The following is a 72,089-nucleotide window of genomic DNA, read 5'->3' on the forward strand; positions in this document are numbered from 1 at the left end:
TCAGAAAATTTAGAGATCTGTCAATCCAATCAATGTTCAGACTCTTTTTAGTTCTCTGAAATGGAAAACTGTTCTCATAAAGTGAATTGAGGAGGCGTGATGTTCCACTTGCTAAGGGTATCTTTGGCAGCATTTTTGTTTTGTGTTTTTTGTTGACAAATTAGTGAAAAATGTAAACAAGTTGTGGAAGCATGTTTGATAATGCCTGTCACTGCATCTCCTTCAGAAAAAGACCCAAATTTTAAAGGAAAAAAAAAAACATGTTTTTAATTGTTTTTGCTAGTGTAGCTAAGCAACAGTAGTGGGAATTTTTATTTTTTTACCTCTTTTTATTTTTATTTTTTTCTTTTGCCTCGTAACTTTGCGCCACAAATTTAATTACCAAATGCGTTTGTGTTTCGAAATAAATCACAGAACAACAAAAACGTTGCTTTCGCTTTATATGAAATGGAAAATGCAAAACAAAAGTGTCAAGAAGTTGATGTTTGGTGTTATTGGATGAAATCTGCTGATTACTTTCCTTGCTGATTTCTTGAATAAAGGCTTCTTTGTCATGGATGACAAATAATTAATACCTACTGTTGACTGTTATATTGACAAGAATGTTAGATCGTTGGATGTACAAGCTTGTTGAAATGCTGACAATTAAAACCGAACACGAGAAGTTCGTATCGGTAAAGTTGAGGCAAGCTTCTACAACTGCCATGAACCAAGAATATATCAGAATAAGCACTATTGAGTGTATAACAATTAACAAGACTAATCCTTTAAGAATATACAACCTACATATGTGTGTAAATAATGTGGGTGCTTAGAACTTTCTTTAGAGTTGATCATTATTGATTGATTTGATCTGAAGACTACTAAGTTACCCTTCTAGGTCTTAGAACCTTCTTTAGGGTTAGTGTTATTTATACTCTTGATTGGTTTGCTCTGAAGACCACTATGTTGTCCTGCAAGTTCGGTTTCGGTAAATTAGAGTTAGGGCAGGACGTGGTATCTGTGTGTATGTATGTGCATATTATAATTATACATATTTTCTTAGTACTTTCTGAAGGGTTGGCAACTTATATATAAATTCATGCACTCACAGTAGGGGAGTCATTTGTTGTTTAGGTTGGTAAATTGAATGGTAAAATTGAAAACAATATATAATAAAAATTTGAATAAAATAAATGAATTTGCAAGAAGTTTTGGTTTGACACCCCTCAATTAGGGTCAGTACACTCCACGAGACTCTTTCAAATATATCCAAACACACCTCTTGAGACCTGAACGAAGGAATACTAAAACAATAGACAAATTAACTATATTAGTCGAACTCAGTGTTCTATTTTTCTTCCTAGCACAATTTTTTTTTTTTATAATCAGATTCAGGAATAGTGTTGGCTCGTTTAACATGGGGCTGTTCGTGCATATATATATATATATATATATATATATTGGGGCCATTGAATGAGAACGCTTTTGGCAATGGTGCATGAACCTATGAACTCATGACCCAATTTTTATAATCATCAAATATGTTACACAAATATAATATGATAAAATTATGTACCATGGCTAGTACTGTCCTATATGTTTTCATATAATTTAAGTTTGAGAAGTGAGTGCATGACTTTAGAAACATTTAAAAACATTCTTTGCAAACATCTTCTGCGAGCTTCCCTATCGTGGGGTGAGAATTGAGGGTCTTTTCTCCCACCTTATCTTTAAACAGATCCCAGGCTGCTTGCCATGGCAAACATTCCACTTCAATCGTCTTCTTGGCTTCCATAACACCGCACACATTCATGAATCTGGTGGTGAAGACTACCTTGGAAGACTTGTGTTGATTGTCAGTTAAAACTGGTGGAATCCCCACTTCATCAACAAGATCAATCGGACTCCATATCTCATCTAAAAGTAGCACAAATTTCTTTATTCGCAATACCCAGAAGATTTCTCCTTTCTTCTCGTCTTGGGTATTATCACGGCTCCATGTTTTTGGAAATCCAAGCTTTTTTCCGATTTTATCCTGAACGCTCTCGATGCTACTTTGATCTTTAGACACCACAACCCAAATCATCACATCAAACTCTCCAGAGATGACCTGCTTTGCAAGCTCATTGTTGAGTTTGGTCGGAAGGGTTGTCGATCTTTCCAACTCCCGGTATCATGCGTATCTTGATGATTTTATCTGGGTTCGGGTAAGAATCCGGTTAGCGATTCGGACCCTCGGATTAGGATCGTTACAAAAGAAGGAGGAAGCATCCCTCCCTTCGGTCCCCAAAACTGTGAGAAAGATGAGAGAAAAAGAAGTAATAACTAATATAAATATTGAATTTTCATTTCTAACCCTTCTAAAAATTTGGGATAGATATATAATTTTGAAATTTTTAATTAATGAGGGCATATTAATAAAAAGAATATAAAAATCATATTTATTTTTTTTTTCAATTAAAAAAAAAAAATGTGTTACTCCATCCATCATTTATACTATCAATTTCCTTCAATAAAAAGTGAGAGAGGCACATTACCTTCCATAGGGATGCCTCAACCGTCCCTTCCCTTATCTCTTATACTTAGACAGAGCATTAGGATAATGACTAAAAAAAAATCCATATAAATTTATTCTGGTGCAATTTTTTCGTTTGATTTTCAAAAAATGACCTAAAGATTTATATCATAAAGTCCAAAAAAGTCTTACAGGAAAGATGCTTCTATAAGACAATTTTTTAAAAAGAAAAGAAAATGATAAATTCAAAAAATTCAAAAAATTTTATATTGATTGTTGGTGACGGGTGCGGTGAGCCTCACCACATAATATCAGCCAGCAACAATGCCCTTACTCACGTTATATCTTGTTCTTGAAAAATAAATTTGTTCTACACTGTATTACATTGGTGTAGCAAACAAAATTATTGAAAAAGATATAGAATTGCTTCACGAGCGGATCTCCCTTGAACCTTCTCATCTACTCCTTCCGCTTAATCACATTGCCTCGCTTGTAATTTTAAACTGTCTTCTTATCTAACGTTTTCATTTTACTGCCATAAACTTTTTTAGGGTTTCGAAATCTAGAATGGAGAAATTTGGGTTTCGAAATCTTGCAAAAAAAAAAATTGTATTTTTGGGATTCTTTTGGTTTTCTTTATTTTCTTGTTTACCAAACAGAGTACAAAGGTTCTGAGTTCAGTTTGTTTGCTAAATCTATGGATAATTAATTTTTTAATGGATATATATATATATATTTTAATTTCCTGACTATAATTAATGGGATTAGATGTTAGTGATTAGAAGGGAATGGGAATGACCGCATACAAGGCACGTCCCTTATGAATAATTAATTGAGGATGGTATTTTCTTGGCATAGAGAGAGAGAGAGAGAGAGAGAGAGAGAGAGAGAGCGAGCAGAACCAGGTTTGGGATTGGGAGTGTCGGGTAGGAGACAGAGAACTGGGTCTAAGGCATCGTTTGTGTTGCCGTTGATTCGTGTTTTTTTTTTTTTTACTTTCTTTTAATTGATACAATGACCTTAGATTTCAATTTTTAATTGACGTGGCTAAATCTTGGCCGTTGGATAAGAGGAGCCAGATCCTTGGCAAGTCTTTAAAAGACTGACACAGTAGTACGCTACACGTGATTGATGTCTTCGAGAGAAGTGCTTTGTTTTGAGTGAACCCTGTCGCCTATTGAGTATTGTTGTTTGTGCGGCTGGTTGGGGGTAAAGAAATGGTTATAAAAAAAAAGGGCAAAAAAGCATTAAAAACCCCCCCTTCAAGTTTCAGAAATCAGCATTTTACCCTCTTAAATTATAAAATCGAGCAAGTTAGTCTCTCAATTATCAGAAATGATCAATTTCACCCCATGGTAACCCTTTCCGGCTCATTTTCGGCACAGATGAAGCGCGTGAGGTTACTTTATGATATAATTCCATAACTGCCCTTGCAATATGACCGTTGTAGCCCTGTCTCTATAAATTGACTCCAAAACTTCATTTCTTCCTCCTCCAACAGCAACTCCCCTCTCCAAGTGTTAAAAAAAAAAAAACAAAAAAGTCCATCCCAGTTGAAGAAGTTAAGGTATTTTTATACTTTATATATATATATATTTCCTATGTATATATATGCTTACTGTTTAATATAAAATTTTATTTTTTTTTTAAAGTTATATAGTGAACAATTCTTTCCAAGGTAATATCCCCATAGATATAGCAAGTTACACGAATTTGAGTCTGGTTGATCTTAGTACATGTTGATGCGTAAATCCTCACGACTCGGAACGACGGCGTTTACCTGCAAAACAAAGGGACGTCACTTCGAATGGCACCGGTGGGGTGTCAGCCAAGGACTCTCCGACGATCAAGTTAGTACTTGTAATCGTATCACATAATAACTATATATCTTTTGTTTATGAGTTTTTTCTCATACCTTCTTTAACGGCTTGGTGCCCTATTTATGGCTATCGATTAGAATCCAATCCGTTGATGTCGATGGTTGATCTTATCTTTCGCTTGTGCGAGATTTGTCGGGGATATGAATAATCCTTTTGACCTCTTTCAATTATGATAAGATTATTCTTACCCTGTTGAACCACGATAATGAAATATAATCAATCTTATCAAGGGTGGGGTAGGTTTATATTTTTCCCTATCAGTTGCCCCACATTCCTAAGCTTGCACGTCTAGCTTTGGGGATGTAAATTTTTTTTTTTTTTTTCAACCCTTGTGAACAGTACCCGCGGGGTACTATTCATGCGAATAGTAACTCAGGATTTATTTATTTATTTATTTTCAACCCCTATGAACAGTACCTGCGGGTATTATTCATGTGAATAGTAACTCGGGAATTTTTTTTTTTACCCTGGGTACTGTTCCCTTGGATACTATTTTTGGTACCCTTAAGTATTCTGCCCCCGGATACTACTTTTAGTACCCTTGGGTATTCTTCCCTTGGGTACTAATTCTAGAACCCTTGGGTATTCCGCCTCTGGATACTATTTTTAGTACCCTCGGGTATTCTGCCCCTAGGTACTCTTCCTCTTGGTAAGGGAATAAATTATATGAGCTTCACTCAGGTCGTTACTCTTTTAATAAGGAAATTAAATTTTACGAGCTTCACCCAGCTCGTCCCCCTTTAATAAGGAATTTTTATTGACTATCCCTTTATAGTACATGGATGTTAATTACGGGATTTATTCAGCCCGGGTCCTTGTAGTACAGGACATTTATTTACTATCCCTTATGGTACGGGGATATTTAATTACGGGATTCATTCAGCCCAGGTCCTTGTAGTACATGATACTTATTTACTATCCCTTATAGTACGGGGATATTGATTACGGGATTCATTCAGCCCGGGCCCTTATAGTATAGGACACTTATTTACTATCCCTTATAGTACGGGGATATTTGATTACGGGAATCATTCAACCCATCCCTTTAGCAAGGGAATAAACTTTACGAGCTTTACTCAGCTCGTCCTTTTAGTAAGGGAATTAATTACCACATAAGTATAACACGTGAGGGGGAGGATCGTTTTTTGACCTGACCTTTGTAGGTTAAGTCCTGATCTCTGATGACCATACTTTTGTCAGTTAGGCCCTAGTCTTGGTCTCTGATGACCAAACTTGGGGTAACCGGGCACTGATCTTGGATGACCGAGCCTTTGTAGACTTTGGGCAATCAATTCTTAGTCTTGGTTGACTAGGCCTTGGTTTTGGATAACCAAGCCTTGATTTATAATAACCAAGGATTGTACCCTTCCCGTTGTGTAGAGACTAGAAACCCGACTAGCTCGATGTACCAAGGTACGATCAATCTTCTAAACCTTGTCATCATATGTAGATCAGCGATTGATATCGTATGATCCACTATTCTGCCCCCATGTTGGGATCTTGGGTGTTGATCCATTCTATAAACGTTTATGCAACAGATGGGGTGTCTGGTGCTGCAACAATTTACAGTTGTCTAAAACTATTAGATTGAGTTAGAAGTAATTACTAAAAATTAACCTGCAAGGGAAGAGAGGTGACGACTGTCGTCTGATAAGTGGAGGCTTAGTGTCCAGCGACTGGCTTGATGCCTGGTGGATAGAGGCGTGGTACCCAACGGTTGACAGATGACGGTCTGGTGGTCAATACCAGATGACGGTCTAGTGGTCAGCACCTCGTTGGGTCTAATGATCGCCCTTCACTCAGGAACCTGCTTGGGAATACAGACCTCATTGGACATGGGATCTTGAGGGATATTAGACCTCCTTGGACCTAAAGGTCTCAATACATTCTTGGGTGTAGAAGGCCACCCTGATTGTATGAATGAACGGAGTAATGAAACTCCGTTGCCAGAGACATCCTCAGTAGTAGAAGCTTTACTAGTAGGTAGAGACACCCTTGTTGGTGGTGATCTTCTTGATGGGTGGAGACCTACCCATTTATGTAGGTACAGAAAAACTAGACCTTAGTTTTCAACGATCTGGCCTTGGTAATTGGCTGCTGCCCGATATGAGATGGAGTCTGGTCTTAGAAGACCAAACCTCAGTAGTGAAGGGACCAAGCATCGCTAGATGGAAAACACCATATTGGACTGCCTGGGTCGACGTGCCAAATTTTGAAAGGTGGTATCACGTAACCCACTATTTTGCCCCCAGTATGATAGACGAGTAATCAAGATGTAGAGTCTCGTCCTTATATAAGAACATGGAACCCGTTGTTAACTGATGACTTTGGGAAGGTTTCCATGATAAGAAGCTTTCATCGTGCCGTCCGAGCCAAGTCGCGTCGGGATTATTATTTCTTCAGAGAACTAATCGTTCCCATAGACGGCGCCAGCTGTTGATGCGTAAATCCTCACGACTCGGAACGACGACGTTTACCTGCAAAACAAAGGGACGTCACTTCGAATGGCACCGGTGGGGTGCCAACCAAAGACCCTCCGACGATCAAGTTAGTACTTGTAATCGTATCACATAATAACTATATATCTTTTGTTTAGGAGTTTTTTCTCATACCTTCTTTAACGGCTTGGTGCCCTATTTATGGCTATCGATTAGAATCCAATCCGCTGATGTCGATGGTTGATCTTATCTTCCGCTTGTGCCAGATCATAGGAGATTTGTTGCCAGATTTGTTGAGGATATGAATAATCCTTTTGACCTCCTTTAATTATGATAGGATTATTCTTACCCTGTTGAACCACGATAATAAAATATAATCAATCTTATCGAGGGTGGGGTAGGTTTATATTTTTCCCTATCAGTACAAAACAGCTTTCTGGGTCAATTCCTGATTCATTTAGTAACCTTACCAAGTTGAAGATTTTGATTCTATCTGCAAATTCTTTGAGTGGTGAGATCCCTAAAATCTTTTCAACTATTAAAACCTTGTACTGATTCGCAGCAAATCAGAATAAGTTTGTTGGCAGATAACAGTGAGTTGAACTGAAACTGCGGTGGCAAGCAAAGATGATCCCACGGGACGGCGACGATTGTTCTTAACGATGGTCGCGGATCAGAACAGTGGCGGTAATGACGGTAGGAGTCGTGAAGCTTCAATGAATTACGGCAATGGTGGCGATGAACTTGGAAAATGCCGGTGAGGTTACTGATGAGCAATGGAACTGAACTGGATATGGAGATTTGAGATCGAGTCACCTGAATATGGAGATTTGAAAGCAAATGAGGAGGATTTGCTGAAAATCAATGGCGAACAAGAGGATTTGCTGAGACTGAAAATCAGGGCTTCGAATTTGGGGGCTCTTTGTACAACGATATGATGAATATATATATATCCAAACTCAAGACCAAGTCCTCGCCTGCAATTTATTGGGTTCGTTCTCAACACATGATGTTCTCAATGGAGCGAGACCCAGCACCAAATCCGATCAACTCCAGTATACAACCTATTTAAATTGGAACCCATTTTGATGTTATAACTTCACAATTTCCTCTCATCTCCTTCAATTTCTTGTTAGCCTCAAGAAATGCTACTGACAAAATGGACACAGAGAGATGGACACAGAGAGGAGGGTGGTGGTGGTTGCTGATAGAGAAGAAATACAATTATTATTTTATATATATATATATATAATTCTCCACTAATTGAGTTGTCATTTTCTTATTGGTGGAGAATTGTGTTTGTCCACCTCAATAAAATAAAATAATTCTGAGTTGGCCAATTTTTATTAGTCATAGAGATTACCATTGTTACATCAGCCTATTCAAAAATAATAATAATAATAAAATAAATATATATAAATTCAACACGAGGGCTAAATGGTAATTTTCATTTTCTGTTAGTAGCTACTTAACTGCATATAAGCTGTATATAACTGTGAGGGTATTGATGGTATTTCATAATTTTAATTTTATTTGTTTTTTTTAAAATGTTAATTATAATAGGCATTTTTGTAAATGTACAACGTCGGTATCGGAAATGAGCCGGAAAGGATTGCCAGGGGTGAAACTGATCAATTCTGATAGTTGAAAGACTGACTTGCTCGATTTTGTAGTTTAAGGAGGTAAAATGCTGATTTCTGAAACTTGAAGGGGGGTTTTATGCTTTTTTGCCAAAAAAGAGAGAGATTCAAGAGAAGAGAAGAGAAGAGACCCCGCAAAGGAAGAGAGTGAGATTGAAGAGAAAAGAAGAGAGGAGCAAAGGTGAGATATTGGATATTCCATGTTTTTCAACTTTGCTTCTTCCTTCCTTTTCTTATTTTTTATTTTTATTTTTTCCCGTCAAATCAAATTTCTTTCATAGTCTCTATTCGATCTGTGAATCTGAATTTTTTTTTCCCCCCTTCAAAGGCCATCAGATCTGTTTACCAATTCCTAAAATAGACACAAAGATCGATTCTTTTTTAGCTGCTAGATCAAACCTGTTTTCCAATTCCTAAAACAGATCTTTTTTCCAAAGATAGATTCGTCTAAGTAATTTTTTCAAAGATTTTAGAGTTTAAGATCCAATATATTCCACGTATATTTCAATTCCTAAGTAATTTTCGACATAGAAACGGTTTCAATTTCAATGTTTAATTAAGTTAAAATATATTTGTTTTCTAAAGATTTTTTTAGTATTCTTTCTTTATATATATATATATATATATATATATATATATATATAGAGATAGAGTACTGAGAATTAATCCACACTTTCTATATAGACCGTTAGATTAAATCTAACGGTCATTTTTCAAACCCACCTATAACATTTCTTTTTAACACAAAACCACTTTCATTTTATTTTTAGTTCTATATTTAATTTTACCATTACCACCTACTGTAATAATAAAAAGCTTTTGAAAAAAAAAATAATACCTGTATATTTTACTAAAAATTCGTTTTTATTTAGATATTTCTTTGAAAGAAAAACAATACTCGTATCTTTCAGTTTTGCAACAATTGTATGATATTATATCATTTTCTTAAGAAACATCTTATTGTTCTCATTATAACTAAATTAATATACTTCTCTACTATAAGTAAATTTATCAACAAATATACTGTAATGTTGCATTTTAGAATATCGAATTGATTCATTGGAATTGAAATTGAAGAAAATTTCATTTAAAGTTTCAACAAAAGTTTTTTTTATTTTAATTTTAAGTTAGGCATTTGGTGAAATTCATTATTGAATCGGTGAAATTGTGAGTTTGATTATTGGATGATGATGATGTACTGATTGTGGTGGTACTATAGAGTTTACCTTAAAAATAACAAGGTAACCCAAAAAAAAAAAAAAAAAATGGGTGAAGATTTTCTCACAATCTTATCCAATGGAGAGTAATCATTTGTCCACACTTTTGTCCATGGATTAAAAAATGTATAGTACCTTAGCCTGCTATTACAGTCTAATTCCTATCAATTCTCTTGTAATTCTTATTTTTTGTCATAAATGTGAAAAATAGAGGTGAAGTGAGATGCAAAGATATTTCTTCGAAAGAAATTTCTAAATAAGAACAAATTTTTAGTAAAATATAAAGATATCATTTTTTTTCAAAGGCTTTCTATTTTAATTTTGGTAATTTCCTTTTATTTTTACAATAGGTTGTAATTGTAGAATTAAATGTAGAAACTAAAATATGGTGAGAGTGATTTTGTGTTAAAAGGAAAGACTGTAGGTGGGAGTGATTTTGTGTTAAAAGGAAAGACTGTAGGTGGGTTTGAAAAATGACCGTTAGATTTAATCTAACGGTCTATATAAAAAGTGTGGATTAATTCTCTTGCTTCAAGATCAGGACTCATATATATATATATATATATATATATATTATAAGATTGTGTCTTTGAAATTCAATTGAAATAAAATTTATTTTTATTTTTATCCCTTTTTGGTATTTGTCCAATTCTTCTCAATATGAGTCCAAGTCCAAACACTCTTTTCAAATTCAATACAAGAAATCCAAAATTGGAAACCCTATTCCCTCCTCTCCCCCATCAATCTCCAATTTTTCTCAATATGGATTGGAATTCCGTCCAAATTGGAAACCCTATCTTCCATATATAAAGATAAATCGAAACAGTCCCATCAACGAGCTTCCAAACCCTAACCCTAAATGACTCGCTCAATGTCCATCTCCCAACCTCTGCTGAGCCCTTCTTTGGCTCATTCTCAGTCATTTCCTCGCTTGTCGTCTCGTGGCACAGAGAGATTTCGTAGGGACGATGGGCTTGAACATTCATCCTTTCAAGGATAAGCAATTCATAATAATTTGTCTATTATTTTATTTTGATGGTTAAACAATTAAGAATATTTATTATAATAGATAGGGTCCAAAATTAAAGAATTTAAAGTTTATGGATACAAAATTGATCTCACCTATCAAACTATGACCACAATGCATGTATAATTTACGTCCCTCAATCTTTTTGATGCAGGTTTACATTTTGGAATGGGAGGAATAGGAAAAAAAAAAAAAAGGTAAGCTTTCTATTAGTGCTAACTTGTCCATTTTCATTGTTTTTCTATCTTTTTTTTGCATTAAAATACACATTTATTATAATATTATTTTTATTATCTAAATATTAAGTATACTATTAGCTTAATTTTTCATAAAATTGAAAAAACAGATAAATAGATTTGTAACTAACATTTTAAATAGATTCTGGGCCGGATAGAGTGTGAGACTAGATACTAAAATCCTGATTCTGGATCTTAGAATCTTATGATTCTACGATGCTAAATTCCCAAAGTTCCCAAAGAAAGAAAGAAAGAAAGAGATTCAAGAGAAGAGACGATGCCTCACAGAGACGATGCCTAACACTATTCAGATCTTGTTTGCTTTGCAATCTCTGCACTCACAGTTTTAAAACTCGTTTGAACCAGTAGGATTCATCTTCCCTATAAGTGTGAGCGACTGTCTTGTTTCCATTTGTAGACATTTTTTTTTTTCGTGGTTTGAAGGTGGTCAATATCTCATGCACCATGTATAGTGAAAGTGTGAAGGAATTTTTATCTCAGCATACTCCACTACTAGTTTACAGTCAAGGCCAAAGTATCTGGTGCCTGCAGTTGCATATAGAGGTGCCGAAGATGGTTTCCATACAAGTTATGTAAGCATGTTTGTTCTGCAATTCTGTTATTCTTTTGTTGCTTGCACTTTGCTTGCACTTTGGGACAGGGAACCACAATCTTCTCAGAAGACTGTCCTATAAAAGAAAACCACACTCTTGTCCTAACTTACATAGAAATTGATTATGAGTCTGCTTTGATGGACCATTATCAAAAGAGAATGTTGGTAATAATGGATATTTTCTAAACTTTTGTGTTCAACCAAGGAAACATTGAAGACTCATTTTGGAAAGTACAACATTGAAGATGGTATTGTAAGGTCAATTATTTCAAGTTGTTGAAATTTTTGGTCGGTTGTCAAACACAAGACTGGAAAAGGATTTTATTCTGATTTTTTGACATATTATTGGCAGGTTGTTAAACACACCCCTGGTAAGAGGAGAGAAAAGTCGAAGGGATAAAATTCAAGATTCCAATTGATCTTGTGAATGTCCTAAGAAATGAGAGGGGTAACTGTTTTCTGAATTGGTGTTTTTGGCAATTGTTTTTTATTCGAAGCATAGCTTATTGAATTTTATTCAGGTAAAATTCTTAATAAGAAAAAGCTGAGTCATATGAATACCTAAAATTGTAATTATTTATATATGTGCGTCCTTATTATCTGTTGGTTAGTTATTTTGATTTGATTTGAGTACCTAAAATTGCATCCTTATTATGTGTTTGTTAGTTATTTTGATTTGATTTAAGTATTTATATAGGTGCATCCTTATTATCTGGTAGTTAGTTATTTTGATTTGATTTTGGCTTTCTTAATTTTCAGGGAAAAAAACTAATGGCCATATGAGCTACGAGACTAAGCAGCAGCAGCAGCAGCAGCTACCAATGGATGCGGCTTTTACCCTCTCTTCGCCGACCTTGTAGTTTTTTTTTTTTTTTTTTTTTTTGCATCCTTTTGACACACACATATATATATATAGGGGGAAAGGCTTCTTTATTTTGATGTGAATGGCATTAAGGAAGAAACCCTAGTTGGTTGTGATTAATAAAGCCTCTCTTCGCCGACCTTGTAGTTTCTTTTCTAAGGCTTCTTTATTCTGGTGTGAATGGCATTAAGGAAGAAACCCTAGTTGGTTGTGATTAATAAAACCTCTCTTTCACTTGTAGTTTCTTTTCTTGCATCCTTTTGACATATATATATATATATATAGGGGGAAAGGCTTGTCTATTTTGGTGTGAATGGCATTAAGGAAGAAACCCTAGTTGGTTGTGATTAATTTTTGTGTATGCTGGGTCATATTCTATATATGGATGTGTGCCTATCCTAGAGAGAAATGAATTTATATATTATTTTCTTGGTATATTTGTGTATCATTTCTCCCTCTCCTACCGTACCAGTTATAAAAGTTATCTTTTAATTGTTTTTTCTTAACTGAAGCCCCGAAAAATGATTAAACATGGGTTGGGAATGTAGATGTTAGGATTGGATCCTTAGATTGATTGATATTTCAAAGCTTATCCCAAGTGAAAATAGGCATATGTTAATCAATTCAAAGTGGAATTTACAAGGGCATTAGGTTTGAGATTTCAAATCCCTTTTGGAGTGTTACCTTCAAAAAAAAAAAAAAAAAAAAAAAAATTCAATAATTGTCCCCTCTAAGATGAGAACTATATGTGGTTAGTGGTAAATTATTGAGTGAGATAAAAACAAACTTGCTTATATATAATGACAATAATTGACCCGTGCATATATATATCTACATATGTTTCCTACATGTTTATAAATAATATGAGAAAAAAACTGTAAATAATAAAAAAAATATTGGCATCTAATAATTGACTCCTTTGAAATAATTACTACTATATAAGTGTCTGTGTGGAACTATAATAGACTACTAATAGGTTGGAACATGAATTGCAATAATAATTAACACTTTATTTTACTATATTTCACTTTTTAAAAGAAAGAATAAAAAGGTTAATTGAATTTTTAGCCACAAGTAATTTCTTTCCAAATCACCTTTAATAACTATAAATTGTATTTTTGGGATTCTTTTGGTTTTCTTTATTTTCTTGCTTACCAAACAGAGTACAAAGGTTCTGAGTTCGGTTTGTTTGCTAAATCTATAGATAATTAATTTTTTTAATGGATATATATATATATATATATATATATATATATTAATTTTCTGACTATAATTAATGGGATTAGGAGTTACTGATTAAAAAAGAATGAAAATGATCACATACGAGGCAGCGAAATTATTGTATGAACCAAGTCCATACGCCTCACTTGGCTGAGTTGGTGGTCTATACCAATTGGACCAATTAATTATAAACACATGTAATAAAAAATTATTTTTATATTCAACTTGCCACATCACTTTTGCAAAGTCTCACTCTTCTTTCAGCCGCCCCCAATCACCTCCATCTCTATTCTCGTTCTCAAATCTGAACTTGCCCCCTTCTCTATCTGCAACTGCAAACTACAAAATTTACAAGAATCAAAAGTTCAAAAACCATATATTTCAGTCTATCTATCTGTCTGCAAGAATCAGAAGTTGAAAACCCGTATATCATTTTAGATTATTCAAAAAATCAAAACCCATATCTTTCAGTTTCCATTGCCGCTGTTCCTTCCCAATCAGTTTCTATTTCTTACCCTCTCTTTCTTTCTATGTAACTGCAAACTACAAAATCTACAAGAATCAGAAGTTCAAAACCCAATAGTCTCTCTCTCTCTAAAACGATGGTGAGTTAAAAGGATCTGAATCCCCAATTGTGGCCACTGTTTCTTATGTATGCTCCAAATAAGATCTGGAACAACGGGCGATGGAAACTGAAAGGTATGGGTTTTGATTTTTTGAACAATCTGAAATGATATGCCGATATGGGTTTTCAACTTCTGATTCTTGCAGACAGATAAATAAACTGAAATATATGAGTTTTGAACTTCCGATTCTTGTAGCTTTTGTAGTTTGTAGTCGGGGAGAGAGAGAGAGAGAGAGATAGAGGGGGGGAGGGAGGGAGGGAGGGGGCAAGTTAGAGTTGAGATATAAATGTTGATGTGACAAATTTAATCTAAAAATAATTTTTTTTATTATATGTGTCTACAATTAATTGGGATAGACCACCAACTCAGCCAAGTGACGCGTATGGTACAATAATTTTTCTCCGCGAGGCACGTCCCTTCGAGGATGGTATTTTCTGGGCATAGTTAGAGACACAGAAAAAGACACAGCAAAACCAGGTTTGGGATTGGAAGTGTGGGGGGTAGGAGAGAGAGAACTGGGTCATCGTTTGCCTTGCCGTTGATTCGCGATTTTTTTTTTTTTTAATTGGTACAATGACCTCAATTTCAATTTTTAATTGACGTGGCCAAATCTTGGCCGTTGGATAAGAGGAGCCAGATCCTTGACTCAGATGGCAAGTCTTTAAAAGACTGGCACAGTAATAACGCTACAGGTGATTGATGTCTTCGAGAGAAGTGTCTTCTTTTGAATGAAACCCTATACCATATTGTTGGATGTGCGGCTGGTTGGGGGTAATGGAAGTGGTTCCCAAAGAAAGAGAGCGATTCAAGAGAAGAGAAGAGGCCTCGCAAAGGAAGAGAAAGAGATTCAAGAGAAGAGAAGAGAAGAGCCTGATTATAGGTGAGATATTCGATATTTTTCAACTTTGCTTCTTCCTTCCTTTTTTTTTTTTTTTTTTTTTTTTCTGATTAAACTTCAAATCAGATTTCTGTCGTCATATCTATTGGATCTGTGAATCAGAAATTTTTTTTTTCCTTCAAAGGTCATCAGATCTGTTTTCCAATTCCTAAAACAGACCCAAAGATCGATTCTTTTTTAGTTGCTAAATCAAATCTGTTTTCCAATTCCTAAATTCCTAAAACAGTTGCCTTTTCCAACCCCAACCAATATGTTCAATATATGTTCATCAATTCCTAAGTAATTTTTTTTTTAAAGATCGGTTCTTTTTAGAGTATGAGATCCAATATATCCAACATATATTTCAATTCCTAAGTAATTTTCAACATAGGTTAACGTGGCAGAGAGAGATTGTCGTTTTTTGTGGGATGACGGGCTTGAACATCCACCCTTTCAGGACAAGTTATTCTTAATGATTTGTGTATTTTCACGGTTAAACATTTATAGAATATATTTATAATAGATAGGTCCAAAATTAAAGAATTTAAAGTTGCATGGGTACAAAATTGAAGAAGCGGGTTTTATGTGTGTTTTCATTGTTATCTCACCTATCAAACTATGACCACAATGCATGTATAATTCATGTCTCTTTTTTATGCAGGTTTACATTTTGGGATGGGAGGAATAGGAAAAAAAAAGGTAAGCTCATGAGATCTATTGTTCTATCAGTGCTAACTTGTCTATTTTCATTGTTTTTCTATCTATTATTATTATTATTATTATTTTTCACATTTCATGGTGTTTTTACTTTATATGTGCTTTACAGTAAATAGATACTAATAAGATCACCATTTGCATTAACGGGACCGGAAATTATGTTAAGGGGCATGATGCAATAAAAAAACTAAGACGGGACAATTCTAAAATTTATATATATAGGGTAAAGTTCAAATAAATCCATTGAACTTGCAATTAACCCTAAACTAAAGACGGCTCCCTTTAACTATTGATTTGTTGCAATTAAGGACAAATCTATCACAAAAGACTATTTTATCCTTTTGCATTAAAATATACCTTTATTATAATATTATTTTTATTATATTTTCTCTTATCTTAATATTAATTATACTATTTATCTTAATTTTATTATTAATATAAATTTATCATAAAAATGAAAAAAAGATTAATAGTTTTGTAACTAGCATTTTCTAAAATGATTAAATTATTATTAAATTATTATTATTTATAATAAACTCATTATAACCAATTTAAACCTTTTTACGGTAAAAAAATATCTTTTTTCATACAATATATTGATGAAAAAATAATAATACTTAAATAAAAATTACTTTCTTTTCATGCAATATTTTTATCAAAAGTTAAAAAATTAATGGAGAATATGTCATCAAATTAATATGATTTTTTTTCATGATTTATTTTAATAAGAAAATAGCTTAAGTGTGTTTTTTTTTTCCTCACTTATATCTTCTGACACTTGAACTCTTGACCTCCCTTTGGGAGGTAAGAGGCTGATACTGCTAATTCATTAGCCCGTTGACAAATAGCTTAAGTGTAATTCAATAAGAAGGGATATTATGGTTATTTAATGAAACATAGTATAGGCATTGGGATATATTGTAACAAAATGTGATAGTTTAGGGGGGTTTTATGCACAAAATATAATTTAGGGGATTATTTGCAAATTCAAGCATAGTTTAGAGGGTTTTTCTTTTCGCACTTTACCCTTATATATACAAAATGTAATTTTTTCAATTTTTTTTAAAAAACATACACATAAAAATTCAATTTTCTAAAAATTGTGCGGACACATCTCTTGGACCTTAATTGGCTCCATCACTTAGCAATTTAACAATTTCGTCACTTATATTAGTCAAACAGCGTTACCGCTGCAATTAGATATTGGGGTGTTCATATAGGTCACATGCTTTAAGACTTGAGGTCATGCACTATAGAAAGCCATTAGTTAGTAAGATAATTAATAGGTTTTTATTTTTTATTTTATTTTTTTTATTATTTATTTATTATTATTATTTTTTTTTAGGGTACTTGTATTGGTCCCACAACACACGCACCATTTAAGTTAAGAGTGCAGCTCGAAATCGAGACTTCAAGGACTTACTTCTCGGTTCTTTGCCAAAAATATATATATATATATATATATATATATATATATAATAATTAATAGTGTAATTCCATAATTATCGTATATAAATCATGCCAGTAACATGTAATAACCATTTTGATGATTCTTACCTCAATGAACCCTAGGTCCCAAGGGCGGATCTATGTGTATATTAGAGCCCACCCCATTAATAATTTATGGATCCGCCCTTGCAAAGGAAGTTTCAGTTTATACAGAGAGCTTCATCCTTCATTCTTCATCAACATGTCCGGACAGCTTTAGTGATCTAAATCGAATAGGGAAGAGTGACCCAATCGAGGAACCATCAGAATACCAAATTGATGAAGTTTATTAGGGATGACAAATTCCTCATCCTCGTTGGGTCCCCGCCTCGTTTATAGTGGGGATGGGGACCTTTTTTATGTAAACGAGGATGAGGATGGGGGTAAATTTTAAAAACTCGGCTGGGGCGTGGGCTGGGACGGGTTCCCCGCCCCGCCTTGATTAAGTGTTAAATTACTAATATACTTTTGCATTTAATAATTTATTACTAAATTAGATTTAATATATATATGAAAATAAGAAAAATTATGTTTTTTATTTTTTAAAAAATAATGTATATTAATCGGGGCTGGGAATAAGGGATCGGGGGCGGGTATATGGGTGGTGGTGAAATTTTAAGCGGGGATGGGGACGGGGAATGAGATCCCCTCCCCGTCCCGCCCCATTGCCATCCCTAAAGTTTATTCCGAGTTCCGGTGTATTTTCAGTCATTGATGAATATAGAAGAAGAAGACTAAAGTGAGGTTGAGAAGGGTATATGAGTGTATATACCTAACCCACCCAAGTGACAACCTCAACCAAGTGATTGGAGTGGGTACACGTAACTTAATAGAGGCAAGAACTTGGTACAAGTGTGTTTGCATGTGCAGGTAAGAAATGCACTAAAGCTACCAAAGGTTTCTAACCATCTCCCACCGAAGACAACCACAACCAAGTGATTAGAAAACTTGGTACAAGTAACTTGTTGTAGGAATGGACTTTCAAGGTACAAGCGGGGTATTGCAGGTTAAAAGTTTGAAGTCTAAATTATAGTACCCACAACCAAATGGTAGTTTCAACCTAGAGGCTAAAGTGGGTGTAGCTAGGGTGAGTTTTGCATGGATTGCCCTGGTGGGTACATCTACTCATACCCACTGAAATGAATGAAAGCTACCATAGATATGGTCCCTTAAAAATATCAAGTTATTACCTTCTCCAAATATACATATATTGTTAGCAAAAGGTGACCTCATGGATGACTTAATCCATTTGGGGACCCCACACAATTATGTACATACATAGGGTACTTAAAAATATCAAGTTATTACCTTCTCCAAATATACATATATTGTTAGCAAAAGGTGACCTCATGGATGACTTAATCCATTTGGGGACCCCACACAATTATGTACATACATAGGGTATATAATTATATACATAGGGTACATAATTGTGTGGGGTCCCCAAATGGATTAAGTCATCCATGAGGTCACCTTTTGCGTGGAGAATAAGACCACAATTGTGGCGTACAAGGGAAGCTACATTTTGATATATATATATATATAATTGTGTGTGGTCCCCAAATGGATTAAGTCATCCATGAGGTCACCTTTTGTGTGGAGAATAAGATCACAATTGTGCCTTATAAGGGAAGCTACATTTTGAGCCTATAAAAGGCCATGTGTATGTACTGCCTTGATTTACACTTGAATGAAAAGCTATTTCATTTCTGACTCCAAAGGGTAGGAAAATTTTAATTATTGATTATTGTTTATAAAATAAATTTGTTTACTTAAATTATATATTTGCTCGCACTATGGTTGGTTTTACCACATTTATTATTTAATGATTTATGACTGGTTTTACCGCATTTATTGTTTAATAATTTATTCACTAGGGCTGGTTTTACCGCTTTTGTTATTTAAATAATTCATATTATGTTATTGTTTTACTTAATGTCATTTTATTTATTTATATATTATGCTAAATGGTACTTTTATATTGTCTTCACATCTAGTTATTCTCAAAATGTCAAACTTGACAAAGCTGGAATTCGTGGTCTTGGATATTTCTGGCAAAAATGATTTATTTTGGATTTTGGATGCTCAGATCCATTTAGATGCCATGGGCCTCGGAAACACAATTAAAGAAGAGAATGATGCATCATTACAAGATAAAGCAAATGCCATGATTTTCCTTCGACGCCATATTAGTGAGGAGCTAAACATTGAATACCTCACTGAAAGAGATTCACTTTGTTTGTGAAAAAATTTGAAAGAAAGATATGATCATAAAAAACAGTTATCCTCCCAAAGGCTCGGACTAACTGGCAGCAATTGCGGTTGCAAGATTTTAAAACTGCAGCTGAATATAACTCTGCTCTATTTAAAATCAGCTCTATATTGAAATTGTGTGGTGATACCACCACTGATGAACTTTTATTGGGAAAAACATTCACCACATTTTACGCCTCGAATGTATTCTTACAATAATAATATTGAGAGCGTACATTTGAAAAATATTTAGAGTTGATATCATGTTTACTTGTGGCAGAGCAAAATAACGAGCTTTTGTTAAGAAACCACCAGTCTCGTCTAATTGGATTGACACCGATCCCTAAAACATATGTTGCCTCATTCCGTAGTCGTGGACGTCAATCCCTGAAACATATGTTGCCTCATTCCATAGTCGTAGACGTGGTTGTGGTGGTAAAAATGGCTATAATAATGAATATGGTCGTGGTAAAAAAAACTACCACAATAATGAATATGGTCATGGTAGAAATCACTCCTATTACCGTGAGTGTATCAATCCTCAAATTTTCGCAATCAGAGATCTACACCATATCTCCAAAGGAGAGATTATAAAGAAATGAAATAAGTAAAAGGGAAAGATGTGGCTTAACCTCCCAAGGTACATGATAATACTTGTTATCGGTGTGGAATGATAGGGCATTGGCAAAGCATTTGTCGTACACCTAAATATCTAGCTGAATTTTACCGAGCCTCGATGAAAGAAAAGGGGAAACAAAAAGAAATGAATTTTACTGATCATGTTGAGCCAGTTGACATTACAAATCTGGATGTATCAGATTTTTTTGAGGATCGTGATGGAAAGATAGACTTCCTGATTGGTGATGGAAATGTCCACACCAATTAATCCTATTTTGATTTCATATTCTGTCTATTATGTTATTTTCAACAAGTTTTTATTTTTCTTATATTAAAATTTTTATTTTCTAGTTTATATTAAAGTTTCTTTTGTTATAAATGTTTCTTTTCTAATAAAGAAATTTGCATGAATATGAATGGATCTGACTAGTTCTAAAATAAATTGTGAAGATATATGTCTTGCAGATAGTGGAAGACACACACAATCATTTGAGATCAAAAATAATTTTTTCACCTAATTTTGACAGACACTAGTGTCAGTACAATATCAGGTCCCACCGACTTGATTGAAGGTTCCGTACGAACCAACATCATTTTACCACATGGAACAAGATTACAAATCAATGATGCCTTATATTCTACAAGATTTCGGAGAAATCTGTTGAGTTTTTGAAGACTTGCGTCGTAATGGGTATCATATTGAGACCGCAAATGAAAGAAATGTGGAATATCTTTACATTGCTTTCATTACCTCATGTAAGAAGCTGATACTACAAAAACTCCCTATTTTCTTTTCCCTGTTATACTATACAACTATTAGGACAATTGAGTCAAATGTTGTGATACATAAACAATTTTGTGACTCAAAACTTTTTATGCTTTGGCATGATTGACTTGGTCACTTGGGGAGTATAATAATGCGTCGAATTATTGAAAATTCACATGGACACCAACTAAAGGATCAAAAATCATCTTACTAAATAATCATCTATGCATCGCATGCTCAAAAGGTAAGTTGATTATTAGACCATTCCCTTCAAAAGTCATTGTTGAATCTCCTCCATTTTTACAACGAATTAATGGGGATATATGTGGGCCAATTCATCCACCTTGTGGACCATTTTGCTATTTTATGGTCTTAATTGATGCCTCAACACGATGGTCACATGTTTGTCTACTTTTTATTCGTAATGTTGTATTTGCTAAGTTTACTTTCTACTCGTAATGTTGTATTTGCTAGACTTCTTGTTCAAATCATCAAATTACGGGCATACTTTCCTGATTACTCAATTAAGACAATCCGTCTTGATAATGCCGCTGAATTGTCTTCTCAAGCTTTTGATGACTATTGTATGTCAGTTGGAATTAATGTTGAACATCCTGTTGCACATACTCATACTCAAAATGGTATGGCCGAATGACAATCCGTCTTGATAATGCTGCTAAATTTTCTTCTCAAGCTTTTGATGACTATTGCGTGTCAGTTGGAATTAATGTTGAACATCCTGTTGCACATACTCATACTCAAAATGGTATGGCCGAATCTTTTATTAAAAGATTTCAGTTAATTGGTCGTCCTTTACTTATGCGAACAAAATTATCTGTTTCTACCTGGAGCCATGTCATATTACATGCTGTATTATTAGTTCGTATATGACCAACTGCTTATCATAAGTACTCACCATTGCAATTTGTTTTTGGTCAACAATCAAATATCTCACATATGAGTTTTTGGTTGTGCTGTATATGTTCCAATTGCACTACCCCAACGCACTAAAATGGGTCCTCAACGTAAACTTGGAATTTATGTTTGCTTCTCCATTTATTATTAGATATCGTGAACCTCAGGTGATGTCTTTAAAGTACGATTTGATGACTGTCATTTTGATAAGGTTGTTTTCTTACCATTAGGGGGAGGAAAGGCATAACAGTAACATAATATTACTTGGAATGTCTTGGAATTTTCTCATTTTGATTCTCGCACAAATCAATGTGAACGAGAAGTTCAAAAGATCATTCACTTGCAAAAGGTTGCAAATTAATTACCTGATGCATTTACTGATACAAAGAAAGTAATAAAATCACATCTACCAGCTGCAAATATTCCAGCACGAATTGCTGTCCCTAGGGGACTTTCTAGCAGTAATGTAGCAAATGCATCTAAAACAAGTCTGAAGCGTGGTAGACCAGTCGGTGCAAAAGATACTGCTACTCATAAGAGAAAATCATAAAAAAAAAATTGGCATTCCTGAAGAGGCCACAAAAGGAGCAATAGATATTATTGATCAATCTGAGATAATAGTCTTTGATAAGACATAAGCTCTTGATAAGGCCCAGATACTTAAAAATGATGAAATTATAAATATTGATGAGGCAAAGGCAACAAATGATGATATGACACTTGATAAGGCACATGCTCTTGATGAGGCAAAGGTGCCTGAAAATGATGAGATCTAACTAAATTATGGAACAAGATGGAATAGAAATGAAATTGTTATTGACAACATATTCTCATATGTCGTTCATCTTGATATTGATAATGAGAATCTGGGACTTCAAAACGTCGAAGAATGTCGACGAAGGAATGATTGACCAAAATGGAAATAAGCGATACAAGTAGAGCTAAATTAATTAGCTAAACGTGAAGTATTTGGACCTGTAGTCCAGACACCTGAGGGTGTTAATCCTGTTGGGTACAAATGAGTATTTGTACGAAAACGTAATGAGAAAAATGAAATCGTGAGATACACAGCCCGACTGGTAGCTCAAGGTTTCTCATAGAGACCTGGTATTGATTATGAGGAAACATACTCCCTTGTGATCGATGCACCCACATTTAGATTCATAATACATTTGGCAGTCACACAAAGATTGCATATGCATCTAATGGACGTGGTTACAGCAAATTTTTATGGATCACTAGATAGTGATATTTATATGAAAATCCCAGAAGGATTTAAAATATCTGAAACAAAACTACGTAATATGTACTCAATAAAATTACAACGATTCTTATATGGATTGAAGCAGTCTGGACGAATGTGGTACAATCGCTTTAACGATTATTTACTCATAGAAGGGTATGTGAACAATCATCTTTGTTCATGCATTTTTTTTTTAACAAATCAGAATCTGGTTTTGTTATTGTTGCAGTATATGTTGATGATCTGAATCTTGTGGGAACATTAGACGAGATTGAAAAGACGTCCACTTATTTAAAGTCTATCAATCAACATATACAGAAAAGATCCTGAAACGTTTTTATATGGATAAAGCCTGGGAATGCATCAACTAAAGGATCTTCAGGATTGAATTAATGAGGGGGAGCAATTGATCGAAAAGGTATTGACATACTGTACTCTTTTTCCTTCGTCCAGGTTTTGTCCCAATGGTTTTCCTGGCAAGGTTTTAATGAGGCAATTTTAATTTATGCAATACCATTTTCAGATACACAAGAATACTTTACTCTTTTTCCTTTGCTATGGTTTTGCTCCACTGTGTTTTTCTTAGCAAAGTTTTAACGAGGTATATTCTTAGTGTAGTATTGTAGACTCTAAAGAGGAGTGTTATGTATATATATAATTGTGTGGGGTCCCTAAATGGATTAAGTCATCCATGAGGTCACGTTTTGCGGGGAGAATAAGACCACAATTGTGGTTTATAAGGGAAGCTACATTATGAGCCTATAAAGGTCATGTGTATGTATTGCCTTGATATACACTTGAATGAAAAGCTATTTCATTTCTCTCTCTCTCTGTGGAAGTTTTTTTCATTTCTCTCATTTAATGTTACTCTCTTTCTCTTTCTCTATATATATATATCGAGTTATTCTTACCTGTTAGCTTGCATGAGCACCTAAACCACACATGGACATGGTTAAATTACAAGAAGTTGTTGCACATAAGAAGCTCCAACTCAGGGTACAAACGGCTTATTGCAGGTTAGAAGCTTTAAAATGACTAAAGTGGAAGTAAGTTATGCAGACACGTGCACCATGGTCAATTGGACACATTGTGTGTTAACATTTGAAATAAAATTGTACATTTTTCAAATGGTGTACGGGTTTAATTGTTAATAAATTAAGGCCAAAATTGGCCATGAATGGTCACAAGAGGCTGAACATGAAGACTGGCCTAAGTAAATACAATTCTACAAAAAATTGGTATGAACCCATTTTCATAAAGTTAGACGGCAGTTGTTAATACCTAAATTATAATTGAAAATTATCATGCCACGTGGACGAAGATCCCGGGGTCCGGACTCTGGATCAACCCATGATCGTTGGGGCAAAAGATTAATTTCTAATCATGTTGATCGAAATTTAAGGCCGATAATTAGGGAGAATGGAATTCTTAGGTTCAGATAAGATATTGGGGTCATAGCCCAAAGAGAGACTCTCGGTCAGTATGAGCTAAGAAAGTCTCGACTATCACGGCCTAAGATTCTCGATCACTATGACCTAAGAAAGTTCCCCAATCACTATGACCTTAGACTTTCAGTCAAGTATGATTAACGCCAGGGTCCCTCGATCAAGTCATGGCCTAAGGCATTATGACCTGGGAAAACTAATCGGCTATAATAATGAGTCTCGGTCACCATGGCCTAAGTCTCTCTATGACCTAAGAGAGTCTCTCGACCATTAGGGGCTAGAAGTCTCGACCAGACATGGTCAAGAGTCTCGATTAGTATGACCAAGGAGGTCTCAACTAATGGCCTAAGAGTCTCGATCACTATGGCCTAGGAGTTTCAGCCAACCATGGTGGCTTTCGAGTCTCAACCATGACTAAGAAGAAAATTTATTTCTGACCATGGTCATGAGCCTTGACCATGATTGAGGAAACTTTATTTTTGACCAAAATAATCAAACTTTAGTCATAGTCAAGGCCAAAGGGACTTCTCAATCACAAATCAAACCATAGTCAAGAATGACATGTTGACAGTACTTATCATGAATATGCCTAAATGTTGGACCAGTTTAGGCCAAGATGGATTCGATATCCTCTTAGGTCATGAGCACTTAAAGAAGATTATTTCGGAGATCTTACCAAGCTCGAACAAATTGGTTCCGTTTGAGAATATCAGAGCCAATTTGAGAGGCTGCTGGGAAGAGCGAGAAAAGTGTTCTCATTTCAGCAAGTGAGTTGTTTCGTCAGTGGCCTTAAAGATGATATTCGGCTAGATGTCCAAGCTGCTCAACCAAACAACCTTTCAGCTGCGGTTGGGTTGGCACATCTTTATGAGGCGAAATTGTAAGCCCAATAAAAAGTTTTCCAAACAGATTCAAAGAAGCCAAAAATGGAACAATCATCAAACTACCAGATTAATGTTCCAACCAACATCAAGAAGCTCACACAAGCATAAATCAATGAGAGACGCACAAAAGCTGCAAAAGGATTTTTCTTATTCAAGGATGTTTGCCTGAGGAAGTTGAGAGGTATGAAGATATTAAAGACATGCAAAACAGATTTTCAGAACTTGGCCTCGAGGACAAGACCAAATCTTAGAGGGACGGAATTGTTACATGTTAAGTGGAGATTTTAGTGGGTAGTTATCAGTAGTCATGTGTTTAACTATTTTGTAGGTGAAGTGGGGTAGTTATTTAGAAGTGGAATGGACATTTATGTGGTACTTATGAGCTTTACTATATTGTAGGAGATTTTGGTAGTTTTATTATTGTATAAAGTATTATAAATAGGAGTTCTACTACAAATGAGGGGGGAAGTTGTGATCATAGTAGATCTTGGAGGTTGGTTTCTCTTGAAGTAAACCATCTATAATCTTGGAGGCTGGTTTCCCTCGAAGTAAACCATCTATGTAATATTATATTTCTTTTCCTTTATAGCTGCTTCTATTTCCCTATTCAAAATAGGTAAACACAAGAACAAGTTCCTTCCATTAAACCCTTTATTACTAGAAAATAGACCTATTACTCCTTTGTCGAAGGAACGCAACACAAACAGCCTAGTGAAGTCCGTGATTTTGTGAGTTTTAGTTTTATTTTGATTCTTATGATTTATTGTTCATGGACTGATCTGGTCTCATTTTTTTGTTTATTGTCAAAATAATAATAATAATAATAATAATGAATTTTATTCATTTAAAATTGTATTTTACTTGAAAGGAACGCACAAACAAGCGTGGTTTTGTGACCACGAGGGATTGGGATATGGATAGGGACATTTTCATGGTGAGAGATAAGCTTGTTCTTACTGTGCAAATTCAAAACTTTTATGCGGGTCTTGTGGATGATATATATGGTGATTTTGAAGAGATGGAGATTAACCAGGATTATGTCAGGCTTGGCCGCTTAGAGCTATGTTTGTGAGACATGGTATTGATGTTACTAGTGATTTTCGTTTCTACTGGATGACGGGTACTTATTATTGTTTTTGGGTTATTTTAAATTTTGTAGTACTTGGTTTTGTTTGATTTTAATGTATTAATATGTTTTGTTTTTTAATTTTAGGAATTAAAAATGTTTATACCTATACGTGTTGTATTTCTCACGTCAAAACAAAAAGTGGACTTATACATGCACTGTTATACCAATCCATGGCGGGAAGGGCAACGTAACGAAATTTGAAATTACATTGACTATCAAATTAATTGGTATTTCCCAGATTGGCGATGAAGAGTACCAATTAATTCAATGTTTGAAGAAGCACTCTTTCACCCCAATCACCCACCACCGTCCCATGCTTCGTGGAAAGAGAGAACAAAAGCTATGCAAGCTTATGCCCGTGGCCGCGGCTTGCTTGTGATTTTGAGGGACTATCGATGTCATCTGTATGGTATGGTTATAGGAATATCTGAGACTAGGAGTGCCTCGGCAATTCCACGACTACGGCTATATCACACTTGAGACACTGGATAACTGGATCAGCAGTATGTTTCCAAGTGTAATTATTGGAGCAATGTATCTTGTAATTATTGGAGCAATGTATCTTGTAGCAGTGTATCTTGCTTTTGATATTTTTATGTTGATGTTATTTTGCTATTGTGGGAGTATCTAACGAAATTTGAAATAACATTGTATTTCCTGGATTGGCGTTCAAGAGTACCAATTAATTCAATGATTGAAGAAGCACTCTTTCACCCCAATCACCCACCACTATGCTTCGAGCAAAAATGGAACAGAAGCTATGCAAGCTTATGCACGTGGCTGCGGCTTGCCTAGTGTTTTTGAGGGACAATCAATGTCTTCTGTATGGTATGGTTATAGGAATAGCACACAGACCAGGAGTGCACAACGCCCCAATTATGGTGTATGGTATGGTTATAGGAATAGCACACAGACCAGGAGTGCACAACGCCCCAATTATGGTTATATCACACTCGAGACACTGGATAACTGGATCAGCAACGTGTTTCCCAAGTTTAGCTATTGGAGTAGTGTATCTTGCTTTTGGTATTTTGATGTTGATGTTATTTTGCTATTGTGGGAGTGTTTTCTAAATTCCCTTTTGGATCCTTGCAATTAGGGGGAATTGAATTAAGATGCTATTGTTTCTGTAAAATTGCAAATCAACAAGAAGCTTCAGTTTTCTAACCATGGATCCACTTACTTTTTGAGACTGATTTTCTTCATCAAATTCATTTCCTGCATGTGTGAGAAACCAACATCTCTCTAAATGTTGAAAGATGTATCCCTATTGCAAGCAAAAAAAAAAGAAATGCGATTTAAAAGTTTTCCAAATGCCAATACAACACAAACAAGCAATCCAGTCTCTAAACTGCCTCAATGTTCAAAGATGAATCCCTATTGCAGCAACTACACTGGTAATAACAATCGCATACCACACGTGTGTCAACCGACAGATTGCTTCCTTATTCCATTATTATTGTGAAGCCGAAACTAGCGAGAAATGTGAGATGCAACGTCCTCGTTTGAAATGGCAACATAGTTCGCAGGAGCAATGTGCCTGGCACTATCCCTTCCTCCATCTTCTATTGAAGACCTGGCACCATTTTGGTGGAACATTCAGAGGTAGCCGTCTGCTAGCACCACCATTTGCACGAGGGCCCACTACCTTCTTTGTACCTTGAACCAAAAATTGTTTCTTGTTCTGTGTAAGTTGTTCAAGGAACTTCTTTTGATACTGTAATGTCAAAAGATGACATATTTTAGTATAAGAAACACACTTTTGACTGGTGATCAGCCACTGAAAGCTAATGTGAGATGAGGATTGATTTATTTCAAGACTAATTAGTACTACTTTGTACATGCATTTGATCATCTCTTGTTATCTCGCTTGATAAAAAGTACCCTCATCCTTTGTTTTTCTTCTTCTGTGTCATGCCGGAGCATTGCATACTCATCTAGCATGGCAACTAAATGATATGCCACGATCTTCTTCCCAAGCCCTTGTCTTGGCAACCAGTGTGTCAACAAAAGCTACATGGCCAAGAAAACCAATCAATAGGATATTTGTGAAAACTCATTTGTAAATATAACTCAGTTGTTCATTTGTGGATGCCTGCTGATCATATTACAGAAATCAGCAAGAGTTGCAAATGGGCTGGTTGGGTCGAGTTTGGATTGGGTTGAAAATGGGCGGATTAATATGGGTCAAGACTCATATTCAACCCGTTCAGAACAGGTTAAAAATGGACAGGGTTATCCGTTATGACCCGTGGACCCATTAATAATTAGTTTTTATTTTTAAATTTTTTGGAACTAATTTTTTTCTTTTTGAAAAGTCGCTGCTGCATGAGAACTAATTTTAGGTAACAAATTGTGATATTTTAAGATATTTTAAGATATCTATTATGAAGACCTATCAAAAGAATAAAGTTTGTTTTGCTTATTAGTTTTCTGATTTACAAAACACATTGTTTTCACATTTATAAAATTGAACTGTTCATTATATAACTGAATCTATAAACATAAACGCGAATATATTTTTCTTCCAAATTTGTTTATATAAATAATAAATAGTTACCAAACCTCCTAAGTATTATAATCAATCCACTTTACTAGTAGGACATGGATTAGTGATCAAAAGCTATATATATATATATATATATATATATATGCATGCATGTATCCTCATCAATCCGAGCCGTTCCATTAAGGCATTAAGCACAAAGTAAGTATGGAAACATACAATCAACCTCCTTCCACCGCCGTCGATGACCTGATCCAGGCCACTTCCACCTCCGCAGACCTGATCCAGGCCCCGTCAGCGGTCTCCACAGACCTGATCCAGGCTCCTTCCACCTTCGCCGACCTGATCCCGGTCCCTTCCGCCTCCGCTGACCTGATCCAGGCCCCGTCCGCCTCCGCAGACCACACACGGCTCTTCTTCCCCCGATCTCGAATCTCGGCGGCGTATCTCCCCCACGACCTTGACCGTACACCCCTGAAATGCACCTCCTTCGCCCTATTAAATTTGTCAAAAAAAATCTAATTTTTTAAATTATTTTTTAATTATTTTTATTTTAAAATTATTTTTTTCAAAAGGTTTAAAATTATTTTTTATTTTTAAAATTATTTTTTACTTATTTATTTTTTTTAGAAGAAATTTCTAGAGAGAAAAACTTAGAGAGGGGATTGATGAGAGACATGAGTTATAGAGATGTATGTTGTGTGTTTATTATGACCATATTCAATTTATCTTGACCTTTAAATTAAGTGATTAAAAATAACTTAACCCATCTTGACCCTCAAACCCATAACTATTAAAAGACGAGCGGATATGGACGAGTTGATGGTTCCTGATCCATTTTGTCACCCCTACATAAATGTAATATCTATCCAAATTTCGTATCATGTCAAAGACAATAATTTCAACATTCTGAAGGCCATAGACTAGAAGAAAATTAAAGGAGAGTGAGAGGAGAGAAGATCAAGCCATCACTCAAAGCCACATCATTCATAGATCATAAGATTGCTCTAGGACCCAGTAAATTTAAATATATGCATACTTCATTCTTAATTGGATATCAAGTTTGGCAACCAAAAAGAAATCTGAGCGACTGTTATGGCAATTGGTGATATTATTCTGCACATACCTGGAATTTTGTTGACTAAAATCCGGGCTTTTTCAGCACGTTGTTGACTAAAATCCGGGCTTTTGCAGCACGTTTCAGTTTTAAATGCGCACCACTGCTTGCGCTATGCTTTCATCCTGTTTCGACAGGGCAATATCAGTGACATACAGACGTGGTAACACCCTAATTGCTATTGTGAAATAATTAAGCTTAAAGCATTAAGAAAGGAAAAACAGCCCTAAATAACATGTTTGCGGCACAAAGGGTATATCATCGCCCATCAGGGCATGAAAACTTTATGGATTAATTGTGTTTTCTACATATGCGTAGATATAACGACCCTCACCATATCCAGACACAATATTATTCGCTTTTGGTTCCTCTGAACCAGAGACTTCCTAAGAGTCATCAATCCTGGTACTACTCTAGATTAAGCACGCTTAACTCTGAAATTTTGGTGGATTCACGGCCATCACGACTTTAAAACGCATTGTGTCATAAAAGGGTGTTGAATATAAATATAACACTTTCCCCATCCACACCGATGTGAAATTGTGCACTTGTAACTCACCTAGTGTCGTATCCTATTGGTCTCATCTGCACACACTCACACACACCCGCCCACACAATCACGTACCTTTTGGCTCCCAACATCCTCGTTGGCCACACTTCCGACTGGATTAAGCTTTAATACCATTTACGCAACCGGTAGTGCAACTGGAAGATGAGGAGATGGAGAAACACCTTAAGCTCATTTTTAGGTTTGTCAAGTTGATGCCGGTAATGTTTAAGGGTGGTCCTGACCTATGGTAATGTTTGATCATGTGGAGAAGCATTTACTGACTATAGGTGTACCAAATGATCATTTGAAGATCATCTTGGCTACTTATAATTTGTTTAAGGATGCGAAATTGTGGTGGAAGTCGGTTACCAATTGACATGATGTGGAAGTAATAGATTGGGACACTTACAAGGACTCATTTTATGACAAATATTTTCCGATGACCAAGATACGGGAGCTACGGATGGAGTTTGATTACCTCATTCGGGGTAGTATGACAGTGATAGAGTATGAGAACAAGTTTACCGCTCTCTGTAATGTCTCGAATTTTTTCGAATTTTTTTCAAATTTTTATTTTTATTTATTTTGTGTGCCACGCGAGTCCGAAGGGTCGTTTAGGTCATTTTCTTGAGCCAAGGGTTTTAGAAGTACATTCTATTTTTTTTTAAGCCAATTAGAGGTGATGGGATTAATTTTAGAATTTTTCGAAAGTCAAGACTATTTCAGGGCTCCGGGAACTTCTTCCGGTTTTGCCATTATCATTGAGGAGCATTGTGGTCTTTTCACACTTATATACCATATCTATTTCTATACCTAGAGGTAGCTATTTTGTGGGACAAGCATGACATTGTGATAGAAGAGGGAGGGCAATATGGTAAGCTTGCTTAAGGTTAGTAACCATAGGATGGTGAGAAGTGGCACAAGGAAGGCCACACAATCCTTTGCAAGACCAAACCCTCTTTCCTTTCTTCCTCCATTTCGGCCACTTCCTTTCTCTCTTTAGTTCTTCTTCCTCTCTCTATATCTATATACACTTACACACTTTTATGTTTCAAGCCTTAATTTGAAAGGTTTAGAGTAGGATTTGGAGGAAGACCAAGAAAAGAAAGTTGATGAGCTTGGAGAAAGCTATCTTTTGACACCAATCTTACTAGGGTTTGGAGGGATTTCGAAATTGGGCTTGGCTAAGGGCTTGCTTGGTTGCACCAAATTGAGATAGGAGTTGTTTAATGCTTCATACATTGCCTTCATTTGAGTATTGTTCTATGATCCCTCTTGAGTCTATTCTTGTGTACACTTTTGTGAATCAAAATGATGGCGTATTGAATCAATAAGAACATGTTAGTGGTTAGTGCAAATATGTGCTTCATTTCAGGATACCAATTTGTTGGGCTGCGGAAACGTACGAACACAAAAATCCAAAGAAAGCCAACAAAACATTCACATGCAAACACAAGATATACGTGATTCAGCCAAAATCGGCCTACGTCAATTGATGAGAAGAGATTACATTATGATTCGTAAAGATATTATAATAATAGAGTACCAATACCACGTACATGTCTTTTTACCATGTACCACTCCATAAGCTTATCTCCTTGCTAATAGTATCAGTTACGATTCTTTTTTTGTGGGATCATTTTCCCGCTATCCCAATCATGATTCCCCTACCCAGCCGATCGCTCTACCACTGAGCTACTGAGGAACTTTGTAAAGTCTCTATTTCTCGGTAATCAAAGCCCAAAGGGACAAATTCTACAGGATCAAACCTATAGGACTTAAGGAATGATGGAGTAAGCTGGATTTATTGTCATAATCTGCATTTTCCATATCACTGGCGTTTTTCCTACTCTACCAACCTGCATACTGCCTCTACCTATCAACTTTCTCATGAAATTACATCTTTCTCAATCTCATAAGTTTTAACCGAAAACTTAGGTATCTATTTATAGAGTTTCAAACCAAATTTCTTGTTGGACAATTATTACAATTTCTTAAAGGTCAAGACTTAACAAATAAAAAATTACTTAACAAAATATAACTCTAAAATAGAATCCTAATTAAAATAAGAATTTGAGACAAAATTTTTAACACATAATAAAGAGGTGTTTTCTGCACTTGACTTTTTATAATATTATACATGTATATTATAAGATACTTTTGTTACGAGGACAAAAGTATCTTATAATATAGAATCTATTAAAATATGTGTTTTCTGCGCTTGACCCTTTATAATGTTATATACTTCTAATATACTTTTGTTTTGAGGACAAAAGAATCTTACAATATGAAATCTAGTAAAATCTTTAAGAGCTAAAGAAAGTTTATAAATGTATAAAGTTACATAGCCTGCCTCAATATTTTACACTATTGAAGATCTAGAAATCTTTCGTCATTCGGATGAAATGATTAGCATGCCGTAACCAAATTAAGGTCTTTTACCAATGGCAATGAAGCTCGCGGGTAGTTCAAATTGCAAGGTTCTTTGTATCCCCTATTTTTTCAATCAGCTTCATGCCAGTATTGTCTCCTCCTTTCTAATACTTTATTTGGTAGGAAGAAGAAATTTAAATAGAAAGGACACAAATAGTATCATTTTCTCGATTTATTTGGTTGGATAAAAGAGAAGGGAATGAGATAAAATCTTACTTTGTTTATTAAGAGAGAAAGAAAGATAGATATTGGGTTAATCTAATAAGATATTGGGTTAATCTAATAATTACGAAGGATAGTATTATAATTTAAATTTTTCATAGAAGTCTTATTTTTCTTCCTTCCTCTCTTCTGTCTATATTTGGTAGAATGAAAATTTGTTAAGCAAGACAGATGACTCATCCATATACTTTTTTCCCTTTCCTTCTTGTCTCTTTTATACTTAAACGAAGAAAGTTTATTTCTTCCTTCCTATCTTCTCTCCACCCCTTTTCCTAATTTCCTTCCTACCAAATGAATCATAAATGTAATTGTAGCATTAGTCCAACAAATACAATTGAAAGCAATCTTAAAATTTAAGAAACAACGAAGTTGCAACAATTATGGAATGTTGACAAAAAACACACTTATATACCTACTTTGTTCCCATTTGAACCCCTTAACCATCTACATTGAAAAGTGAGAAAGTATTAGTTGAGAAAGTACCACTAGTATTAGAAGGTGAAAAAGTAGTAAGTATCACTAGACTACCAGCCTTAATTTTATTTTTATTTTTAATTTTTTTCAATGAAACTTCCTTTTATTGCACATGATAAAGTTGGAGAGGTGCTTGAATTTAGGAACTTCTCTTTAATGCTCCATTACGTTAGAGGGATGTAAAAATTGACGGAAGAGATAGGGGGTGGGTGGATGAGGAATCCTAGGGAAGAAAACGTATCTTCTAGTTTTTTATTTGGTTGAATGGAATGAATAATAGAAAGATTGGATGGGGTGATATATATATATATATATATATATATATATTTGGTTGGAAGGAAGAAAATGAAAGTTTTTATTTATTTTTACCAATATACCCTCACGGTATAAAATAATAGAAGGTAGAATTTTTTTTAAAAAAATGTTAAAAATTATAAATTGTATATTTGTAGGTAGTTATTCACACTCTCTCTCTCCTTCTTTCCTTCAAAATTGGACCGATAGAAAAATATGAAAAAAGGAGGGATGTGGCATCCCCGCTTCCTTTCTCTCAAACCAAATACAAAAAACTTCATCCTTCACTCCTTTCTTTATCTGCACTTGACCTTATATTTTTTTATTAGGCCAAAAGTTAGGCAAATATGTATATATATATATATATATATATATTTTTCAATTTGGAAACAAATGTCTATCTAGCAGTGACCAATACATTTTGAAGTTTTGTACATTTGATCAACCCCTTTTTTTTTTAATTCTTTCACAAATTTATCATTTTACTGATTTAAAGCGTAATTTGGCTGAATCATACAGCTAGCCCTTCATGAATGTATATCGGTATATATAATACATAAAAACATGTAAATGTTGGAATGTATATCGGTATATATAATACATAAAAACATGTAAATGTTGAATTGAAAGCCTCAACCTTTTATATCCAATGCATGGAGAATTTTCTTTGTAACATTGAATATATTGGAGGAAACTAATTGCTCTCTCTAATACATATGTAATAATCCTCTAACTTATTTTACCATTTAAATGGCGCATTTGGGAAAGTTGTTGCTTTCAATTGACTACCCTCTAGTTTGTTTTCTCTTCTCTTTTTTCCACCAGCCATATCTTCGACCAGACGATGACCACTAGAGCTATCATCTTCAAATTGCCTGTTTATCTAGAGACTTTATTTTGCTTTTTAAACATTTTTAGGTCGGTTTTAATCAAATAATCAACATGTTGAAATTAAGGAATATTACAACAATTAAATAGAAATTTAGGCATGATACCTGATTGATGATTAAATCACCTACTACTTTTAGATATTGGATAACATCTTTAAAGCATTTGACGACTTCTCTATAGCTAAGTTATCATTTCTATTATGGAAACTTAAGTAAGTTGGAAAATTACAATCAACGGTATATGATCATACTCCTAATTAAACCACGAAAGTACAACATAATTCATCAAGTATCGATAATTACATTGCAATCTTATTTTTTAAAAAGTAATGCATAGATAATTTTTATTATTTATATATAAAAATTTCCAACGTTTCATCCTTAGATTCTTGGATTGTTAGGATGTGAGAGTATTAATAAGTTCGAAATTGTCTCAATAAAGCACTTTCTATTACATATGCTACAACGTTTCTTTTAGCACTTGTGTAGGTATCATGCCAGACCCATGAAAATGTCTTGCACTTGAGTCATGCATGTATAAAATTTCTGGAAAAATAAAATAAAATATAAAAAAATAAAATAAAACAAAATTGTTGTGATTTAAACAGCCATCTGCGGGACATTTCTTTGCAAGGTAGTATATAAAATAAGGAAGCTATATAGGAGTATATAATAGATGGTATATATTTTAAAATTATGCATGTTACGTTGGCTTAGTAGGTTTATATATATCAATCAAAACTTTGCGCATTTCTCGCACGTTATACATGTAAGATATATTGTAGTATTTATAGGGTGAAGTTGCAAAAAAATGGAAGACACCTAAATAAATTAATATTAATAAAGGTAAACAATAGTAACAGAACCAGTGGGCCATTAGCCCAATGGTGTAACATATTGTCTCCAAAGAGGAGGGAGGGAATGGTGTAACATATTGTCTCCAAAGAGGAGGGAGGGAATGGTGTAACATATTGTCTCCAAAGAGGAGGGAGGGATCGAGCTATGGGCAAGGTCCGAGTGGGGATGACAATTTGTCTAGCGGGGACGGGTATTCGTCCCACCCCATCCCGTTTATAACGGTTTTGAGGAACCGTTTAACTTATTTGAACAGAGATAGTTTTTATTAATAAAAATCTACGCCTATTTGGGTACCCTTGAATTTTATGTTAAATTATTGATTGTCTATTTATTTATTTATTTTTTCAATAGTTATATAATTGTATTAGAGGGAAAAAAATAAAAAATGTGGAGAAATTATAAAACTAAACGGGATGGAGCAGATGCTCGCGGGAGTGAAAACGTTAAACAAGATGGGAATGGGGTGAAAAGGCCCCCTTTAGACGGTTTTGGACGGGAACAGACGAGAATTTCTAAACGATTGCGGGGTTGGGTACACCCCGTGACACTCGTCCAAAACTGTCCTCGTTGTCATCTCTAAGTGTGAGTGAATTTAAATAATATATATTTAGAGAGAGTAACAGAAAAATATAATTGCATAAAATTCTTACAATTATTTACTGGGCCCACACTTATTCTGCACTATTACACCAAATGGGCTTACAAAATTATTCTGCAGGTACCGTTGATATATGTACGCAACCAGGACAATAATATCTTCCTTCCAATACAGTCAAGAAACTTTAAGCAATCATAGATAGCTCGCCACCAACCCTAGCTATTCTAATACTTTACCTATTTCTCTAAATCTTCCCATCCATGGCCACTTATCCTTATTATAAAGAAGTAGATCACATATCAGCCTAAAACTTTATACAATGTCGGTGTACCTGCAATTGATAAACATGATACACTAGTAAGAATTCAACATTTGATCTTTTGAACATATATATAACACATGCTTTAAATTGTTTTTCACTTAAAAAAAATTAATGTTTTGTTATGTGACCAGTGTAGAATTGACTTCTATGATATTATGTACAACCCATGTTTTGATACGAGGTCACGGTTCAAAAAGGACTTACATTAACACTCCGTTTGTTTGAACGTAAAATATTTTTCAGAAAATATTTTTTTTTTATTTTTTGATGTTTGGTTATTGTAAAATATTTAAGAAGAAAAAAAATATTAAAATTTAACAAAAATAATTTATCCATAAATTTTCAGCAAGTTATTTTATATGCCCTGCCGGTGAACTCGACCTCAATCTTGATATTAACATTTGCCAAATACCGATAAAGTAAAAATAAAAAAATATTTTACTTGAAAAAAAAAAAAAAAATTCCAAGAAAAATATTTTACGTCGAAACAAACGGAGTGTTATAGAACTTATTTCTTATCAATTTATACTAAAAACGTTACAAAAGGACTTTACTCTAAGGTTTGACTTCTTTGAGTGCAAATAATTTTTTAAGAGTCATGCTTACGTGTGAAAACTCGAACTCTACCCGACTCGTGTGGAGGGAGAGCTTTGCAAGATGTCTCGAAAATTTAGTCAGGACAAAACCCCATATACCTGGATTATCTAAAAAAAATTATTTTTCAAACTAATTTCATCAAGCCTTCACATTTTTATGATTTTTCATTCTATTGATAATATCAGTATTATATTCTTTACATCCTTGCAAGACAATTGGTCTGAATGATCAAACAATTCATTACTAACAACCCACTTAAATTAAATTAGAGCCTTATGACATGCAGAAGCTAGCCCTAATTAATAAACACTTAGGCATAAATAATTTTGAACATAATTCAGTGTTTGAAGTTGTTGGATGAGATGGGGTTATTTGGACATAAGTTGACCAATAAATAAAAAGTGAATCTAAAAATTTTATAATTGATTATAGCTTCGAAGCTAGACTTCTATAGTTCTATAAAATGATAAGTCCACTTTTGTTCAGAGTGAAATATTGCTTAAATAAAAAACAGTAGGTAGAGAAAAGAAATCGAATCTTGACCTAATCTACTACCTTCACAGTACCATAATTTCACATGAGCTTAGAATTCTCAGAAAAACCACTGTCATGTGTTATTCATCTAAAACATTAATGTCATACGTACTGGGCCGGACCTAAAAAATAAGGTGAGAAGTGGCAACAATATATATGGATTGTTCCAGCATATATGTATTGTTCAAAATATAATGTAAATTAAGACATGTTAGTTATAACGGACCATATAATATGTTCGAAATTAAATTTGACCTTTTTTGATTTATTGAAGTTCTCTTTTGACACAAGGGTTGGTATGTTCAGTGGCATGTGGTAAACCTAAAGTCTTGCCCAAAGGCCCCAAGCATATGGCATGCAACTCCAAGCAACTTCCCTGCAAAAACATTTTAGCTATATTTTAGTACCCCACCCATACTTTTGGAATATAAATTCAATAGAAAGCAACTTCTAACTTCAAAATGGTTCATGAAAGCAACTTTCCTCCAATAAAATAAGTCCAAATAAATGCATGAATCAATCATTGTAGAATTAACATCCCGAGTAGCGATCGAAGGAGCCACGCCCAAACTCATTAAATTGGTGATGTGACGGACCATACGACCATACGTTTACCATAGGACTCAAAAACTTAAACTATTAGGTGGTATTGTCTAACCATCCTTATAAGTAAAACAACAACGAAACTAATCAGTCGCGTACGTATTAGTAAACTTCCTAGCATGTTCGAATACGGCCTCATCTGGTAGATTGATTTGTGAGATTGGATGCTTAATTTTCAGAGATGTTAATATAACAGAAATGTAATTTTAAATCGAAGTTGTTAACACAACTTGGGACACCAACTCAATGGTTTGGATCTAATATAGACTGGGTCCATAGCATATTCTTGTGTCTCTGTAACCATAAATTAATGCTTCTCTATTAATTACATTTAATTATATATGAATGATAAAATAATGAGAACGAAAACAAAACAGATCACACACACACACACACAATAGGTATTGTTTATTTGGTTGAGAGTAAGAGTAGAGTCGGTCAAGATTCCAGAAACAAAGCCATATTCTGCTTGTAGTGGACTCTATGTATTGTCTCATGTTTTTGACATTTTATATTATAGTAGTTAGTGACTTAAAATCTAAACTACTATACATGATATGGACAATGAACTGCCAAATTCAATGGGTAAATTCTTTTTTATGATATTCTTGCTCTTACACAAGACCAAAGTATAATCTTTTCCTCCTAAAAGGAAAAAGAAAAAAAGTGTCTATGATAGATATAGAATAGAAAATTTGCAATGGATTAGGTATTTGGTATTTTACTTTATGAACTTTTATGCCTTTTGTACTTCGCATAACACGCTTTCATCATATCTACATGCTTCTAGTCTTCAATAGCGAATTGAAGTGATACATTACTATTCTACACTCAAGTTTTAACCCAAAGTATACATGAGGAGTGAAAAAATTTCCTCCCATTAATAGTAGATTCTCTGCTCCGTTCAGTTTAAGTAGCATCTTACAAAAAAAAAGTTGAGATGTCATCAACAAAACACTACTTGATTAATATCATATAGAATTTTCATCTTTTAACTTGTACGTACAACATGTTCTTAGTAAGACCCGAAACTCTCAACTTTTCTTTTAAAAATCATACCTTTAAAAAATCTAGTTGTCACCCTATTGAATTTTCAAGATCCCAATATAATTATTTTGTCAAGAAAATATATATATATATATATATATATATATATATATATATATATATATATAATTGAGTTGTTAATTATTATATCTTTTTTTATTTTTTTTATTTTTCCAAAATGATTGACATATGAATTACAATATCTACATATTTTATTGCCCTTTTCTTTACCAATTTTAAACAAAAAAGCAAAACCTTCAAACCTCAAACTTTACATTTGAGAACTAAACTATGACCCGCCAAATGTCAATACTTTCACAAAAGGACCACTTTACCCTCCCTCTATATGTCTGACTCACCGACAGACTCCCACTCCTAACTTTATCACCACCTCATCACCGGAAGTATCTGAATAGCCGCCGAAAACACCCACAATCCATCCACGGCCAATAAACCCGACCCACCCAAAACCCACATCCCAAAAACTAACCAATAAACAACCAAACTAAATCAAGTCAAGCCAACAACTTACCTCTCCTCGGCTTCGCCACAGCTGCAACGTAACTAACAACTTTCCTTTCCAGCTCTGGCTTCTCCTCCGCCGGGAACAACACTCCGTCAATGCCCTGAACCGATATCCGACCGTCCGTATATATATCCGGGTCGAATAAATAAGCCGACCCGTCACCAGAGCCGAATTTCACCGACCCATCAGCCTCCTGAGCCACCACCTTGTGAGGCAATCGGAGGGTACCATACCGGACCTTCCCGAACCTCCTCACCGCATTGTACATACTCTCCTCCGTCTGATACTCCGGTATGATGTGATAATACATTATCTGCTCCGGCGAACCCGGTTCACTGAGCCGGTCCGTGGTCAGCTTAGCCATCGCTTCGTCGTTCGGAGCTAACACCGTCAGCACATACCCCTCCGACACCAGCCTTCCCATTTCGGTCCCCAAGTTCGTCAAATTTACCAAAATGTCCGCCATCTCATTGTAGCCACCGTAGTGTACTAGGGTCTGTATGAAGTCCTTGACCTGGCTCTCGCCGTCGAAGTGGTGGTGGGGCCCACCCGGTCCAGGTGCCGGCGCCGGCGCCAGTGAAGGACCCGGAGCCATGGCCGAGAATATAGGCAGAACCGGCGGTGAACCGGCCGGAACAGGTGGTGCAGGTTTTTTCAGCCGGTTCGTCCTCGGATCAACCTGCGGCGCTGCCTCCGGTTTAACGGCGGAGATCGATCGCAAACTCCGTCTCCGGTTGAAACTATCTTGTACTGATTTGGGTATTAACAGCCGTTCGATTCCGTGAATTATTCCATCTTGACGGACCACATCGTCGGGTCGGACCACCCTCGCAGTACCGACGAATTTGTGCTCCGAATCTTCACTGAGTCCGACTGTCTGTTGAGCGAGGGTGACGTGCTGAGTCGACTCGGAAAGCGAGTTGACCCACTCGCTTGAATGAATCATTTTGGGGACGATGTGGTGGAGCAAGAGGGTCTGGAGGGACCTGAGATTGCCCGGTTCGAGGAGGAACCTCTTGAACTCGGGGTCGAGGTCGCGTTCGAGTGCTTCGTTATTTGGCGCGAAGATGGTGATGTTGTGTTGACTCACTGATTCCTCTAGAGTCTGCAACAAGAGAGCCTTCTCGACGAGTTCGGCGAGCTCGGTGTAATGGGAGTCGAGTAAGGCGACGAGGACCGAGTTGGAGCTGATTTGGGCGTGGTTGTGACTAGGGTTTTCCGGCAATACAGTACTGAGTCGACTCGTAAAGCAGAGGTAGAGTAAGGTGAAATAACAGTGAGAGTTGTTCGCGGCCATTGAAGATATAATCAAAGTTTTATTTGTGATGTTGTGTTGAAGAGGGAGAGAAGAAACCTTGAGCTTTTTATACGCGTGGAAAGCAGGTTCGCGCTTAGTTTTTCTCTCCCTACTTTCTCTCTCTGGAATATTTGGGTGTGAGAGTGTTGTCGTTCTGTTAGTGTTGTTTTTTCTATAATTGCACTGGATTAGTTGGCGAAATAGAAAACTAGGTGGGTTTCTTGGCAATGATTTAATGAAAACGACGTCGGTTTCTAGTTGTGATAAGAAAGGGAAGCAAGATTTGTGCGAGTGTTAGAAGTTAATATACAGATGAGGAAATTGCACTGGTTCGAAGTTTCTTGGAAACTCTCGGATTTTGCTGGGCATATTTAGTTATAAGAATATATATATATATATTTTTTAATTTGAGTAATACTAATAAGAAAGTCTACCATCACGGAGCCCAAAAAGAAAAAAAATAAAATAAAAAAAATAAAATCCTTCCTCCATTAAGTCACATAAAGCAGGGGTGAAGCGGAAATAAATAAAAAAATAATAAAATTAAGTCTTACATAGAAAGACGGGAGGCGCCGCTGAAAAAAATGATATGACACAGGTCCTTCACAATAAAATTCTTACTAAATATTCTCTTTTCGAGGAATTTATTATTCGTAAAGGTTTTGTTCCACTTTTTATAATTTTAATGAGTCCTGTTATTTAGCACGATAAATAAAAAGTTACTACTTTATTGAGTCTATATGACTATTTATGTGTCAAATATAATGAGACCCAACTTAAAATATAAAGTAATTGACTATTTGAAAGTTGTAATCTTTTTTATAAATTTATCTTAATTCAGTATTTTTGGTGATCATTAAAGTTTCAATCACTATACATATGAATACTCGTTTTATATTTCAAATTGCATCTATGTAGGGACGGACCATTAAGATACTTCATATTATGTTTTTGATCATTAATATCCATCTATTATTTTGATAGGCCTTTGTTAATCGCTATAATGATTAAAGTTAATGATTTATCTAACTCCCACAAACAAAAACAAGAAAAAAAAATTTTAAAAAACAAAATTGCAAAAGTAAGAAAAAATTATAAAACATTACCGTTTTTATTCTATATGTTCAAATCAAATTATTAAATTTGAATACCATAAAACTTATTGTGAAAAAGAAAAAAGAAAAAAAAGAAGAAAGAAGATGATATGGCTATGGAAAATTACAAAAGATAAAGAAAAGGGAAATGGAGAATTTTATGAAAACAAATAAGAGTAGTAATGATACCTATTTAAGTTAAAATTTTGAATAGCTATGTCATATTTTTTATGTCCATCGATTTTAAGTTAGGTATTAAAGTCGTTAATAATATCATTTTCCAATTTCAATACATTTCCTAATCTAATGGTTATTACTTTCTCATTCCAAAATAAATGTCAATATTTTAGGGGTCATTTGGATCACGATATGTTTTATACATTATGGTTCGGTATGATACCAAAACATGTGTTTTGGTATTGGAGTGTTTTTAGTAGAAATCGGAACCATGTTTGATAACGACTGGTAATGTCATGCGTTTTAAGGAATCCAAAAACAAAACACGTTTGGAAGTTTTTTTTGTTGTCAAAAATTCTAAATCAATAACAAGATACCTGTTTGGTAAAGACTGTTTTATTTTTATTTTGAATAATTAAACATATATTAATATAATTATAAGTTTATATGTGATAATCTATTTTTTTTTATGATTTGAGATAATTTGTTAAAAAAAAAAAAAAATTCTCCATTAAGAGTTGGTAAAAAAAATTATGAATAAATTTACATGTATAAATAAGATCATGTGAGATAAATATGAGGCACAAACATGATTAGTGGCAACCAAATTACAATTTTAATTTTGTAATAATCTTTCAATGAGAGAAGATCTTTGCATTCCATTTATTTTTTTCTTTTGACTTGCATTTCATTCCTTCCAAGTGTAGGAATGAAAATTGTGGTTTTCATTTGTAGTGGTCATTATTCGCCAAAGACCAAACTGCATGTGACTTGTGAATTTCCTCCACTCTTTGTAAAAGTAATCTCTTCTTATAAAATGTTTTAACTTTTAAAACTGAAGATTAAAAAAGTTCTTGTAATAGTTTTTCACATTCACATCCTCATTCTTGGGCAAATACACACAAATGGACATTAAATCAAGAATGAATATCCGTCCAAAGCAAGATTTATGATATGTACAAACTAGAATAACTTCCAATAGGGATGCAAGAAAAACATGAATTATATACAGAATCATTGCTAGGACTAGAACCTAATTTTTCAATACACATGTAATAACAAGCCAATTACAAGAAGATTAATGAAACCAAAACATGTTTATAATTTAACAATCTTGCTCATACTATCATATTCGATTAAGAAAGATTATGGTTGTATTCATATGAACAACACATAACAGTTGCTTGCAGAAGAAAATAAGAGATGGATGAAAGTAAACTTTAATTTGTTATATAGCAACTGTCAAAAACAATTATGTTTCACTTCATCACTACAAATCACAAATAAACAGGTGAAATTAGACTAATCAGTTTACCAAAAGGATGAGGACAGAAATAACCAATGTAGTTCATACTGCGGAGTCATAACTCACATAATTGACTATACAAATGAGTTGAACAGAATTAATAGTGACATTACGTACTAACTGTAATATTTATGATTTTTCCTTTTTTCCATTTTATGGAATTTTTCTGATTTTGAGGGTATTTTCGTCTTTTCTCGTTTTGCATGCTAGACACCGTGGGGTGTGCTGGGTGTATCTGAGATGTTGGGTGGGACATTTCTCTAGGTTCAGGACTCTTGGAAATGCACCGGATGTCATTTCGGCATTTTTTTATTTTTCGGGCCGGAAGGTCTCACGTGGGACCTGCTATCGGAATTGTTGTGCACGGTAGCCATGTCACGGGTTTCATGCATAATTTTTATTGTGTATAATTTCATTGTTGTAAGTTTAATTGTGTGGTTGAAAGGTAGTTAGTGCATGTATATGAATTTTGCTTTGTAAAGTTAAAGTTAAAAGATTTTTTTTAGTGGAGGGACCCATCACTATTGTTTTTAATGTCCTTAAGGCCATTACACCTTCACACCATCACCATTTTCTCTCTCACTCCCGGCAGCTCTCTCTCCCTCTTCTTTTTTTTTTTTTTCTTTTTCATTTCAATCAAGTTTTCAAGGCTTGATCTTTACCTCACCTTTGGGAATTTGATGGTGCTACCTTAGGCAATGTTGGAGAGCTCGTCGATGCCGTCGTTTTGATTGGAACCAAGCACCATTTGGCCACCCTTAGAGATTTCGAAATTGGGGCTTGGAATTGGGGCTTTTGCATCTATTGAGGTAGGGGTGTTCTAATCCACACATTATTTGGTTTTAGTGAATTTTCTTTTCCTCATTTGCTTCTAAGTATATTTAATTTGATTATTAGCTTATGGTATTTTAGAGTTCCATCTGATAATATGGTTTATATGAATATTTGTTTCAAATACTTGCTGCTTGAGTTGATGTGATAAAATATATGTGCAATTTATGACATAATATGTGCTAAATGTCAAATTGTCTAATTAAAGCATGATGTAATTGTTTGTTGTTGGGAATTGGTAGCTTATATGAAATTCCATTATTGATTTGACATTTGGAAGAATGAAACATTCATTGGGAAGGAAAAAAGGGAAAGCGTTTTGAAGGCAAATGTAATTGTTTTGAAAAAAATGGTTTTTGAAAGGTATTTTATGAAAACCAGACGCCTAGGAGGTGCCTAATGGTCCGTGATATTAATGTGATCTAGAGAGAAGTTGAGCTACCTAGGCTCAAACGACACCTTAGAGGTGCCATGTGGTCGGGGATTGTTAGCCAACCATTTCCTCGTGACGCCATAGAGGTGCTATGGTCGGGTTGCATTAACGGTTTGGAACGATGAAACGAAATTGTTTTGGGAACTGGGGAGAGACATTACATGACATTGCATCCTTTAGCATGATATGTTTTATTTGTGACTTGGGTTATTGCTATTGATATTATGGTTGTATTTTCCCCGGAATTTGGCATGATCTTGTCTATTTTTTTTTTTTTTTTTTTCCCATTTATTGCTTGATTCACGAGGTCACAAGAGATATGTCTTAGACATTTTTTACTGAGCTTATGCTCACTCCTTTATTATTAACATTTTTCAGGTTCGGGAAACGAAGTGGCGAACGATAACCCACCATAATTCTAGATGAGATTGGGACTTTTGATTTGTTGTATTTTGTATATGGGGTCTAGTCCTTTTGTAAAACTTTAAATGTAACTTGTAGGAAGTTGTAAATTATGGACTCCTATAAACTTTAGTTTTTGCTTCGTGACTTGTAATACAATTACCTTGTTCATGGCTATTGAATTATGTGATGGATCAAATAAAATGTTGTAAATGGAGGAAATCCCTTATACGTATGTGATTACAGTGTTCAAATGAATGTTATGATGTTATATTCAATGTTTATACATACATTGGGACAGGATTCATTCAGTTTTAAGGTTCCATGGCTAGTCTAAAACATATTTTCAAGTTTAAAGTAGTTCAGTACCATTTTTCAGTTCGTAGGGCCATTTCGACCGACCGAAATGGGTGTTTCAGTCGACCGAAACTTCCAGTAGCTTCATTTACTATTTTGGAGCACAACCGGCCGACCAAAGTAGCTAATTCGGTCGACCGGTACATAAGCTACTTAGGTCGACCAAAGCTCCATTTCGGTCGATCGGTTTGGCTGCCATTTGTGCATCTTGCCTCCTCTTCTTGGTTTAGTTAATCCTGAATATTGGCGGAATGCTTAGAACCTTCTCGAAGTATATTTGGGATGTAAGAATGATGTAATAACACTGGACTTGATGGCATTGACTTAAGTAACCTCAGGTTCGGGTAAGGACCGAATAACGGTTCGGACATACGGGTTCGGGTCGTTACACTAACAAGAGAGATACATAATAATGGTAACCCTTTTAATTCAAAGCCCCATATGAGATGATCCATGTGTATGTTATGCTACTGCTGCTCCATCTATATTCCTCAATCCTCCTGTTTGGGCATTCTTACTCTACCAAGCTTCTGTTGATCCATCACTACTACTTTAGAACCTATCAAAACATACACACATCAATCCTCACTCCTTAGCTACTACACCAATTTCCCATTTCAAAAGGAAACCCACAATACGTTGCACAAATATTTCAACAATAGGAGAGGCTTCTTCAAGCCTTAATCAGAGTTAACAACATCAAACATACACACACACACACACACATGTGTGTGTATATATATATATATATATATATATATATATATATATAAGCACAACACAAACACAAACACAAACACACACACACACACACTCACAGAATTACCATTAATGAGTTTTAAGGTAGCAAATTGGATATAGGCAAACACACAAATTAAACCACATAGAAAACAAACAAGAAGCTAAACAAGAATTTGCATTAGAAAGTAAAGAGAGTGCCAGTGACCAAACTGCTAACCCAGTCAAGAATTTCAAAACAAAAGGGGAAAAAAGAAGAAAGTAAAAAAAAAAAAAATAATAATAAACATAGCATAACATTAAAACAGAACAGGAACAATAAATCATATGAGTGACACACAATTATATCACAAATTAAACTTGAAATAGAGCCCCCAAATTAAACAAGCACAAACCAATGCTTTTGCACAGAAATACCTTCGATTTGTGGTCGCAAGCAGAGAACTAAGGTTTTAGAGTTTCAGATTCGCGTTATATAAGTAGAGAACAGACAGAAACGAGAGGAAAACCAATGGATTTGCAGAGAAAATCTTTCATCCGTGGTCATGAGCCAGGAACTAAGGTTTCAGATTTGAATCACACAAGCTAAGAATAGAGAGAAACGATAGGAAAGCCGAGCCTGAGATAAAAATAGTCGGGTTTTTGAAAGATTTGCAGACAAAAATGATTGATCTGTGGTCTACCAACCACGATCTGTGAAAATAGAGAGAAATGAGAGGCGCAAATGAAATCGCCTCAATCTAGTTGCAAAAAGAAAGAGAATGTGATGTTTTTTATTTTTCCCCCTTTTTTTATTTTTATTTTTTGGAAGGTATTTTTGTCTTTTTTTCGTTTTACGTGCCGGACACTGTGGGGTGTGCCAGTTGTGTCTAAGAGTTGGTCGGGGCATTCCATCGAGTTCAGATTTTTTGGAAATGTATCGATGGCCATTTCAGCATTTTTCTGTTTTTCGGATTTGGGAGTCCCGGGTGGGACTCGCTATCGGGATTGTTATGTGCAGGAGTGGTGTCATGGGTTCATTTCATTTTATACATAATTAATTTGTGTATATTTGGATTATTGTGGCTTGAATTTGTGTGGATGTAGTTTAATATATATATATATATATATATATATATATATATATATATGTAAATGTGAGATTTTCTTGTTAAGGTGGCAGGGCTCACCATTTCTTTTCTTTTGTTGGCCAAAAGACCATTTCATGGACTTACATTTTCTCTCTCCCGATCAAGCTCTCTCCCTCTTTTCACTTTTCTTTTCCTTTTTTCCTTTTTGTAAACTTCAAATCTTGATTTCTCTTCAACCATTTGGAGTTTGCTTGTGCCGTTTGCGGCAAGTTAGAGAGCTTGTCAAGATCTACGATTTGATCGGAACAAAAATGTTTTTGGTGCACCTTGGAATTTCGAAAATTAGGGCTTGGATTTGGGAATTATGGAGTTTTGTATATCAATTTGAGGTAGATTTTGTCTAATTGTCGACTTCCTTGGATTTAGTAGCTAATTTGATATTTTTTTTCCCTCTTTTGGCATGTCAATTTGATATTAATTGAATAATGCAAAGTTTAGGGTTTTGGTTATGCTTGAATTTTGCCCAATTGATGGGTTTAATGGAATTATAAGTTTATTTTGTATATGAATTTATAAAGACATGCTTAAAAGTCACTATGTGGTGGATTATATATGTTACTCCTAGTATGGCTGTTTTGGTGTATGTTGAAACATGCTTGAGTTGTTTAATTATTTTGTTATGACCATGAAATTGTTTATTGTACGATAAAGGCATGTTGGGAATTGAATGATTGAAATTAAAATGTTCCATATACATGGCATGAGGGTAATGATGGTATAAAAGAGGTGATGATGTAGATGATAGGTGTAGATGTGAGATAGTAGGGAAGTGAAATGTGGATACACGATGGTATTGGTGGGATGTATGAAAAAGCGAGGATATGGTGTGACATGCGGTTGCATTGACATTTTATGCATTGCATTGTATGTGATGGTAACGAGGATTACTTGGAAATTTAAGTGCCGTATGTGAAATCCCTCGTATGACCCCACCCCTTTTTCCTATTCATTATGTGTAAAGCATTGGGTTACTTACTTTATTTGAGGAAGTGCCACTTAGGCATCTCTACTAAGCCATTGTGCTCATTCCTCTATATTTTTCAGGGCTCGGGGAAGAAGTGGCAGATAACGGATCACCACAAATTTAGTTCAGAGATTTGAAGTTCATTTTTGCTAACTTTGTATTTTGGAAATCCGTTCTTTTGTAAAGTGTCATCTAAAAAAAAAAATGTATTTCTTTTGTAAAGCATGACCGTGTACTGTAATTACGACACATAATAATATTTTGATGTAAATTGAGACTACGTAGATATTTCGGGTTGAATGGGATTGTGATATTATACCTTGAGAAATTATGGATGCTTTTAAATGTATAATGTTATGCATTTTTGCCGTGAATTCGGAATTTTGTCGTGTATCCGATTTGGTAAGGTTGGCTCACAACGAGCCTTGATTTCTGGACATTCAGGCTACACATAGCAGCATCCCAGGGCTTATCAGCTGCCTGACAAGGCATGTCAGCCGACTGACAGTCTTTTCGTGACCATTCTAGCGAGTTGGGTATTGGAAAACCTTGTTTCGATCGCCAAACTTCACCATCGGTCGACCGAAACTCTTTCATCAGTCGGCCGACACCTCATATCCTGCTAGTCGATAGTTCACTTTGAGAAAGTCCCGAGAGCATGAAATTTTGATGGTTGTTTCAGCCGACCGACCCTGTAGGTCAGCCGGCTAACCATGTGACGAGTGGAAGCCGCTTGATATACGCCAAATTGATGTAGTGAATGTGCGGTTCAAGAAAAGCCTTTTTGGTCAAGTTTAAATTTAGAAAAACCACTACTACCACTACTACTAACGTAGCAAGGGTGAGTACGGATCGTCCCAAGGGATTGGAGTCGTACTTGGTTGTGGAATCGCTATTAGGGTTAGTAGGTCGAGTGATCAAATAAATGGTTGGTTGGTTGATTAAACTAGAGAGCAAATTAAACTAAATAATTGAATGTAATAAAAAGTAAGTAAGAGAGGGAGAAATCTTGGGGTTTAGAGGTCACCACCAAACAATGCTTTTCTATACCCTTAACTAGTGACTAATGAAGGAAATATGTGTTGCAATATTGATGTGTGTGTGTGTTTGGTTGATTCAATTAGCAAGGGTGACCAATTAAGCATACATTGTCTAATCAACATGTGAAAAGTACAATATATCTAGCAATTAAGTATATATTGTCTAAATAGCATGTAAAAAGTACAACATATCTAGCAAGTCATTAATCCTTTCATTAAGCTCACAAGCCAAATACACCACAAGGTTAGAGACATATGCTACTTGCATTCAAAAGTAAGGAACATCAAATAACAAGCATAGATTGTCCTCCCATTTAACAACTATGCTACCACTACACTACAATTAAGCTAATGACATGAAATTAAACTAATTAAGCTAAGGGAGAGGCACAATCCATCAAGAAATGAGCATGGACCATCTAGAAAATCACAAGAGCATTCTTTTAAGCACAATGTTTTGACAATCTCTAGATCTATATCATTAATACACATAGACATGCATCAAAAACACAAAAAATAGAGACAAACACATGAACATCTATTCTAGCATACATAGACATATGGATAGAATGAAATGATCAATTGGAAGCATTAAACCACATAAATCATTGAATAAACAAGATCTATATATATATAAAAGTGTTAAAACATGTATTACAACACTAATCCCTCAATAATACACAAAATCAAGATGTAGAAAGCATGTTTGGGGCTAACTCTAGCCTCAAGAGGATGTCTAGCCACTTATGGTAGTGCTTCTCCAACCCTCAAGGGCTAACTCCATGGTAGAGATTTGCTCATTGGTTAATGAAGAGTCTCCAATGGTGTCTCTAGCCTCCTCCTCCTCTAAGCTTGCTCTCCAAGAGATGATATGATATGATATTAGGTTATGTAATGTGTACTAAAAAGTAATCCTTATCCTTATATAGGTAGGTCAAAATGGCACACAAAATGAGCTAGGGTCGTACACAAAATATTCCCTAATGATTGGATAAAGGACAACTTTTGGTGAGCTGGAGATTTAACTTTTTCGCACTGGAGGAAGTTCGATCGATCGAACCTTGGACTTGGATCGATCGAACATGGCTGAGATTTATCGAACTTAGGCTAGATCGATCTTCATTGGTGGCGCTTTTTGGATAAAGACAAATCTGAGATATTTTGAAGATATTTTTGGGAAAAGGACAAAAGCGGTTGGTAGGGTGGTACAACTAGATAAGATCAATCATTTGGATAAGGACAAAGTAGTTCGATCGATCAAAGAATGATGTTGGATCAATCGAACTTTTGGGATCTCTGAAAATATCATCATGGCTCTGATCCATCTTGAAGTGCTGAGATCGATCATGTTAGATCGATCGAACTTTGATCTAAGATCGATCGAAGATGTTGATTTCCACCTTTTTCTTCCTTTTGCTTCCACTTGGCTCCTTTCTTTGATTTATCCCAGAATTGCTTCATTTCTGCTCTTATTTGGCTGAGTTAGCTTATTTTTGGGAGAAGTGCCTAAAAATGTAAATAATACGAAATCAATCTAAAATGGTAAAGTAAGATAGATAAAGGTACTAGAATGCCTAAGCTTAAGAGATTTAAATACGTTCTTTTCAGTGCTCATCACACTCCCAAACTTAAATATTGCTAGTCCCTAGCAATGAACTAGAAAGTAAAGGAATGAAATGAACAACTATACAACTATGAACTAGAAAACAATGAATGGATAACGCCACTTTCGTAGGGAACACAATTACACTTAGCATATACAACAAGCCTTTTAAACCCCTAAGTTACCCCTAGTGGACGAGTGAAGTCTCGTGAGAGTTTCCAGAAATGATACCCACAAACATTGAGCTCATTCTTACGAAAAGAGACACCAATATTGCAAACAAACATTATGATAAAACTACCTTAAGTATGCAATTTTTCAAACATTTCTAAGCAATCTCCCAAAATCTCAACATCAAGCAAGCAATATGGTCCTCCACACATCAAGAAAATGATCATGCAAATCAAAACAACTCTAAAATCCTTTTTGAGTGGACCAGCATAAAATGTGTTGCTATCTTAGCCAACTAAAGAATTAATCACATCCTTACCCTCAAACTAGCGCACAAATCTAATACCGATTATCAAGACAAAAAGTGGATCTTTTATTAAAGCTTTATTGTTCTAGGTGCGCTTATTCTTTTTACTCGATTTTTTTTATTTTTTATTTTATTTTTTTATAGGATCAAAGATGGAAGTATGGTACAATGTGCTAATATATTAAGCTTTCTAGCGATTCATGAGGTCGAGCGTTAGGTCAATGACTCCTAAACCAGACGGCTTTAGAGCACTAGGTGTTCAAACACCCCTACGGACTTACAAGCTCAAATCAACTAGGCTACAAATCAAAACAACCTCTATCTAATCATTTGCCACTTCTCACCATTTGGGAGAAGTCCTCATTTTTTTTTTTTTTTATAGCTTTTGCAACTTCTTCTTTTTTTTTTTTTTTTTTTTTTTTTTTTTTTTTTTGGAATAAACAAGTTCAATTATTAACCTAGAGTTTGGGCCCTCCACCTTTCGGCACGAGAAGTTCAGTGCTTGATAAGGCTAGAATTCCGGCTACTTAGTGAAAAGAGGTTATTATCCACCTTTATCAAGAATGAAAGTTTTCAATGCACTACTAGCTCAATTGGGATATAACCAATTCAATAATCAACAAAGCATGTACCCCACAAATGAATGCTAGTATGTGCCGGTGCTAGTGTAGAATCCTAAAGTGAATCTCAAAACAATCACAAAATCAAGATGATGTGGACCACAAGTGCAAGTAAGATATCAATTTTTTAAAAAAATTACTCCTAAATGGTATCGATAAGGCATACAAGGAGTATTGGACTCTCAAGTCAAGCAATTTTTAAAATTTAAAGCAATATAGTCCTCAAAAGATCAAAATCATCGCTAACATCAATCTCAAATCTCAATCATGCATTTAAGTTTCAAACTTAAGTAGAATGCAATAAAGACACCTTACCCCCAAACTTAAACTGCACATTGTCCTCAATATGCAATGAGAACAATGGAAAAGATGGAAAGAGTATACCGTGGTGATGTAAACATGAAGCCTGTTAATGGTCCAATATGAAAAAGGTCTCCCCTAAACTTGGAATCAACCACCTATTTAAATAACCACACTATCAAACTCACATCAAATGTCAAATGGGATAAGAATAATCAAGCATTCTAAGGCAATATAACACAAGATAAAAGAGAGATATGAGATCAAGCTCAATATAAATCATAAGGTAAGCATGACTACATATAAGGGCATGATGGTGAAAAATATTATTACTATGTTTTTTTTTTTTTTTTTTTGAATAAACAAAATAAAATAAAATAAAATAAATATTTTTGGATTTTTGAAAATTAAAAAGGCAAACAAAGTCAAACCAAAGTCAAAATAGAGAATTGAAGAACTGATATCGATCTGAACAAAATGTTCGATCGATCAGACATAGATAAAAAATATACAGGTTTTTGGTTCAAAAATTGGGCTAAGTGTTGGAACTCACAGATCGATCGAACTTTGAAGTTGGATCGATCGAAGACTTCAGATCGATCTTGAAATGTTTTCGATCGATGAGACAGAGAGCTAAATATGCAGGTTGATGCGGGCTCAAAATTTTTTTAAGTGTTGGATTATGAGATCGATCAAACCTTGAAGTTGGATCGATCGAAGGTGTTTTGATCGATCTAAGAATAAGTTCGAACGATGGGACAGAGAGGTGATTTGGATGCAGGTCGAAAATTTTTCTAAGTGTTGGATGCAGGTGGAAGTTTGATCAATCGAACTCTCATTTGAGATCGATCGAACTTATGTAAAATACTTGCATATGAACCAAAAACAAGTATCTAGACTTCGCAAGAAATGAAATTTAAGATAAAAATGAGGGAGGAATAGGGTTTTGACACCCTACGAAATGTCGTTGCTAGTCTTTAACATCTCTAGCAAGACATTGGGCTCTTTTAGCCTGGATCAAAGATCTTGTAATGCATCCCCTCTTTTTTGGGGTGATAGATACTTTGAACTCTACCCAACAAATGGTTTTTTGAAGAACTTGTTGGATTAAGCTCAAACGAAACTTTTGATCCCTTGTCAATGCAATCTTCTATGTGCTCATACACCGGGTCAACTAGATGTGTAGATTCTAAATGTCTTTGAAAGACTTGACCCTCGATGTAAGGTTTCAACCTTTGTTCATTAACCTTAAAAATGTTTTCCTTCTTCAAATTTTTGATTTCAACCGCCCCATGAGGTGCAACAGAGATGATTTCATAAGAACCCTCCCACTTGGTTCTCAATTTCCCAAGAAAGAGTTTCAGTGTAGATTTGAAAAGCCAGGCTTTTTGATCGAGTTCCAAAGACTTTTTCACAATATGCTTATCATGAAAGGCCTTGGTTATTTCTTTATAGAGTTTGGCATTATCATAAGCATTGTGTCTCAATTCTTCTAACTCACTCAATTGAAGTAGCCTATTCTCTCAGGCTTTATCAAGGTCAAAATTGAGCTTTTTGACTGCCCACAAGGCTTTATTCTCTAACTCAACCAGAAGATGGCAAGGCTTTCCATATACAAGTCTATAAGGAAACATGCCAATGGGAGTCTTGTATGTCGTTCGATAAGCCCACAAAGCATCATTTAGCTTCCTTGACCAATCCTTCCGGGTGGTGTTAATCGTTTTCTCAAGAATATGCTTAATTTCCAGGTTAGACATTTCAACTTGCCCACTTGTTTGAGGATGGTAGGGAGTGGCTACCTTATGAGTGACGGAGTACTTAAGAAATAAGTGCCTCAAGAATTGATTGCAAAAATGTTTTCCTTCATCACTTATTATAGCCCTTGGCATACCAAAACGAGCAAAGATATTGGATTTAATGAAGTAAATGACCACTCCGTGGTCATTTGTTTTGGTAGCACATGCTTCCACCCACTTGGAAACATAATCAACAGCAAGAAGAATGTATTGAAAACCATAGGATATAGGAAATAGACCAATAAAATCAGTGCCCCATATATCATCTCAACAACAAGTATATTGGTCAAGGGCATCATATCTCTTCTTGACATTGTCCGCATCTTTTGACATCTCTCACATGATTTGCAAAAATTGTAGGCATCTCTATGAATAGTGGGCCAAAAGAGCCTACTTTGAAGAACCTTCAAGGTGGTCTTCTTTGCACTAAAATGCCCACCACATGCAAGAGTGTGACAAAACACTAGGACGCTTGGAATTTCACTCTCTGGAATGCATCTTCTCACAATTTGATCCAGACAATATTGGTATAAGACAGGGACTTCTCAATAGTAATTCTAGATGTTGGCAAAGAAACGATTCTTTTCGTTCTTCGACCAAGAAGTTGGTAGCTTGCCTACTGCTAAATAATTCACAATGTCGGCAAACCAAGGCATTTTTCCATTAGAAATTTGAAAGAGTTGTTCATCCGGGAAAGAGTCACAGATTGGTAGACTAGGGAAAGGCTCTATCGATAACCTAGAAAGATGATCGGCAACCACATTTTTGGTACCTTTCTTGTCCTTGATTTCAAAATCAAATTCCTAAAGAAGTAAAATCCATCTAATTAGCCTAAGTTTTGTTTCCCTTTTTGTCAATAGATGTCTCAAGGTGGCATGATCAGAATAAACAATAACCTTGGACCCTAAGAGATAGGAACAAAATTTATCAAGAGCATACACTGCGACAAGTAATTCTTTCTCGGTAGTGGAGTAATTCAATTGAGCTCCCGAGAAAGTTTTACTTGCATAGTAGATGGCACAAGGAAGCTTACCCACTCCTTATTCCAAAATTGCTCCCATGGCATAATCAGAAGTATCACACATGATTTCAAATGGCAGTGACCAATTGGGAGGTTGCATGATAGGAGCAGATGATAATAATTCACGCAATTTATGAAAAGCGTCTAGGCATGCTTGGTCAAAGACAAAAGGAGTTTCCTTGGCAAGAAGATTGCACAAGGGTCGAGCAATTTTGCTAAAGTCTTTGATAAAACGGCGGTAAAAGCTAGCATAACATAGAAATGAGCGAACCTTTCTCACCGTTGAAGGTGGAGGCAATTCAGAAATAAGCTCGACCTTCACTTTATCTACCTCTATTCCTCTCCTTGAGATAACGTGACCTAAAACAATACCCTCTTGAACCATGAAATGGCTCTTTTCCCAGCTAAGTACAATGTTGGTTTCACAACATCTCTTAAGCATTAGATCTAAATTTTTGAGGCATGCATTAAATGAAAACCCAAAAATAGAAAAATCATCCATAAAAACCTCTAGATACTCTTCCACCATATCCAAGAAAATTGACATCATACACCTTTGGAATGTGGTGGGTGCATTGCACAAACCAAAAGGCATCCGTCTATAAGCAAATGTGCCGAATGGACATGTAAATGTGGTTTTCTCTTGGTCTAGTGGGTCGAGGGCTACTTGATTGTACCCCGAATAGCCATCAAGGAAGCAATAATATTGTTGCCCGGCCAATCTCTCTAGAATTTGATCAATGAATGGCAAGGGGAAGTGATCCTTTCTAGTGGCGGCATTCAATTTGCGGTAATCAATGTATACAAGCCATGAATTAGCGGTACGCTTAGAGATTTCCTCACCCTTTGCATTCTCAACCACCGTAATCCCCGATTTTTTGGGAACTACTTGAGTTGGACTCACCCATTTACTATTGGAGATTGGGTAAATGATTCCGGCATCTAAGAGTTTGACAACTTCCTTCTTAACTACCTCTTTCATGTTTGGATTAAGTCTCCTTTGGGTATCCCTAAAGGGTTTTGCATCATCTTCCATAAGTATGCGATGCATACAAATAGAAGGGTCAATTCCCTTAAGATCTGCCGCACTCTATCCTATGACTTTCTTATTTTCTTTAAGCACACTTAAGAGAGCATCTTCTTAGTCTTTTTCAAGACTTGAAGAAATAATAACCGGAAGAGTCTCTTTTAGTCCTAAGAATGCATACTTGAGATTGGAAGGTAGAGTTTTAAGCTCAAGAATTGGTGGAGAGACTAAAGATGATATCGGTGGAGTGCTAGAGAGTGGAGGAAGAGGTTCTATTGGAGTTTTCCAAGATGGAAAATCTAAGCTTGCAACAGATTCCATGAGATTGTTTACTTCATTCATTAATTTTTCATCATCAAATCCACAACTTTTATACATTTCAAGAAGACAAGAAGCAAGAGGATCATCGAATAAAAGAGATGAAAAACTATCCTCAATTGGTTGTTTCATTACCATCGTTGGAATCGATTCCTCAACAACATCATCTAATACATCAACAAGGCAACACTCATCTTCATCTATAGGATGTCGACTTGCATGGAAAACATTAAGTTTGATCATCATGTTGCCAAAGAAAGGTCCATAATCCCGGATCTACAATTAATTGTTGCATTTATGGTGGTAAGGAATAGTCTTCCCAAGATGATTGGGATATGGTTGGAGGGATTAGCAACCTGTTCGGTATCAAGAACTACAAAATCAACTGCAAAGTAGAATTTATCCACTTTGACAAGGATGTCCTCAACCATGCCCCTAGGTGTTTTGACGGATCTATCGGCCATTTGAAGCACCACCGAGGTTGGCTTCAATTCATTTAACCCTAATTGGACATATACGGAGTAAGGAATCAAATTAACACTTGCACCTAAGTCAAGAAGAGCTCTACGAATTTCATGGGTCTCGATTACACAAGAAATAATCGGAGCACCGGGATCTTTGAACTTAAGTGGAGTGTTTTGTTGAAGAATGGAGCTCACTTGCTCCGTGAGGAACACTTTTTTAGGGCTTGGTCCCTTGCTCTTCCTCTTTTGTGTGCAAAGATCTTTCAAGAATTTTGCATAAGGTGGAATTTGCTTAATGACACCCAAAAGAGGAAGATTGATATTGACTTGCTTAAAAACTTCCATCATGTCATGTGTTTTCCCTTCTTGCCTCCCATAAGGCGAAGTTTCTTTTAAAGCATAAGGGAATGGAGCTTTTGGCTTATAAGACTTTGTAATTTGAGAGGATGATGGAGAAGATTGAGAATTCTGGTTAGGAACATTTTCTTTCAAGGAAGTAGGAGTGGAATTGGGAATTGGATGGGTGACAACTTTTGGTTGCACCGATTCACTATCTTCCTTTGGTAGTTTAACCCTATTGTCCACTTGCTTACCACTTCTCAAGGTGGTGATGGCTTGCGCTTGAGCTTGGGAAGAACACGTTGATGTAGGGTTTGCTTCCACACAAAATTGGGCTTTGGATTCCTCTCGGGTTAATTAAGCAATTTCCCAATTTCTCTTGCATTCAATGCATTAGTTATGGTCCCAATTTGGGATTCAAGCTTTGATATGGATCGAGAGTGGGAATGCAATAAGTTGGTATTCTTCTCTAAGCTACCCAAGGCCATCAAAACCTTATTTTCAAATGTAGAATTACTAGAAAGTGCTTGAGGATAATGAAAGCCAACTTGGGAATCATACATTTGAGGATATGAGAGGTCATTCATTCTTTGATTATGGAAAGAAGAAGAAGAAACGAACCCTTGAGAACCTCCATTTCTTTTATGAGGTGGAATGTGTTTTCTTTGAAAATTTTTAGCTTGATAAGGGCTTGAGCTTTCATTCCACAATGGAACATATGCATTTGAATAGGGGTGAGCAAATGTAGCATTAACTTGTTCAAAGTGTTCATTAGCAACATGTCCATAGGGACAATCGAAAGTAGTATGCAAAACACTTGAACATGTCATGCAAGGCTCACAAAGATGAGTTGTATGATGAAAAGGAGATACATTGATAGCCGATTTTTGATTCAACAAGAATTGATAAAGTTTTTAAGAAAAAGTTTTAACCTCAACTACAATTTCCCTTGAACTTTCAATTTGACACACTGTTACACTTTTCTCCTTTTTATTAAAACCATGATCAAGCCGAGAAGTGTAATATTTGTGTAAAGAGTTTTCACTCATTTTTTTAAAAAGGTGCCAAATGTCATCTTCATGTTTTCCAAAATATGAACCTCCACATGAGGTATCAACTATGTCCTTTTGTATGTCGGATAGGCTTTCATAGAAGTATTGGACAACTTGCCATTTTGGAATACCATGATGTGGACACTTTCTTAGTAAGTCATTCAATCTCTCCCAAGTCTCATGCAACAACTCTCCTTCCCTTTAAGAAAATTCTCTAATTGAAGCACATATTACATTGGTCAAACTTACGGGGTAAATTTTTTTTAAAAACTCATTTTGCATTTGTGCCCAAAATGTTATTGAATTTACCCCTAAAGTATAGAACCAATGCTTTGCTTTATTTTTAAGCGAGAAAGGGAAGAGAAGTAATTTAAGAACTTCCTCCGGGACATCCATGTACCTCACGGTGGAACATAATTCAAGAAATTCATTAAGATACCTATATGGTTCATCTTCATCTAAGCCATAAAAGAGTGGACACATTTGAATGGTCTCGGGCTTGATTTCATATTGATTAGCCTCAAAATTAGGTAACACAATGCAAGTGGGTGCATGGTATACATGAAGATTATAATGATCACGAATGACCATTGGAGGAATTGGAGCTTGAACTCTGGGGCCATGTTGATTAAGAGGGAGGTTTTGCATGAAACGTGGGTCTAAGTAGCCAAGATTACCCTCTAGATTTTCCATGTAAATGCCTAGAATGAATGATATGACAAGGTTTATACAAGACTACAAGTAACACACAAATCACAACAAAATAAGCAAGCACTCCTCCTTCGCAACAAATCAACAATCAACAAACTTCCTCCATATACAATGTTCCCATACTCCCATGCTCAAACAATATGCAAAGAACAATTAAAAACAAGCCTCCACGCGGGCCGACTATTTAACTAAGGGATTGAGTAAGAAAAAGCTCACAAATATCCTTTAGCACTTCAACTCCAAATTTATAGCTTAGCTTAGCAAAATTTTATTTTAAAATTTTTAGCATTTTTCCTTACTTGCTTAGCTCCTTTGCTTGGATGCTCCTTTGCTTGGATCATAGATCAATGCTCCTTGTCAAAGATGAACAAACACAATAAGTAATCAAAAGAAAAATAAAAATAAAGTAAAGACACGATCAAAAGAGTACTAATTCCTAATTGATTCATCAAATACGACGTTGCCTAATCCCCGTCAACAGCGCCAAAATTTTGACGAGTGGAAGCCGCTTGATATACGTCAAATTGATGTAGTGAATGTGTGGTTCAAGAAAAGCCTTTTTGGTCAAGTTTAAATTTATAAAAACCACTACTACCACTACTACTAACGTAGCAAGGGTGAGTAGGGATCTTCCAAGGGATTGGAGTCGTACTTGATTGTGGAATCGCTATTAAGGTTAGTAAGTCGAGTGATTAAACAAATAATTGGTTGGTTGATTAAACTAGAGAGCAAATTAAACTAAATAATTGAATGCAATAAAGAGTAAGTAAGAGAGGGAGAAATCTTGGGGTTTAGAGGTTACCACCAAACAATGTTTTTCTACACCCTTAACTAGTGACTAATGAGGGAAATGTGTGTTACAATATTGATGTGTGTGTGTGTGTTTGGTTGATTCAATTAGCAAGGGTGATCAATTAAGCATACATTGTCCAAATAACATGTGAAAAGCACAATATAATTAAGTATATATTGTCTAAATAGCATGTGAAAAGCACAACATATCTAGCAAGTCATTAATCATTTCATTAAGCTCACAAGCCAAATACATCACAAGGTTAGAAACATATGCTACTTGCATTCAAAAGTATGGAACATCAAATAACAAGCATAGATTGTCCTCCCATCTAACAACTATGCTACCACTACACTATAATTAAGCTAATGACATGAAATTAAACTAATTAAGCTAAGGGAGAGGCACAATCCATCAAGAAATGAGCATGGACCATCTAGAAAATCACAAGAGCATTCTTTTAAGCACAATGTTTTGACAATCTCTAGATCTATAGCATTAATATACATAGACATGCATAAAAAACACAAGAAATAGAGACAAACACATGAACATCTATTCTAGCATACATAGACATATGGATAGAATGAAATGATCAGTTGGAAGCATTAAATCACATAAATCATTGAATAAATGAGATCTATATATATAAGTGCTAAAACATGTATTACAACACTAATCCCTCAATAATACACAAAATCAAGATGTAGAAAGCATGCTTGGGGCTAACTCTAGCCCCAAGAGGATGTCTAGCCACTCATGGTAGTGTTTCTCCAACCCTCAAGGGCTAACTCCATGGTAGAGATTTGCTCCTTAGTTAATGAAGAGTCTCCAATGGTGTCTTTAGCCTCCTCCTCCTCTAAGCTTGCTCTCCAAGAGATGATATGATATGATATTAGGTTATGTAATATGTGCTAAAAAGTAATCCTTATCCTTATATAGGTAGGTCAAAATGGCATACAAAATGAGCTAGGGTCGTGCATAAAGTATTCCCCAATGATTGGATAAAGGACAACTTTTGGTGAGATGGAGATTTAACTTTTTCGCACTGGAGGAAGTTCGATCGATCGAACATGGCTGAGATCTATCGAACTTAGGCTGGATCGATCTTCATTGGTGGCGCTTTTTGGATAAAAACAAATCTGAGATATTTTGAAGATATTTTCGGGAAAAGGACAAAAGTAGTTGATAGGGTAGTACAACTAAATAAGATAAATAATTTGGATAAGGACAAAGCAGTTCAATTGATCGAAGAATGATGTTGAATCGATCGAATTTTTGGGATCTCTGAAAATATCATCATGGCTCTGATCCATCTTGAAGTGCTGAGATCGATCATGTTGGATCGATCGAACTTTGATCTGAGATGGATCGAAGATGTTGATTTCCACCTTTTTCTTCATTTTGCTTCCACTTGGCTCCTTTCTTTGATTTATCCCAGAATTGCTTTATTTCTGCTCTTATTTGGCTAAGTTAGCTTATTTTCGGGATAAATGCCTGAAAATAGAAATAATACGAAATTAATCTAAAACGGTAAAGTAAGATAGATAAAGGTACTAGAATGCCTAAGCTTAAGAGGTTTAAATATGCACTTTTCAGCGCTCATCACCACGCATTTTAGCCGGCTGACGAAGGGCTATCAGCTGGCTAATCTTACCTCTTTGACCAATACCTTTAACTTTTCTCCCAAGTCGTATTTTGAAGTACCTTGGACCTTAGAATGATCTGTATACCACCTATGAGCCTAGCAAATGATGGTGTTACCCTTAGTTGACCACGGATCTGGGTAAGGACCCGGTTAACGGTTCGGACCCATGGGTTCGGGTCGTTATAAATTTGGTATCAGAGCCTTAGGTTTAAAAACCTAAGGACGATGGGTAGGGTTGACCTAGTGGGATTAGAGTTAGGTTTCACAGCATTGCATATTTATGTGGTTATTACTTGTTAGTTCAAAATAATGATTTGCTATTATGTGCTTACGTGTTAGCTGACTTTGGAATTCATGAATTAGTAATTGAATGTGGGTATGCTATATGATAATGTGTTCATTGTTATTAAATTTATTGTTTGTTGGATGTGAAGACATACTTGATTTGTTATGTGTTTGCTTGTTAATTGTTTATTATTGATGAACGCATGCTTAATTGACAACGTATCTAATTGTTAAGTGTTTATTATCTATGAAAACATGAATTATATGATGTGATGATTTTTATTTGAACATGATAGTTATGATTCTGTTTCGGAACTGACGAGGCCGCTTATATATGTCAAAATTGATGTAGTGAATGTGCGGTTCAAGAAAAGCCTTTTAGGTTAAATTTAAATTTATAAAAACCACAACCAACACTACTACTAACGTAGCAAGAGTGAGTAGGGATCGTCCCAAGGGATTATACGTGTTGAAAATTAATTTCGACTCTAGTGTATCATAAGATTGCAAAGAGAGAGATTGGTTTGATTAAATTAAGGTGCAATGAAATTAAAATGCAAGTAAAGTAAACTAGTTAGAGATAGGGATTTAAGAGATATGAAGAGAGGTCTTAGGGTGTTGGAATCACCACTAAGTTCATGTAATTAACCACTTGCTTTCCATTAATGGGGAATACATTGTTGTGAACAAAATGCGACTACCAATTCTAATATTAAGCATGGACCATCTAATTTATATATGAATTGTCTACCTAAACTAAGTGTAGCACAGCCTATCAATTTTAAGCATGACCCATCTAAGTAGCAACAATTGTAGTACACATCAATCTAGAGAATTATGGAATTTGCAATATTAAGCATGGACTATCTAATTTATGTATGAATTGTCTACCTAAACTAAGTGTAGCACAACCCATCAATTTTAAGCATGACACATCTAAGTAGCAACAATTGTAGCATACATCAATCTAGAGAATCATGGAATTTGCAATATTAAGCATGGACCATCTAATTTATGTATGAATTGTCTACCTAAACTAAGTGTAGCACAACCCATCAATTTTAAGCATGACCCATTTAAGTAGCAACAATTGTAGCACACATCAATCTAGAGAATCATGGAATTTGCAATAATAAGCCATGGAATATCTAAGCAAGCATAGATTGTCTACCTACCTACAAGCATTAATTAAATTGTAGAACAACCCATCAAGTATAAGTATAAACCATCAAATTAATTGACAAATCCATACAATGAAAACCCATGCTTGGCCATCACTAAATCCTTATTTAATCACTCATAGACATGCAACCAATTTAGAGAATCTAGTGTAGAGATTAATTCCCAAATAATCACTCATAAGACAACATGTAATCAAATAGAAAATCAATAGAAAGAATTAATCCATATGAATCATGTAAGAAATAATTCCTAATTTAATTACACATAGACATATAAATAAATTAGAAATTAATAGGAAGAATTAAACCATAGAAATCATAGAAATATACCAAGATTCATAAAATTCACAAGGCTAGAACATTAATCACAACAATATATATAAATCCCCAAAAATAGAAATACAAGGGTTTAGATTACACAAGACTTAGGGCTCATCCAAGCCCTAAGTGTAGATCTAGCCAATCATGGAGGAGGTAGATGTGGTCATGGAATCAAGCTCCAAATATGGTTCTATCTTCTTCTTCTTCTTCTTTGAAGCTCTAGAGATGGAAAGAGAGAGTGGTCTAGAGATGGATCTTGAAATGTGCCTCCATTTCCCTCTTTTCTTCTAACCCTAATCTCTTACTTTGCTAGAGAGAGAAATAAAAAATACAATGTAAAAATAAAAATGATAAAAAGCTCATTTACAAATGGGTCACTTCCCTTATATAGAAGGTCATTTTCTTAGCCACTAAGTCTGGAATATAGCCCCAAAAATATCTAATTCAGCACTATGTGGTAGGTGGACTTTTGGGCGCGCACAAAAAAAATGACAGCTCGCTGCCAGCAATGTTCGATCGATCCAACTTTTAAGTTCGATCGATCCAACTTGTTTGATCGATCCAACTTTGATCGATCTCACTTTTCTGCGATCGATCTCACTTTTTCTGTGATCGATCTCACTTGGCAGCTTTTCAGCATCAGCCTCATTTTGCTCCAAATCAACCTCCTTTTTGCTCTGGATCATCACTAAGACTTAGTTTGACTCCAAAAAGGCAAACCATTTTTAGCCCATTTTAACATTATTGACCTGAAATAGACAAAAATACAAATAAGTACTAAAACGGGTAAATAAGATAGATAAAAGTCCTAGAATACTCAAGCTTAAGGGGTTTAAAAGTGTACTTTTCAGCGCTCATCACACCCCCAAACTTAAATATTGCTAGTCCCTAGCAATGAACTACAAAGCAAAGAAATGAAATGAACAACAAAACAAGTATGAACTAGAAAGCAATAAAATGATAGCGCCACTTTCGTAGGGAACACGATTGCATTTAGTATATGTAACAAGCCTTTTAAACCCCTAGGTTACCCCTAGTGGACAAGTGAAGTCTCGTGAGGGTTTCCAGAAATGATACCCACAAACATTAAACTCATTCTTTTTAAAGAGGCACTAATATTGCAAATAAGCATTGGGAGAAAACTACCTCAAGTATACAATTTTTCAAACATTTCTAAGCAATCTCCCAAAATCTCAACATCAAGCAAGCAAGTATGGTCCTCCACACATCAAGCAAGCAAGTATGGTCCTCCACACATCAAGAAAATGATCATACAAATCAAAACAATTCTAGAATCCTTTTGAGTGGACCGGCATCAAATATGTTGCTATCTAAGCCAACCAAAGAATTAATCATATCCTTACCCTCAAACTAGCACGCAAATCTAGTACCGATCATCAAGACAAAAAGTTGACCTTTTATTAAAGCTTCATTCATCTAGGTGCGCTTATTATTTTCACTCGATTTTTTTTTTTTTTTTTTTTTTTAAAGATCAAAGATGGAAGCATGGTGCAATGTGTTAATCTATTAAGCTTTCTAGCGATTCATGAGGTCGAGCGTTAAGTCAATGACTTCCAAACCAGACGGCTTTAGGGCATTAGGCGTTCAAACACCCTTACGAACTTACAAGCTCAAATCAACTAGGCTACAAATCAAGACAACCTCCATCTAATCATTTTCCACTTCTCATCATTTGGGAGAAGTACTCACTTTTTTTTACTTTTTTTTTTTTTTTTTTTTTTTTTTTTTTTTTTTTTTTTTTTTGTAAGCAAGTTCAATTATTAAGTTAGAGTTTGGGCCCTCCACCTTTCGGCGCGAGAAGTTCAATGCTTGATGAGGCTAGAATCCCGCCTACTTAGTGAAAAGGGGTTGTTATCCACCTTTATCAAGAATGAAAGCTTTCAATGCACTATTAGCTCAATTGGGATATAACCAATTCAATAGTCAACAAAGCATGTACCCAATAAATGAATCCTAGTGTTCGCCTGTGCTAGTGTTGAATCCTAGAGTGAATCTCAAAACAATCACAAAATCAAAATGATGTGGACCACAAAGGCAAGCAAGATATCAATCTTTTAAAAAATTTACTCCTAAATGGCATCCATAAGGCATACAAGGAGTATTAGACTCTCAAGTCAAGCAATTTTTAAATTTTAAGCAATATAGTCCTCAAAAGATCAAAATCATCGCTAACATGGATCTCCAATCTCAATCATGTATTTAAGTCTCAAACTTAAGTAGAATGCAACAAAGTCACTTTACCCGCAAACTTAAACTGCGCATTGTCCTCAATGTGCAATGAGAACAATGGAAAAAATGAAAAGAGTATACCGTGGTGGTATAGACATGAAGCCCGGTCATGATCCAATTCGAAAGACGTCTTCCCCAAACTTGGAATCAACAACCTATTTGAATAACCACACTAGCAAACTCACATTAAATATCAAATGGGATAAGAATAATCATGCATTCTAAGGAAATATAGCACAAGATGAAAGAGAGATATGAGATCAATCCCTACCTAAAGTATAAAGTGTGCATGAGTACACATAAGGGCACAATGATGTAACAAATTTTTGTATTTTTCATTTAATGAAAACAAGTATATACAAAAAAAATAAGAAAAACAAAGAATAAAATGTATGAACAAAATGCAAAAAGAAAAATAAAGAAGGCAAAATGCAATGAAAGAATATGTACAATGCAAGAAATGAAAAATAAAAAGTAAGATAGATGCAATACCAAAATAATGAAAAATAAAAAAAAAAAATCTTTTTTTTTTATTTTTTTTAACAAGTATGTACACACACACAAAAATAAAACAAATAAACATACAATGAAATAAAGGATGCAAAACAAAAAAAAAAATATATTTTTATTATTTTTATTATTTATTTTTTTTTATATGTGAAAACATTCAAAAAGAAATAAAAAATGCAAGAAATATGCAAAATGAGTGTTAAGTTTAACGTCTCTAGCAAGACAGAATGCTTCTTTGAAAACCCGTCTCTCTTTTTTTTTTTTTTAATTTTATTTTTAGACAAAACAAATATGTGCACAAAAATCAAGAAAATAAAGAATGAAAAGAATAATTTTTTTTTTTTTTTTTAGAATTTTTCAAAAATTTTTGAAAACTAAAAATTAAAATTTAAAAATATTTTTGGATTTTTTAAATTTAAAAGTCAAAACAAAGTGAGATCAATCTGAACAAAATGTTCGATCGATCTGACAGAGAGGTAGAATATGCAGGTTTTTGGGTTCAAAATTTTTTCTAAGTGTGGGAACACTCCAAATCGATCCAATGATGTAGTTGGATCGATCGAAAAACTTTAGATCGATCTAGGAATATTTTCGATCGATCGAACATGTGAAAACATGCTCAAATGAAGATCCCGAGAGTTGACATTTTGGATTGAAAGAAGGCTCAAAATTTTTCTAAGTGTCAAAACTCAAGATCGATCGAATTTTGAAATTGGATTGATCGAAGACTTCAGATCGATGTAGGAATAAATTTCAATTGATTAGACAGAGAGGTGATTTGGATGAAGGTGGATGCAGGTCCAAATTTTTTCTAAGTGTTGAGTGCAATCCACAGTTCGATCAATCGAACTCCAATTTGAGATCGATCGAACTTATATCAAATGCTCAATTATGACATGAAAGTGCATGCAATCCTTATCACAGTTCTTTGAAATGCATATGAACCCAAAACAAATATTTAGGCTTCGCAAGAAATGAAAAACAAAAAGAAATGAGGGAGGAATAGAGTAGTGAAACTTTACGAATACTAGTGTTTAACGTCTTTAGCAAGACGTTGGGCCAACTCACTAATCAAAAGAATCAAAAACTGGATATGAAACATCCTTATTGACTCTCTTTTCCATTTTCTCATTTAATATTCCACTTATGACAATGAAATCATCCTCTAAAAGAATGACTTGAAAAGATATGAAAGAGATGATATTGTTCTTGTTATCCACAGTCTTGAAAATAAAATCAATGATGAGTGGCCTTGCACTTGGCAAGGTAAAGTCTTTCAAAGACTCATTTGGAATGTCAAGAAATACCTTCTCTTCATCCCTCTTCTCCTCCTCAAAAATAACCATCTCCTCACCTTCCAAGTTAGCTAAGGAGTCTATTAGAGAGTTCACTTCATTTTTAGAGCTTTTAAAGTCAAAACCACAATTTTTATACATTTCAAAAAGGCATTACTCAAGAGGGTCATTGGAGATAATAGAAGGAAGGCCCTCTTCAACAAGTTCCTCCTCCTTCTCTCCTACCTCAAGTGTGGTCAACATCTCTTCTCTTTAAAGTAGCAATGTCAGAGATAAAATCATAATCAAAACAAGGAAAGTCCTCATTAATCATATTATGCTCTATTGGATTAGCCACTAACTCACTTGCCACTTCCTCCTCTATACAAGATAGAGTGCTAGGCATTAGCTCACTTGTTACTTCTTCCTCTTCACTCACATCATCCTCATTTATATATATTGAAGTTCTTGCCATTTTTTCATTTGCCTCTTCCTCCTCCTCTTGACGAGAAAGAATGCTTGTAGTTTGCTCAACTTGAGCTTCAAGATTGGCTAAAGTTTGAGAATGAGAATTAATAAGTGAAGTTTGTGAAATATGCACATCAAGTAAAGCTAACACTTTTTCTTCAAATTCGGGTGAGTACCTAGAAGGTGGTGGGTTGGTTCATTATAAAATGGTGGTGGAGGGCAATAATCATAAGAAGGATTAAATGAGTGATCAAATCCATAATAAGATGATGCATGAAATCAATTGGACTTAATCTCATAAGGATTAAAATAAGATGGAGGAGCATAAGGTGAAGGGATATAATTTCCCCCCAAACTTGGATCAAATAATTCCTCCATTCACAATCAAAATCCAAATGCAAGAAAAAAAATTGGCCTCCACAAGGGCCTATGCTTGGACTTAAAATAAAGCAATAGAATAAGCCTCAACAAGGGCTATCACAAGTATTCAAAGAAGTGAAACAATTAAAATACAAGAGTTCCAAGAATTGCTCACAGCGGTCCTTAAGCAACTTCAAATTTTAATATTAGCTTTAAGCTCCAATTATTGCTTCAAGTTCCAAAGTTTGCCTTCCTTGTAGTCAAGTACCTAATTGACAAATAATAATGAGAACAAGAGAAAAGAATATACAATGGAAAATAAAATACAAATAGAAGCAATCAAATGAACACTATTGTCTAATTTAATTCCAACAAAACCGTTAATCCTCGGCAACGGCGCCAAAATTTGACGAGGCCGCTTGTATACGTCAAAATTGATGTAGTGAATGTACGGTTGAAGAAAAGCCTTTTAGGTCAAATTGAAATTTATAAAAACCACTACCAACACTACTACTAGCGTAGTAAGAGTGAGTAGGGATCGTCCCAAGGGATTATACGTGCTGAAAATTAATTTCGACTCTAGTGTATCACAAGATTGCAAAGAGAGAGATTGGTTTGATTAAACTAAGGCGCAATGAAATTAAAATGCAAGTAAAGTAAACTAGTTAGAGATAGGGATTTAAGAGATATGAAGAGAGGTCTTAGGATGTTGGAATCACCACTAAGCTCATGTAATTAATCACTTGCTTTCCATTAATAGGGAATACATTGTTGTGAACAAAATGCGACTACCAATTGCAATATTAAGCATGGACCATCTAATTTATGTATGAATTGTCTACCTAAACTAAGTGTAGCACAACCATCAATTTTAAGCATGACCCATCTAAGTAGCAACAATTGTAGCACACATCAATCTAGAGAATCATGAAATTTGCAATATTAAGCATGGAGTATCTAATTTATGTATGAATTGTCTACCTAAACTAAGTGTAGCACAACCCATCAATTTCAAGCATGACCCATCTAAGTTGCAACAATTGTAGTACACATCAATCTAGAGAATCATGGAATTTACAATATTAAGCATGGACCATCTAATTTATGTATGAATTGTCTACCTAAACTAAGTGTAGCACAACCCAATAATTTTAAGCATGGCCTATCTAAGTAGCAATAATTGTAGCACACATCAATCTAGAGAATCATGGAATTTGCAATAATAAGCCATGGAATATCTAAGCAAGCATAGATTGTCTACCTACCTACAAGCATCAATTAAATTGTAGAACAACCCATAAAGCATAAGTATAAACCATCAAATTAATTGACAAACCCATACAATGAAAACCCATGCTTAGCCATCACTAAATCCTTAATTAATCACACATAGACATGCAACCAACATAGAGAATCTAGTATAGAGATTAATTCCCAAATAATCACACATAAGACAACATGTAATCAAATAGAGAATCAATAGAAAGAATTAATCCATATGAATCATGTAAGAAATAATTCCTAATTTAATCACACATAGACATGTAAATAAACTAGAGAATTAATAGGAAGAATTCAACCATAGAAATCATATAAATATACCAAGATTCATGAAATTCACAAGGTTAGAACACTAATCACAACAACATATATAAATCCCCAAAAATAGAAATACAAGGGTTTAGATTACACAAGACTTAGGGCTCATCCAAGCCCTAAGTGTAGATCGAGCCAATCATGGAGGAGGTAGATATGGTCATGGAATCAAGCTCCAAATATGGCTCCATCTTCTTCGTCTTTTTCTTTGAAGCTTTAGAGATGGAGAGAGAGAGTGGTCTAGAGATGGATCTTGAGATGTGCCTCCACTTCCCTCTTTTCTTCTAACCCTAATCTCTAACTTTGCTAGAGATAGAAATAAAAAATACAATGTAAAAATAAAAATGATAAAAAGCTCCTTTACAAATGAGTCACTTCCCTTTATATAGAAGGTCCTTTTTCTTAGCCACTAAGTCTGGAATATAGCCCCAAAAATATCTAATCCCGTACTATGTGGTAGGAATATAGCCACTAAGTCACGGAAAAAATGACAGCTCGCTGCTAGCAATGTTCGATCGATCCAACTTTGAAGTTTGATCGATCCAACTTTGATTGATCTCACTTTTCTGCGATCGATCTCACTTGGTAGCTTTTCAGCATCAGCTTCTTTTTGCTCCAAATCAACCTCCTAGAATAGACAAAAACACATTTTAACATTATTGACCTGAAATAGACAAAAACACAAATAAGTACTAAAACGGGTAAATAAGATAGATAAAGGTCCTAGAATACTCAAGCTTAAGGGGTTTAAAAGTGTATTTTTCAGCGCTCATTAGGAACGTAGTTGCACGTTTGGGTATACATTATGGTTGTTTATCCACTAGGGAGTGGTTGTAGGCATAACTAGTTTGTTTCGTTGTTAACGAGTTTGAGGTTTCGGGGTAGTGTTATGTGTTGGGTTACGGAAGGTTATGACCTACGTAAGTGAGGGGCTTGATCACTTCTATGTTTCTGAATGCTTTAGTTCTTATCGAAGGGATAGTGTGAGCACCATAACTCATGGATTGAGCTACTTCATGTATCCCTATTTTGATCGTTGAGTTTCTTTTGTAATACAATGCTTAAAAACTACGTAAAGTGATGGATCCAGATGAAGTTAAGGAGCGAGCAGCTGAAGGGCCATCCCAGCCGGATGGGGTTTCACTAGGACTGGGCCGAGTTATAGAGGTGGATGATAATCCACAAGTACCGTTGGACGATATCTTATTAGCAAGGGATGTATCCTCAGCCTTTCAGAATTTAGCAAGTACCACAGCTCCTCAGGTGGTACCACAACCGGCTATTCAGCCACAGGAGACGGAGATGGAGCAAAATCTTCGGTACCTTATTCAGTTTGACAAATTCATGAAAGTAACATTTGGGGGAGGTCCAGACCCATTAGTTGCAGACGACTGGCTGAATGAAGTTGAAAATCATTTCAGGGTAATAGCCATACCCGATGATCAGTTAAAGATCACCTTAGCCACGTATAAGTTTGTTAGCGACGCGGCAGTATGGTGGAAGACCATGACTAACGCACATGATATTGACAGTATGAGTTGTGATGCATTAAGAGTCTTTCTTTGATAAGTATTTCTCGCAGACTAAGAGACAGGAATTGATTACGCAGTTTGACGGCCTTGAATAAGGTGAAATTTTAGTGACAGAGTATGAGAATAAGTTCACTTCTCTTTCACATTTCGCTACGAATGTGTTAGAGAATGAGGAAGAGAAGACATGACGTTTTGTGTATGGCTTAAATC

General features: G+C 35.1%; 3 protein-coding genes across 11 annotated transcripts; 1 reads left to right on the plus strand and 2 right to left on the minus strand.

Annotated features, from left to right (window-relative positions):
* Positions 1-1,630: 1,630 nt before the first annotated feature.
* On the minus strand, positions 1,631-2,068 carry LOC132314211 (probable disease resistance protein At1g52660). Its single transcript, XM_059813103.1, has one exon. The coding sequence runs from the start codon at positions 2,066-2,068 to the stop codon at positions 1,631-1,633; it is 438 nt and encodes a 145-aa protein (XP_059669086.1).
* Positions 2,069-14,537: 12,469 nt separating this feature from the next.
* Positions 14,538-27,311, plus strand: LOC132311768 (uncharacterized). 8 transcript variants are annotated; one of them, XR_009483101.1, is made up of 4 exons: positions 14,538-15,137; positions 15,796-15,833; positions 19,337-23,552; positions 26,332-27,311. XR_009483101.1 is itself a non-coding variant. In XM_059809854.1 (4 exons), the coding sequence occupies exons 1-3, from the start codon at positions 15,011-15,013 to the stop codon at positions 26,533-26,535; spliced, it is 369 nt and encodes a 122-aa protein (XP_059665837.1). In that variant the 5' UTR covers positions 14,581-15,010; the 3' UTR covers positions 26,536-26,583; positions 26,677-27,270. The 8 variants fall into 8 exon arrangements, 3 of the variants coding, with proteins under 3 accessions (XP_059665836.1, XP_059665837.1, XP_059665838.1); XR_009483104.1 differs by having other exon boundaries at positions 26,831-27,311; XM_059809854.1 differs by lacking the exon at positions 19,337-23,552 and having other exon boundaries at positions 14,581-15,137; positions 26,332-26,583; positions 26,677-27,270.
* Positions 27,312-36,542: 9,231 nt separating this feature from the next.
* On the minus strand, positions 36,543-42,041 carry LOC132311769 (fasciclin-like arabinogalactan protein 17). 2 transcript variants are annotated; one of them, XM_059809857.1, is made up of 3 exons: positions 40,170-42,038; positions 38,243-38,363; positions 36,543-36,865 (listed from the first exon to the last, which is right to left on the minus strand). In XM_059809857.1, exons 1-2 carry the CDS (start codon positions 41,458-41,460, stop codon positions 38,290-38,292), a joined length of 1,365 nt encoding a protein of 454 aa, XP_059665840.1. In that variant the 5' UTR covers positions 41,461-42,038; the 3' UTR covers positions 36,543-36,865; positions 38,243-38,289. The 2 variants fall into 2 exon arrangements, with proteins under 2 accessions (XP_059665840.1, XP_059665841.1); XM_059809858.1 differs by lacking the exon at positions 38,243-38,363 and having other exon boundaries at positions 40,170-42,041.
* Positions 42,042-72,089: the final 30,048 nt, after the last annotated feature.

The sequence above is a fragment of the Cornus florida genome, unplaced genomic scaffold (assembly GCF_030987335.1).
Source record: "Cornus florida cultivar Cherokee Brave unplaced genomic scaffold, ASM3098733v1 CherokeeBrave_3.0.0_Hap2_Chr06, whole genome shotgun sequence".
Taxonomy (NCBI): Eukaryota; Viridiplantae; Streptophyta; class Magnoliopsida; order Cornales; family Cornaceae; genus Cornus; species Cornus florida.

Excerpts from the sequence above, each read along its gene's own strand:
- LOC132314211 (XM_059813103.1), bottom strand. The coding sequence starts at position 2,068 with ATGATTTGGGTTGTGGTGTCTAAAGATCAAAGTAGCATCGAGAGCGTT.
- LOC132311769 (XM_059809857.1), bottom strand. The coding sequence starts at position 41,460 with ATGGCCGCGAACAACTCTCACTGTTATTTCACCTTACTCTACCTCTGC. Across the intron at positions 38,364-40,169 it reads TGTGGCGAAGCCGAGGAGAG|GGAAGTTGCTTGGAGTTGCA; the intron begins GTAAGTTGTTGG and ends ATGTTTTTGCAG.
- LOC132311768 (XM_059809853.1), top strand. The coding sequence starts at position 15,011 with ATGTGCGGCTGGTTGGGGGTAATGGAAGTGGTTCCCAAAGAAAGAGAG. Across the intron at positions 15,138-15,795 it reads AGAGAAGAGCCTGATTATAG|GTTTACATTTTGGGATGGGA; the intron begins GTGAGATATTCG and ends TTTTTTATGCAG. Across the intron at positions 15,834-26,331 it reads GAGGAATAGGAAAAAAAAAG|GAACGCACAAACAAGCGTGG; the intron begins GTAAGCTCATGA and ends TTTACTTGAAAG.